This window comes from Zea mays, chromosome 1, assembly GCF_902167145.1.
Source record: "Zea mays cultivar B73 chromosome 1, Zm-B73-REFERENCE-NAM-5.0, whole genome shotgun sequence".
NCBI lineage: Eukaryota > Viridiplantae > Streptophyta > Magnoliopsida > Poales > Poaceae > Zea > Zea mays.
The window spans coordinates 221158566-221230654 of record NC_050096.1 but is presented as its reverse complement, the minus strand read 5'-3'; the positions used below and the strand labels follow the sequence as shown (position 1 = coordinate 221230654).

The following is a 72089-nucleotide window of genomic DNA, read 5'->3' as shown; positions in this document are numbered from 1 at the left end:
TCAGCTTCGGTGGCTGAAGAAGTCTTCCCGGTAAACTCCGGCACCGAAGCTGGTTCAATATAACGAGGCCGTTGCGTAAGAACCTTTATCTTTTTCCTTTTGGGTTCTGGCTCGCTAGGAGCAGCTGCAGCTTCTTCTTTTGCAGAGATTGTGTTTTTTCTCTTCTGCCTTCGAATGGGATAGCAGTAATCAGGGTAGACAAACCCAATGGCATCAAATACCCGATTCAGTCTCTTCTTTTTTCGGCCTCCGAAGGCTGCTGACATTGCATTATCTTCAGCCTTCGAGTAGGTCCCGAGTAGCTCATCACTTAAATTGTCAATGCTTTTCAACCACTCATCATCTGGCTCAATAAATTTATCTCCAAATTTGAACGTGTACTTCAGTCTCACAAGCTCACCTTCGTCGGCCTCTTTTATGGTTTCTTGTGGCATTTCCCATTTCTCAGCAAGCGGCCACACCCTGAAGGCGATATGTTCTTGTACTAAGTCCCTTGTTCCTATAAAAGAGCAGACAACGCCGAAGGCTCTTTGGCACTCTTCGGCGGCTTCGTTCATTTCAACCTTCGGCCTCCGAAGGCCGAAGCTTTGCCAAATAGGACGCATAATTATACCTTTGATGTCTTCTCGTGCTGATAAGTCATTCTTCACATAAAACCATTCTGTCATCCAATCCCCGGGCCATCTCTTCCGAAAGGTTGGTACGGGACAGCTTGCCCCGGACCGAGAAACGAAGCTGTAGCAGCCAAAGTTGTTATGGTACTGTTCTTTGCCCCAAGGCTTTGTTTCATATAATAATTCATGAACATTACAAAAGCTTCTTGCGTCAGGCTTCAGACCTTGACTCCTCGCGGCCCACACGAAGATATTTAGCCTTATAATTGCCTCGGGAGTAAGTTGATGAAGATAGACTTCGAAGATTTTCAACACCTCCACGACGAAGCTGCTCAAGGGGAATCGCAATCCAGCTTTCAAAAAGCTTCGGTACACCACAACTTCATTTTCTTCAGGGTGTGGACAAGTTTTTTCCCCTTCGTCCGCCCTCACAATAGACAGATCCCGGAAATACCTTCCTCTCATATTAACAAGATGATTCTCTTTGATAGTGGACTTACCATAAACTGAATGGCTTGGTCGCCAGGGGCGATCTTCGGAGTCTTCGCCACCGCTGTCCATATCATAACTTTCACTGTCACCAGTATCTTCAGACAGCCCCTCCAGAATTTCCTTGGTAATCTTTTCTGTGTTGGACTTCGACATCGCTATAAGAAACCCTAGGTTCTTCTCTTCATCAAGACTCAGCTTCATTTCAGCAGCAGCCTTCTTAGCAGCTTCAGACATCTTCGGAAGCGCTAAAAAACTGTTTCTAAAAGCCGAAGCTTCAAAGCTAAAAACTTAGCAGATCACAGTGCACAAGAGCTAAAAAATGAGTGAGCAGGAGTGGTTGGCCAGAAAGCGTGCAAAATAAGTTTGCGGTATGGCCGTATTTATACGCTTGATGCGTTGAAAGTTGAAAGACCCCACTTGTCATTGAATGTTGCTATTCTAGCAAAGGGAAGGTGTTTTTTCGGACCTTCGGCATAAAGCCTTCGTTCATATCGCAATCTGAATTTATTATTTCAAACAAATTAATATTGCGAGGGGCTACTGTTGGGGGCCTTCGGCTTCCGAAGGTCCTCAAAAACATGATTTAACAATGTTTCTGGAGTATAATGTGTGAACAGGTATCTTCGGACTTGAATCAGAAAGGGAGAAGCTCAAAAGATACGAAGGTTGACACAGTGCCGAAGCTGTGAAGCAGGAAAGCTTCGGCATGTTCGCAGAAAGGGGAACCGACTTAAAGATGAAAAGGCCATTTAGACCTCGATAGAATGCTATAGAATTATCACCAAATGTAAAGGGCATGTATGTAATTTTGTATGGGTTGTACCCCGTGCCTATAAATAGGTGAACAGTACCCCCGTACTGTTCACGCTGACTTAGCATTTGCTTTTGCGTCACACTTGTATTTTCATTTCCTTCCAAGCCGAAGGTACATTTATAATTCAATATTGTTTCTATTCCTTTATGATGAGTTAATAAAGTTAAATGAATAATGTTATACGACTATTCACGCTATCTTTTATGTTTCATATGCTTCGTCTTTTACTAATGTATATTATAGTGATGAAAGTTAATCCTTCATGACCTTCGTCCGGGGATCGTTATATCCTAAGGGAAATAATGCTTCGAAGGACGAAGGATCTTAATGTTTAACATTTTCTGTGTTGCCTTGTTCTTAACTCATAGCATTTGAGAACAAGTCCCCAACAACTTCTTTCTTCAGCAACTCAGTTATAGGCTTCGCAATTCGAGAGAAGTCTGGAATAAATCTTCGGTAATAACCAGCTAATCCCAGAAAACTCTGAATCTGGCGAACAGTTGTTGGTGGCTTCCAGTTCATCACCTCTTGCACTTTATCAAGATCAACAGCTATTCCAGCCTGAGAGATAGTGTGACCCAAGAATTTGATTTCCTTCAGCCAAAAATCACACTTGGATAACTTGGCATAAAGGTGGTGCTCTCGCAGACGTTGAAGCACTACATGCAAATGCCCGACATGTTCTTCTTCGTTCTTGGAGTACACCAAAATGTCATCGATGAAAACCACCACGAATTTGTCCAATTCCGGCATGAAAACAGAATTCATCAGATACATGAAATATGCTGGTGCATTTGTCAGCCCGAATGACATCACCAAGAATTCATATAGCCCATATCTGGTTGAGAATGCCGTCTTCGGAATATCACTCGCTCGTATCTTGATCTGATGGTAGCCAGAGCGAAGGTCTATCTTGGAAAACACCTTGGCCCCGACCAACTGGTCAAAGAGAACATCAATACAAGGCAAAGGATACTTGTTCTTGATAGTTACCGCATTAAGAGGGCGGTAATCTATACACAGCCTCAAGCTTTCATCCTTCTTCTTCACAAACACTGCTGGACATCCCCAAGGCGAAGTGCTTGGGCGAATAAATCCCTTATCCAGCAACTCTTGCAATTGCTTCTTCAATTCTGCCAACTCGGCGGGTGGCATTCGGTAGGGCCTCTTAGAAATTGGGGCCGTTCCCGGTTGCAATTCGATGGCGAATTCAATATCCCAGTCCGGTGGCATTCCTGGCAATTCATCAGGGAAGACATCTGCATACTCACAGACCACTGGGATCTTCTTCAGAGGTAACTCCGTCATAGAGAAAGCACATGACTGAGTAGAGCCTTGACTAGGCAGAATTAAGGCAAAGTTCCCGCAGAACGGAGAATTAACTTCCACGGTACGGCTGGCTACATCAAGCACAACTTGGTGCAAGGTCATCCAATTTGCTTCTAGAATAATGTCCACATTTTCCAATCCCAACACAAGAAGAGTGGTTTTGACAATGTGGCTTCCCAGTTGAATAGGCACACTTTGGTTTAATTGATTAGTTGCAATTTTACCCCCAGGTGTGACTATCATGAATGACCCTTTAGAGTGAGAGAATGGCAGTTTACATTTAGCACTGAACTTTTGGCTAATGAAACTATGAGATGCACCAGAATCAAACAGAATTAAAGCAGGTTGATTATAAACTAAAAAGATACCGGTCATGATAGGAGCTCCTTCAGGTACTTCCTCCAGAGTAGTGAAGTTGAGCTTCCCTTGCCTGACTTGCACCTTCTGCTTTCTTCCCTTGTCTTGATTTGGTGCTGGCATCTGCCTCTGCTGGTTCCTGGGACAATTCTTGGCATAGTGGCCCACATTGCCACAAGTGAAACACTTGTTCCCATTGCCCTGGCGGAACTGCTACTGCTGCGGAGGCTGATTGTTCCTTGGGGCGGGAGCTGGAAAGCGGTTGGGTGCCGGCTGCTGCTGCTGAGGTGGCCTGATCACCCATCTGCCTGCCTGCCGCTGAAAACCCCTGCTCTGATTGTGAGAAACAATCCGGAACCTCTGAGCCTGAGCGGATGGTGCTGCCATTGGTGCCTTTCTCTTCTTCTCTGCCCGGTGAGCGACAATGCAATCCTCCTAGGAGATGGCCATGTTGACCAACTCATTGAAGCTATCAGCCCGGACAGTGTTGAGTCGTTCCCGCAGCTTGGTATTGAGACCCCTGCGGAAGCGATCCCTCTCCTTCTCATCAGAATCAGCATGATACCCTGCATACTGGCATAAGTCGTTGAAGGCTTGCGCATACTGCAGTACCGTGCGGGTTCCTTGATTAAGGGCCAGAAATTCATTCAACTTCCGATCAAGAATGCCAGCTGGGATGTGGTGTCCTCTGAAGGCAATCTTGAATTCCTCCCAAGATACTTCACGATCAGCGGGGAGCATAGCACGGAAGTGGTCCCACCAAGTCCAAGCAGGGCCGCGAAGCTGCTGTGCGGCGAAGCGAACCTTGGCCTCATCAGGGCAGTCTCCTGTGAGGAGGGGAAACTTGGACTCGACGACGCGAAGCCATACGTCGGCGTCCAACGGATCCTCTGCCTTGGTGAACAAGGGCGGCTGCGTGCTCAGAAACTTCTGGTATGTTGCCATAGCCGGAGGTCGCTGATGCTGGCCTCCACCATGCTGCTGAGGGTGGGGCTGGCGCTGCAAGAGCTGTCGCAGAATCTCATTCTGCTGGGCCATCAGCTCCTACACTGTGGGAGCTGGAGGAGGTGGCGGGGGAACCTGCTCGTTATGCCCGCGACGCTGCCTAGCTGCCATCTGAAAACAGAGATTGTCGCCATTGTTATCCCAACTCACAGTTTCGAACGATAAGATATCATCTCATATGGAAGGAAAAAAATGCCATAATCATAATATTAGGTTCGAAATGAAGATAACATGGTGACAAATATCCCACAGATTTCAAAAGTTCACAGGGTTACATCGATCAGGGGAAAGTACCCATAAGCCAAGTCCAAAATCTGACACTACTAAGCTCGCATAGGTTTCTATCCGCCTAAAGGTGTCGAAGTGACTGCTTAACCCTGAGGGGTGGAAGCGACACTGGATACGGGTGAAGGAGGCATCGCGGAGGTAGTCCCATTGGCACCAGGGGCTGGTCCTAGCTCCTTGGGAGCCTCTTCTCCCTCGCTTCCGGCTTCATTGGCCTCCATCTCCAGGTGGTGCATGTCCAAGTGGTCATTCACCTCTTCGAGTTCCCTCTGCACATCGTGAAGCTGGTTCTCCAAGACATCAATAGTGTTGTCTCAGATCTCCACTTGCCGCTCCAAGGTGGCAATGCGCTGGCTCAGCCTCTCCACCTGCAGATCCTTCTCTACCAACTCGGTGGATAGATCGACCACAAAATCTTCTCGACTGTCGAGAGTGAGCTTGGCAGTCTGAGCGGTGTTAGCAAGGAGTGCCATAGCATCGCTCTGAAGGGCCTGAAGGCGGTACAGCGCACTCATGCACTGAACAGTGACCCTCCCAACCAAGTCAGGATACATTGCCCACACATCCTTTACATGGCTCACGCGGTTACACCACATGGGATCATCCTTCTTCTCAGCAGGGAAGAGTCCCAAGGGGTGCATCACCATCTCCAGGGGATGGTAGCCACAGAAAGTCGTCAGAGTCTTCATGGCTGCTGCTTCAACGGTGTCGTCCGTCCTGAGTCCAATCATCTCAGAATCAAGAGAACGCCAACCCGGCTAAAGGGGATGAGCCTCCAAGGTCAGCCAGACCCGACAACTAGGTACCCGATGCTCCTCATACAACTGCACCGTGTACAAAGGGGGCGTAGGGTAACCGGCGGAGTTAAGCACTTCCCACAAGATGGAAGGAAAGCCATCGCGAGAAAGGAAGTCAGAACTGAAACAAGAGTCTCCTCCACTGGCGGGGGTGGGTGAATTCATCTGCAGAAGGGAATCAAAGGTAAAGATTATGGTGGAAGAAAAAGAAAAAGAGAGCCCGGATGATTTAAAGAGAGTGGGTTAGCTCAAATTTTAATTTCCTCTTTGTGTTTTATAATGCATGCATGCTGGAAGTAACGTTGCCTCTCAAAAGAAAATAGGGTGCTTTTTAGGGCATCCTTAAAATATAAGTACTGGCCCACGGGGCCTAATTAGTTAGCCACCTATTTCTCCCTCTATGCCTAAGGCCTTTCGTCCTAGGTCTAGCGGTCTAGTCCTGACGATCCATATCAGTTTCTAGGCAAGTTTTAAGTTTTGAAAATTGGTATTCATGGTTTATTGTCCTTCTCTGTGGTGGAATTTGCTCCGATACCAGCTGTGGCGGAACTACCCAAATTATTCCAGCTTAAGTGCCTAAATCACGCCTCAGGGGTTGTAACACACTTAAATCTGAATAACCCGTCAGTCCCTCAGATCTAGTCTGAAAGAGGCACTTAACCAGGATCAAATTCCACAATCTCACTCGAAGGTGAGTCACAGAAGAAATACAATAAAACATGAATCCTCAAGTTAAGTACTGAGTTATTACATAAATCGGAGTTTTTGAGTAGCAAATGAAGTTCACAAAATAAAGTGCAGCGGATAATCGATGTCGTCGGTATTGAGGAATTGGGCAAGGCCTAGCCCACTACTCCTCGTGCTCCTCTCCTACCGAAGCAACATCCCACTCGACCATCCAACCCGGTGGCAGGGTGGTAGGCCAAGTCACACCATCAACCATTTCCTGAATGGTACCTGCAAAAATTGTGCCACAAGCAAGGCTGAGTATACTAATACTCAGCTAGACTTAACCGGTGTGAGGAGTCTACTCCTCTACCTCTAGACTATGCAGCTGTTTGGCTGAGGGGTTTGGTTTGCCAAAAGCACTAGCTGTTTCTAGATCAATTTTTAGCTTTTCAAATTCTATCATCATTAACTTAGCTAGATTTGCTCCTTCTAAGCATATATGGTAACAAGCAATTAGTTCAATCAACAAGTTATCTCATGTAACCACATTTCACTTCTTACTTGATGTAGTACAAGGGGTCAAGTAGTCTCATTAGCTGCGAGAAGCAGACGATTCGAATCGAGTTTTAACCTTGCAAGGTAAACCTAAACACACGGCATGTCAGGGTATTCCGACCCCACACATGACAACCGTCCCCATCGATTCCCCGTTCGCGTCCAGGCCTCACCGCGTTGGCATACAATGCTCCACTGACCCCGGCTGCCGCCATGCAGTGACCGCACTTGGACCCACCATAGCTAGCATGGGAGACCCAGTCTCAGGTCGCATGAGGGATAAAGTCCACGCCCGGCTTCAATCAGGTACTAGGTTTACCGGTTACCATTTTTCCCGGCATATGCTTAGTACGTTCAAAAGCTTGACTCAGGTATCCACACATTAATCCTTAATTCTTTTTCCCGTCTCATGGACAAGGCATCCTCCCTGCATCCAAGTCCATAGACCAACATATATCCCGTTATCAAGATGAATACAATCAATTCCTGACCTCGCGCGAGTGCTAGAAAAATCACTCGACTTCTACCGAGATCCTGATTAGCAAGCAGCTACTCGACCTAGCATACTAGTATTCATCTCAAAAAGGAATCCTAAGTTCATGCAACTAGAGGTTTCAAGCAACTCCTACACTTAAGTGCACATTACAATCCTACAAGCATTAAGTGTAGTAAAGTAGCATATAATAATACGGTTATGCATAAAACCGGGGCTTGCCTTCAATTGCTGGGGCTGCGGGGAGATCCTCACTAGCAGCCTCTGAAGCCTGCTCCTGGTCCTCCTCTTGGACAGGTCCTTGCTCGGGGATGAGCACGTACTCTCCGTCGGTAAGATTACAGTCTAACAAATGCAATGCGTAAGATATATGCATGATATGACATGTGCTTTTAGAAATTATAACTTGAAGGTGTATGATCTTCTTGAGTTTAAACAAAGTCAACTTTACTTATGTAAGACCCTTGGGTGGTATACTTGGTAATTTGGGTTAAACTTAGCTAAGGTAAGTGGTAGGTTTATTTTTGGGGTTCCACTGAATTCCTTTTAGGTCTTAGGGAGAATTGGTAAGTACTTCAAGTTAGATTTATTGGAGTGGGGTTTATTTCTTCTTTCCTTTTCTTTTATTCTCTTTAATGTTTGGGAGTGGGATTGAACTACAAGTTGCTTTTATAAAATTCTAAAAATTCTGCAACAATTACAGTGGCTTGGAACTGGTGTATGTTTCTCCGTCTCAAAATTTGGGGATCAGAAAGTGAATAGTTTTCTCTGGACAAAATTATTAAATTCTAGGGCAGAAGGGGTGCTTTGAACTACAACTATTATTTAACAGTGGGTAATTCTCCAAAACTTATTTTTGCTGGCCTTTGGTGTTATAACATGACTTCATACAAATTTCTAGTCATTAATACCTTTTAATAAATTTTCTATGGTTTTCTCAAGTTTCTAGCCAAATGGGCGATTTCTACTACCACTATACTTGAAAAACATCAAACAACAGAGTTCTTATTTTTCTTGGTTATTATTTTGTGCAAGAGCAATCATTTTGAGATTTGGCCTCTTTTTGCTTAAGGGAAAGGGTGGTATGCATTATTTGAATTAAATGGCCTTTCTCATAAAATACTAGCAATAGGTATGGGTTTGCTTCTTTTTCATGGGTTTGCATTTTTCTCTGGTGGTTTACCTTACTATGGACTTAGCTAATATTTGGTTGCCCATTATCACATCATTAGGGGTTGTTCAAGATTTATTTGGAAAATGCCTTATTATCACTTTATATTTATTTTCCTTACTTAAAAAGTTGGGCTGAGGTGTTCTTTATTTTTGTAGTGGGGCTCTGGTGGTTGTAAGTCCACTGGATTTTTATTACTCATTTTTTGTTATAATTTTGCTACTCTAATAATTGATTTTCAGTCCAAATGAGGCTAAATAAAACATTTTAATTTAAAACTGGTCTGAACTAATAGTCTCTGTCTTTTTCCTAGGTTCTCTGTTACATAAGCAAACTAGGAAAAATAATTTTACTCACTGTTCACCAATTTCTAATGTCTTTCTGGTTTTTCCTAAGTTTTGGGCAGAATAGTTTTAAATGAATAACTACATCATATTTTCCAATGCTGGGGTTCCTACTATTTTTAAACAGTGTCTAAATGAGGTTTGAACATCTACAAATTTTCTCAAGTTCAGCACAGAAGAAAAACTAATTTTCCTTAATTAAACTAGGTTTGGTAAGCTTCTGTTTTTAATTTTAAACTCTAAAATTTAGAACAGAAAGTATAGGGTTTATCATTTTTAAATGATAGTTCATAATATTCAGAAGCTAACAAAATTAGTTTGACAACTTTTTATGAAGAATTCATCAAGTTATGGGTTTTCTAAGTTCTCAGGTCATTTTAAAAAGATTAACAGAATTGGTTTAATGGAAATCCACTTTGCACTGGGGTCCCTGGCGGGTTTTTAAGTTTTCCTTGTGGATCAGTCCTTAGGCTACTATTCACATGAGTCACTGACGTTACAGAAAACCCCTCGGGTTCTACAAATCCTAACCCGAGGTCCTTCTTCTAACTTAAACAGTAACCGCGACGGAAGAAAGGGCGGAGGGGCTTACCGACGGCGAGATGGCTCCGGTGAAGTGGTCAAGGACGTAGGGGAGGTCTCGGGAATCACAACGAGGTGTGGGTCGTCGTCGGAGATGGCCGGAGTCGGTCGGTCCACGCGCGCAGGCGGGGATGCTCGTCGGCGGCGAGGAGTCCGGCCTGGTCATGGCGAGATAGAGCAATTGGATGGGTCAGAGAGGTTCACGGGGTGCCAGAGAAGATATGGGTGCAAGGAATTGGTCGGAGACTCACTAGTTAGCTCGGTCCACGCGCGGCGGCGGAAGACCGAAGTCCGGTGAGGTCGATCTCGGGCCTCCGGTGAAGTCCGGCCTGGTCCGAGGGCTTGGCGAGCTTCACGGGCTACTGGTGGAGCTAGCCGAAGCACTAGCTCGACTCGAGGGTGGTTGGAGTGGGCTGGCCACGGCGGCCGAAGCTCTAGCGGCAATGGCGGGCGGAATTGAGCTCGCCGGAGCTAAGGGAAGGTGGTCGGCCGGTGCTGGTGAGTGCGGGGCGAAGTGGGGCGCGCCTGGGAAGGCTTTATAGGCATGGCGCGGTGCACGGGCGGTCGTGGACTGGCGAGCGCGCGCGGGCGTGCACTGGGAGGCGCGGTGCACGAACGGGCGTCAACCGAGGGTGTCAGCCACGGTCGAACACGTGTTCCCGTTTCCTCTGCCCATGTTCAAGCGCCGATTGGGTGCAAATCTTCGCGAATTTGGGCAAGATCGCTGTGAAGGATTTGTTCACCTAACCAAGCTTTGTCTTTTGTGTATGGACGTCGCACGGTTTTAGGCTAGGGACAGGGAGTTGTGGCGTCACCAAGGTGCCAGTGTCAGAATGCCTGGTCCCGAGGTCAAACTGCGCCAAAACCATGTCAAATGAATTTGGTTTGAGTTCAAACTTTTCCAGGGCGTGTTCAAGGGAATTTGGCACAACTTTGATATTTGAATCTCCTGGCTTTGAGTTCCGAAAAACAGAGAACGCAATTGATCTTTGGAAAGAGGTCTGAATTTCAGAAATTCAGAAATCTGAATTTCTCCAAGAGTTCATAGTCCAAGGGCTGATTTGGGGATTTATTTGAGTTATTTTGGCTAAGCTTTCTCAACCTTTCTTGTTGCTTATTAAATATACTTTAATTTTCATAATTGGCTCAAGTCATAATTTTAAATTTTTCATACCCTTTTCCTTATTTTCTTGAATTTTGCTCATGGGGCTTACTTAGGGTTTTTTATGAGGGTTACACATTCTTGCCTTCTTAAAGGTCTCAATTGTTTGATCATGATACTTTTAAGCATATGCTTGGTGAATTCCTTCTTACTTAAGTTAATTTGATGCTCATGCTTACTTTGGTTCACATAAAATGATGGTTCTTGGTTTGGCACTTTGAGAGAAACCCTAGGTGACACTGGGGTGTCACAGTATTCTCCCCAGACCTGCATCAACCCTGTATCAAGACCGACGACACGCCCGAGCCCGAGAAGGCCTCGGCCCAGCTCGAGGCACCCTCGGCTCAGTCCAAGGTACCCTCGGCAAAGTCCGAGGTACCCTCGGCTCGGCCCAAGGCACCCTCGGCTCAACCCGAGGCACCCTCGGCTCGGCCCGAGGTACCCTCGGCCCCCGAGGGTGAGGCACTGCGCATCGAGGAGGACCGGAGCGGGGTCACGCCTAATCAAAACTGGCAGACCCCGTACCTGCAATATCTCCACCGAGGAGAGCTACCCCTCGACCAAGCCGAGGCTCGACGGTTGGCGCGGCGTGCCAAGTCGTTCGTCTTGCTGGGAGACGAGAAGGAGCTCTACCACCGCAGCCCCTCGGGCATCCTCCAGCGATGCATTTCCATCACCGAAGGCCAGGAGCTCTTACAAGAGATACACTCGGGGGCTTGCGGCCATCATGCAGCACCTCGAACCCTTGTTGGAAACACCTTCCGACAAGGTTTTTACTGGCCGACGGCGGTGGCCGACGCCACTAGAATTGTCCGCACCTGCGAAGGGTGTCAGTTCTACGCGAGGCAGACCCACCTGCCCGCTCAGGCTCTACAGACCATACCCATCACCTGGTCGTTTGCTGTGTGGGGTCTGGACCTCGTCAGCCCCTTGCAGAAGGCACCCGGGGGCTACACGCACCTGTTGGTTGCCATCGACAAATTCTCCAAGTGGATCGAGGTCCGACCCCTAAACAGCATCAGGTCCGAACAGACGGTGGCGTTCTTCACCAACATCATCCATCGCTTTGGGGTCCCGAACTCCATCATCACCGACAACGGCACCCAGTTCACCGGCAGAAAGTTCCTGGACTTCTGCGAGGATCACCACATCCGGGTGGACTGGGCCGCCGTGGCTCACCCCATGACGAATGGGCAAGTAGAGCGGGCTAACGGCATGATCCTGCAAGGGATCAAGCCGCGGATCTACAACGACCTCAACAAGTTCGGCAAGTGGTGGTTGAAGGAACTCCCCTCGGTGGTCTGGAGTCTGAGGACAACGCCGAGTCGAACCACGGGCTTCACACCGTTCTTTCTAGTCTATGGGGCCGAGGCCATCTTGCCCACAGACTTAGAATACGGTTCCCCGAGGACGAGGGCCTATGCCGACCAAAGCAATCGAGCTAATCGAGAAGACTCACTGGACCAGCTGGAAGAGGCTCGGGACATGGCCTTGCTACACTCGGCACGGTACTAGCAGTCCCTGCGACGCTACCACGCCCGAGGGGTTCGGTCCCGAGACCTCTAGGTGGGCGACCTGGTGCTTCGGCTGCGACAAGACGCCCGAGGGCGGCACAAACTCACGCCTCCCTGGGAAGGGCCGTTCGTCGTCGCCAAAATTCTGAAGCCCAGAACATACAAGCTGGCCAACAGTCAAGGCGAGGTCTACAGCAACGCTTGGAACATCCAACAGCTACGTCGCTTCTACCCTTAAGATGCTTTCAAGTTGTTCGTATACCTCGTTCCCACGCAAAGTTTGATCATCAAGGAAGGGTCAGCCTTGCCTCGGCAAAGCCCGACCCTCCCTCGGGGGCTAAAAGGGGGGAACCCCCTCTGCGTCAAAATTTTCAATCAAAAAGGCTTCCGCGTTCCCCCGGCTATGTCGGTAGCAGGACCCCAAGAAGCGAACACGGGTGCATGTAAGTGGCAAGGCTGACTGAGCCGAGGGACTCCTACGCCTCTGGTTATGGACACCTCACTCGTCACCTACCACGAAAAATGACTCCTACTTAGGCAAGTCACCCTGCTACTGACGAACTGGGCCGGACACGCAAAATGAAAGGAAAAGGGGCACGACTTTATACTACGATAATAAAGTGTTCGGGCCTCAGCGGCCGCAAAAGACACACGTGCATTCAAAGGAAACTGCTTCGGCAGAGTTAGGCGTTGCCCGGGGAAGGAGCCGCGCCTTCGGCTTCGTCCCCGCCTTCGGCAAAGTCCACCCTGACTTCGGACGACGGCGCAGGCGGGAGGATCTCTGCCTCGAAGGTGGTCGCCAGCACTGCGCTTGGGCCCGCGGCGGCCGCGTCGAGCCTCTGGACTTCAGCCAGGGCGGCTTCATCTTCGTAAGGGAGGCAATACCCCTCGCTGACACACTCCAGATCCACGACGTAGTGGGAAGCAAGCACGGCGAAGGCCCACCTGACGCCGTGGTGTAGCGCCTCGCGGAGTCTGCCGCGCACGTGGTCACCCAAGGCCTGCAGGCGACTTTGAGGGGAGCTTCCTGAGGGGACGTCGCCGAAGCCAAAGACCCGGCAGAAGTCCGAGATGGCCTCGGACATGGCTGCGTGGTCGGCCTCCCTCTGCTCGGCCGCCTGGGCAAGCGCCCTGGTGGACTCATCAACGGCAGACTCGAGCTCTGCGAACAGCCAGAGCGCAAGGCCTCAAACACAAGTGGAGGAAACAAGCTGAAACGAAAACCGAAAACAGCCAGGACATACCTCCGGCTCGGGCATGCTGCTCCGAGGCTGTGGCTTGGGCTACGGCTAGGTCTGCTGCAAGGGCTCCATCCCGGCTTTCGGCCTCGGCAGCCCGGCCCCGAGATTGATCTCGCTCATCGACAACCTGGTCGAACTCCGACTGCCGTCGCTGCACCTCTGCGTGTGCCGCTGCTGCCTCTGCTCTCAGATCGGCACAGAGCAACCGAAGGTCCGCCACCTCGGCGCCCTGCTAGGAGAGGCGCGCGGTAGCCTTGGCGAGCGAGGTCCTCAAGGATCACAGTGAGCCCCAGACATCGACCTCGTGGCGGATAAACGATGACTTGGCGGTGCTCAGATCCGTCAGACCCTGAGGGAAGGAAGTGGGGCGTCACAAAGGACGCCTTGATCACGAAAAAGGTATGCCTGAAATCATTACCTAGAGGATCTTGGGGTCGTCCCTGCAAAAGACCTCCAAGGATGACCGGAGCGACCCCACCGTTGCTTCGGCACACTCGCGGAGCTCGTCCCAAGACTGCTCCTCCCGCTCATCGTCAAGAACGAAGAAGGGATCCGAAGCCTCATGGGTTCGGAACCGGAGCAACTGGCGCCGCCCCTCGGAGCTCCGCCGCGCAGGGACAAGGCCGCCGCTCGGCGGGACGAGTCGCGGTTCCACGCCCCCCTCCTCGGAGGCACCAAGCGCCGACGCTTCGGCCATCTCAGCATCGGCGGCGACAGGTCGCTCCCCGACCGGGACGGCAGCGGCTTCGGCAGCAGCTGGCGCCAGCGTCGGCGGCATGTCTGGTGGGCCCGAGGCCACGTCCGCGCCAGCCGCCTCCCCCAGCGCGACGGCCACCTCGACAGAAGAGCCGGCCTCAGGAACTCGCTCCACGGCGACTGGTGCCACCTGAGCCCCCCACTGTGGGGCGCCTTGCGAGAAGGTCAGCTGAACGGCAAGGCCCGGCGCGGCACCGGCTGCGGAAGCCGACGTCGTCTTAAGGACTTTCCGGGGAGCTAGATCGGTCAGGCCATGGCTTCGCTTGCTGAGGAGGAAAGGAAAGTCGCGGTCGGGACATACAGATGAGGAGCCAGGACGAAGACGTTCTAAGGTACTTACCCGCTCCGGGCCATGATCAACCGTGCCTGAGGAGAGGTCTCTCGGATCTCGACCCCTGAAGGTACCGCCGAGGTCCGCCTCACCGCCAGCTTCGGTACCATCCTCGCCTTGGGCACCTTGGACGCCCGGGAGATGGACTGCCCAGGCACTGCCACGGCGATCTGAGGGTCGCTCTCCTGCGCTGCCGGCATGGGCGACGGCTCTTGGGGAACAGGCGCCTCGGCCTGACTCCCCGGGGTCACCTCAACTTCCCCAGCCGAGGGGTCGAGTACCCCCTCGGTCTGCCCCCGCTCTTCGGGCTGGGACCTTGGCGTCCAGACCCTAGGAACTGACGGCGCCAGCCCGCTCGGGGGCTGGCTTGACGACTCCTGGCCTAGCCTCAAACCCGGGCTGAGGCCAAGGCAGGCAGCCGTGTTGTCATCCTCGTCGTCGTCTTCATCATCATCGTCGTCGTCAGGCGTTTCCGGCGATGGCTCCCTCGGGAGTCCATCCCTCTCCTGCCGGCGACGGAGCTTTTCCAAGGCGTCTCGGGCCCGCGTCCGCTCGCGGGCCCGAGCCTTCTTCGCGTCCATTTTCTTCTTCTTCTCCTCCGCGGCAACCCGCCGCGCTGCTCGGTCCACCGCGTCCTCCGGGACCCGTGGCCGGGAAGGCTTGTGACACCCTACCTCCTGGAGATAGATGAAAAGTCTCGACCGTAAGGACCAAGGGCAATCCGACGCAAGGAGAAAGAAGGAGCGGACACTCACTAGGGACACACACCCGCGGTCGGGGCGCATCAAGGGCTGGGAGAAGGCGCTGGCGTCCGGTTTTCCCAACGCGGCGGCCACCTGCCCGTGGAGAACGTCGATGGGAAGGGGATCCGAGGACATCCGCGAGCCCTCCAAGTCAGCCTCTGGCATCATCTCCCAAAGCGGCAACCGCCGCTCCGCCAAGGGAAGCACCCTCCGGCGATGAATGGCGACAATCACTCCCGCAGCGGTGAGCCCTCCTTTCCGCAACGCCTCCAGGGCCTTGAGAAGGGACTTGAGATTCTTCTGTCTGTCGTGCGGGGCCCGTAGCGCCAAGCATCGGCGGCGACGGTGACCACTCGCTAAGAAAACGACGGGAGCCTCTCGTCGTCATTCCAGAGATAGAACCACCGGCGCTGCCACCCTTTATTCGAGGATGCAAGGACGGCGGGAATATATTGCGACGCCCGCGACTGCCTCAGCTGGAGGATGCAGCTGCCAGCCCGCATTGCCGCGCGGACCCTTCTCTCCCCCGTCGGCGAAGCAAAAAGCTCCGCGAAGAAGAAATGAGTCCACAAGTCCCAGGGGGGTCAATCCCCAAGTATCCTTCGCACACCGCTACGAAGATGGCGGCTTGCGAGATGGAGTTGGGGCTGAGGTTGTGCAACTCCACCCCGTAGTTATGCAGGATCGCCCGCATGAAGCGGCTTGCCGGCACGCCAAATCCCCGCTCGTGGAAGGAGACGAAGCTCACGACGTACCCCGGCGGCGGGGACGGGGCAGCTCCGTTCGGGGGGGAATCCACTCCGGCTGCCTCTCATTAGAGAGAGGGCGAAGTAAACCCTCAGCAACGAGGTCCTCCAGGTCACCCGCCGTGACTGTGGAGAAAGGCCATGGGTCGCGCGGTGAAATAATGGTCACCCGGTCGGCCATCACCGAGCAGAAGGGGTGGCGGCGGAAAGGACTGGGTGGGCGGTTTCCTTTTCTCTGGCTAAATCTCTCAGGTTGCGAAAACCTAAGAAGAAGGCAAGAAGCAGAGCAAAGAACCGTCACCAGGTCCTCCCCCGAGTATATAAAGACCAAGGCAAGACCCGTTCAACGCGTCGCCCGAACCCGCCGCGGGATTCAAAGACTCAAACCGAAATGACCGTTCCTCGAACGGCTCACACACGCGCAACGGCCGCCTTGCGAACCACTCGCCCCGTCGCATTAACTCCGCGGCGGGACAGGCGGCGCCTCAGGCAGGAGAAGCAAGCGACGCTTCGCCTTCGCCACAATGACCGCGTCGAAAAAGGTACGCCATGTCATTCGATTTCGTATCCTTTTCCTTTTCCTCTTTCTCTCTCTTACAACAGGGACCGGGAAAGGGGGATACCCTGAAAAGGATCCTTCTCCGTGAAGGAAACAGGCCCCGAGCCTCCCTACTGATCAGAGGTTCAAAGGCTGGCCCCTCGGAGGGGTTCAACGGTCGCCTCAGAGCGCTTGGGTTCTGCACCCACTACTGGTCAGACGTTCGATGGCCGGCCCCTCGGAAGGGTTCAACGGCCGCCTCAGGCCACTCGGGCTCCGCGCCCACTACTTATCAAGGGTTCGTAGGCTGGCCCTCGAAGGGTTCACAGTCGCCTCAGACACAGAGCGAGGGATGACCCTGGGTACGTTCGATACATAACCAAGGCTCGGGCTACGCTCCCGAGGTACCCTAGGACATTTCCGAGACCAGCGGGAACGATCTTGTAACGGAATCCCATCAGAGGGAGGCATCAAGCCCTCGGACCCTGTCAAAAGGGGACCGAGTCCGGCAGATCACCCGCAGGTACTTTTGGAGCGCGCCTTCGGGCCTCTAGCCGACCCCTAACAAATGGGGCACGGGCGTCCACTCGGATTACCCGCCAGCAGCTCACCGGAGACACCATGTTCGGCGCCCTTCGAGGGCAACATGGCGCTTTCCCCCCTCCTCCTTGCGGAAAGGCGAACGCAGGGGCGTATGTAAAAAAGTCGAGTCTGTCCTTGACCGTCCTCTCGCCCTGTGCAGAGGCTCGGGGGCTGCTCTCGCAAACCCGGCTCCGGCCAAACCGTTGACAGCGTCAACATACCAGCCCGAGAACTTGGGACCCGACCGTGCACCCGGGCTACGGCCAGCTCGCATGAGGGAACAACCAGACCAGCCGAAGTGTTGCGAAACGCACTAAGACCTCGAAGGAGTCAAACTACTCCTCCGAGGCCTCGGGGGCTACACCCGGCGGGTGCGCTCGCGCGCACCCACCGAAACAAAATGCAACCAAAAAAGGCTGGTCCCCTTGCAAAAAAGTGCAGCAAAAGCCTCCAAGCGAGTATTAACACTCCCTTCGAGGCTCGGGGGCTACTGTCGGGGACCATAATTAGGGGTACCCTCAAGACTCCTAAATCTCAGCTGGTAACCCCCATCAGCACAAAGCTGCAAAGGCCTGATGGGTGCGATTAAGTCAAGGATCGGTCCATTCGAGGGACGCGATCACGCCTCGCCCGAGCCCAGCTTCGGGCAAGGGCAGCCGACCCCGAAGGATCTACGTCTCGCCTGAGGACCCCCTCCAGCAACGGACACACCTTCGGCTCGCCCGAGGCCCAGTCTTCACCGAGAAGCAACCTTGGCCAAATCGCCACGCCAACCGACCAAATCGCAAAGGCATTTAATGCAAAGGTGGCCTGACACCTTTATCCTGACGCACGCCCTCCAGTCGACAGAGCCGAAGTGACCGTAATCACTTCGCCGCTCCACTGACCGGTCTGACAAGAGGACAGCGCCGCCTACGCCGCTCTGACTGCTGAGCCACTCGACAGAGTGAGGCTGACAGCAGCCAAGTCCGGCCTTAGGCGTCATAGGAAACTCTGCTTCGCCCGACCCCAGGGCTCGGACTCGGGCTCAGCCCCGGAAGACGACAAACTCCGCTTCGCCCGACCCCAGGGCTCGGACTCGGGCTCAGCCCCGGAAGACGATGAACTCCGCTCCGCCCGACCCCAGGGCTCGGACTCGGGCTCAGCCCCGGAAGACGACGAACTCTGCTTCGCCCGACCCCAGGGCTCGGACTCGGGCTCAGCCCCGAAAGACGACGAACTCCGCTTCGCCCGACCCTAGGGCTCGAACTCGGGCTCAGCCCCGGAAGACGACGAACTCCGCTTCGCCCAACCCCAGGGCTCGGACTCGGGCTCAGCCCCGAAAGACGACGAACTCCGCTTCGCCCGACCCCAGGGCTTGGACTCGGCCTTGGCCTCAGCCGACAGTCTCCGCCTTGTCCGACCCAGGAGCTCGGACTCGGCCTCGACCTTGGAAGACAGACTCGACCTCGACCTCGGAAGAGCCTCCACCTCGCCCAACCTAGGGCATGGACCGACCACGTCGACAGGAGGCGCCATCATTACCCTACCCCGAGCTGACTCAGGCTACGGGGAACAAGACCGGCGTCCCATCTGGCTCGCTCCACTATACGAGTAATGATGGCGCCCCGCATGCCCTGTGACGACGGCGGCTCTCAGCCCCCTTACGGAAGCAAGAGGACGTCAGCAAGGACTCGACAACCCCGACAGTTGTCCTTCCGCCAGGCTCCAGCGCTCCTCCGACGGCCACGACATCACACGAACTGGGTGCCAAAACCTCTCCGGCTGCCACGATGGCATGTAATTAGGGCGCTAGCTCTCCTCCGCTAGACACGTTAGCACACTGCTACACCCCCCATTGTACACCTGGATCCTCTCCTTATGCCTATAAAAGGGAGGTCCAGGGCCCTCTTACGGAGGGTTGGCCGCGCGGGGAAGGACGGGACGGCGTTCGCGCAGGGCCGCTCGCTCCCTCTCGCGTGGACGCTTGTAACCCCCTACTGCAAGCGCACCCGACCTGGGCGCGAGGCTAATACGAAGGCCACGGGTTCCATCTCCCACGCCTGTCTCCCTCCGGCTGCTCTCCCTCCTTCGCGTTCCGCCTCGCGCCGACCCATCTGGGCTGGGGCACGCGGCGACAATTCACTCGTCGGTCCTGGGACCCCCCCGGGGTCGAAACGCCGACAGGTGTAAAGCCGGTAGATCTTGATGTAGATGTGTTATGATTCCACACAACCTTAATGAGCTCTTCTATCCACTTTCCCTTGGACAGTCCAAGCAGAGACTTTGCGATGCCCAGCAGAATTATGCCATTCGCTCTTTTAACCAGTCCATTGGAATTTGGATGCCTAACCGAAGAAAAATGTATGTTTGTCCTCACTTGATTGCAGAATCTGAATGCTTCGGAGTCGAATTAGTGTCGTTGTTGATAGAGATAGTTATTTTTGCTATGGCCTTCGCTTGGATCCATTTGGAGAAGTATTCCAACCACTACATACTTCAAGTTTCCATGTGCTATTGGCATTGGACCTATTATTTCCATTGCCCATCTTTGCAAGGGCCATGTAGGTTGTATTAGTTGGGTCAAAGATGAAGGTTGGTTTTGATCTCTTGCACACCTTTGGCAATTGCCGCACTTCTACACAAATTCTACGGTATCTGAAGCTGCTTTTGGCTAGTAGAAACCTTGACGAAAGATTTTCCCCGATAGAGCTCCAGGGCCAATATGTGATCCACATAGACCGAAATGGATTTCCCTTATCAGCTTTTGACTTTTGTCTCTGGAAACACAATTTAACATAGGTGAGCAAACACCTTCCTTATATAATTCCCCTTCTATAACTTTATATTGCCTTGTCGTTGCCTACATCTTCTTAATATATACTTCATCGTCAATTGGATGATTTTCCCGAAGGAAAATTATAATCTCTGTTCTCCAGTCTTCACTATGTATAGGACAGACAGTTAAGATGGCTCTTTCCATCAAATCCACCGAAGGTGCTTATAATACTTCTAAGAACACTTTCGGTGGCAAGGGGAGCCCCTGAGCGGCAATTTGGCCAACATGTCAGCATGCTCATTGTCCAATCTTGGGATATTTTCACTGAGAACCCTTCGAAGGAAGATTCCATCCTTCGGACCATGTCAAGGTACTTTTCTTGGCCTAGGTTCCTTGATTTGCTTGACTTGTCCACCTGACCTATGATGACTTGGGAGTCTGATTTCAAGATTGTCCTTGTTATATCCATTGCCTTCAGCTTCCTTAATCCTAGGAGTAGAGCTTCATACTATATTGTTTGTACATTGAAACTGCAGCTTGGCAGGATATAAAGTTCTTACTTTGCATGGTGAAACAATAATAGTTGCAGCACTAGCCCCGAAGGATTCCCATGAACCAACACAGAATACTATCTAGACAGCTTCGATTGATGAGGTAGCTGTAGGATTACGGGGAGGCTACGCTAGCGCAAAACAAAAATTTTCATCCCCATAATACCAAGAACTACTGCGGTTATAGGTCATGGAATTACCACTAGACGCGCAGAGCAGCGGAAGACGTCTCGATGTAGACGAACGCGTCGAGCAGTGCCGTGCAGTCGCCGGCGTCCTTCACGTCCTCGCACGGTTCGCCCAAGTGCTCCAGATGTAGCACCTCCGAGGTATCCACACGTACAGGGAGGAAGCGCCGCGTACCGAACTGCTAGGTTCGCGACGGCGGCTTGGCGAGGGCGAGAGGTGGGCGGCGGCTGTTAGTTCGCTGGTGGCGAATTAGGTTATCCTTAATCGCGCCCCCGCCCCTCATTATATAGGCGTTATGGTGGGCTCCTGACGCCGAGGCCCATCATTAACCCTAAAGCCCAGTCTAATTTCGGATCTAATCCGAATTAGGCTTCCTTCCCCTTAAGTGTGTGACCCTATAGGTTCACGTACAAATAGACATAGCCCGAGTACTCTTACTTGGCCCAATAATTGACAGCGGCCTCTAGCAAGACATGTCAACTCCTATGTGTACGTAAAGATCATATCAGACGAACCATTGCGACATTACGTACATGTTGTTCCCTTTGTCTCACGATATTTGGTCTGGCTCTAAGCTGACCTCTCTTTCTCGATACTGTGAATTGGAATCCTTTCAATGGTTAACTCTTAACCCTAGCACGGCCATGCATTTCTTGATCCAATCACTCGAGGGGCCCAGAGATATCTCTCTCACAAAGAGAGGGACAAATTCCATCTTGACTGACCATGCCTCATAGCATGCTTCCTGACAAACCCAAAACTACCTTTATAACTACCCAGTTACGGGATAGCGTTTGATAGTCCCTAAGTAAGTCAATTCACATCTTGAGAACATGCGACAATCTCAGGTCTAAGGATACAGTATTCATGTTGCAAGAAGAGAACTATATTACAATATCTCACGTTGGGTCGGTCCAGCCTCATGTCATACATGCGCCCACATTATTAGTTTAACATCTCCATGTTCATGACTTGTGAAATGTAGTCATCAACTAATACATGTGCTATTCATCGACTCTGACTAGGGACATCATTTAGAATAACCATATAAGTAAAGAATCTCACAAACAATTCACATAATTGCTAATCAATACAAGGTGCCTTCCATGGATATTCAATTAAGCAATATATATATATCATGGATACAAAGAAATATGCTCATCTCTATGATTATCTCTAGGGCATATTTCTAACAGTCTCCCACTTGCACTAGAGTTAATCTAGAAGATATCTAATACCCATAGATCTCACGTGTGCCTCATGCTTAGGTTGTGGAAGAGGTTTTGTCAAAGGATCAGCAACATTCAAATCCGTATGTATTTTGCATATCTTTATCTCACCCCGCCTAATGAATTCCCGTATGAGGTGAAACTTCCGCAGTACGTGTTTGTTTTTCTGGTGGTTCCTTGGCTCCTTAGCTTGCGCAATAGCCCCATTGTTGTCACAGTAGAGGTTCAATGGGCTAGATGCATTAGGAAACACACCAAGCTCGATGAGGAACTTCCTTATACAAACACCTTCCTTCGCAGATTCAGAAGCTGCAATGTACTCGGCTTCTGTTGTAGAATCAGTCACAGTCTCCTGTTTGGAACTCTTCCAACTAACAGCACCACCATTTATTGTGAACACAAAACCTGATTGCGATTTTAACTCGTCTGGGTCAGTTTGGAAGCTAGCATCGGTGTAACCAGTTACAACGAGCTCCTCCTTACCCCCATATACCAGGAACATATCTTTAGTCCTTCTTAAGTACTTAAGAATGCCTTTTACCGCTGTCCAGTGATCCTCACCTGGATCAGCCTGGTATCTACTCGTAGCACTAATAGCGTATGAAACATCTGGGCGTGTACTTATCATGGCATACATGATTGATCCAATCGCTGAGGCGTATGGTACCTTACTCATGCGCTCTCGCTCATTAGCCGTCGCAGGACATTGCATCTGGCTAAGGTGTTTACCATGTGACATAGGTATGAAACCTTTCTTGGACTGTTCCATGTTGAACCGTTTCAAAACCTTGTCAATGTACGTATCTTGACTTAATCCTATAAGCCTCTTCGACCTATCTCTATAGATCCTTATGCCCAAAATATATGCTGCTTCCCCTAAGTCCTTCATAGAAAAACTCTTTTTCAGTGAAGCCTTGACGGACTCCAGCATAGGAATGTCATTCCCAATCAATAATATGTCATCCACATACAAGATCAGAAATACAACAGCGCTCCCACTTTCCTTCTTGTAAACACAAGCTTCTTCTTCATTCTGATGAAAACCAAGCCCTTTGATCACTTCATCAAAACGAATGTTCCAACTCCGAGATGCTTGCTTCAACCCATAAATGGATTTCTGAAGTTTGCATATCTTTCCAGCATTGATCGGATCGACAAAACCCTCGGGTTGTATCATATACACGTCCTCATCAAGGTTTCCATTAAGGAAAGCTGTTTTGACATCCATCTGCCAAATCTCATAATCGAAATATGCGGCAATAGCTAGAATGATCCGAATAGATTTAAGCATCGCTACTGGCGAGAATGTCTCGTCATAGTCAACTCCTTGAACTTGTCGAAAACCCTTTGCAACAAGTCGAGCCTTATAGATGTGAACATTTCCATCCATGTCTTTCTTCTTCTTATAGATCCATTTGCATTCTATAGGTCTAACACCATTAGGCGGGTCAACCAAGTTCCAAACTTGATTTTCTCCCATGGAATCTATCTCGGATCTCATGGCGACATGCCATTTCTCGGAATCTGGGTCCATCATCGCTTCTAAATATGTTGCAGGTTCGTCGTTGTCTAACAACAACACTTCCCCATTGCCCAACAATAGCACTTCTCCTCGTGCCTCGCGAAGCCTTGCTGACCTTCGTGGTTGTGGTGGTGTTTCTCTTGCCATAGACGTCTCAACTTGTTCTGCTACATTAGCATCGCTTGTTGAATCTTGTCCCACTGGCTCATCCTGAACTTCTTCAAGATACACCTTTTGTTTACTTTTCTCTCTTTTGAGAAACTCTTTCTCTAAGAACACACCGTTCCGGGCGACAAACACTTTGCCCTCTGACCGGTGGTAGAAGTAATATCCCAAAGTTTCCTTTGGATATCCCACGAACATGCACTTGTCCGATTTTGGAGTGAGTTTATCCGACTGTAGTCGCTTGACGTAAACCTCACAACCCCAAATCTTCAGAAAAGACAAGCTGGGAGTCTTCCCAGTCCACATCTCATATGGTGTCTTAACTACGGACTTAGACGGTACCCTATTTAGTGTGAAAGCTGCTGTTTCTAGAGCGTATCCCCAAAACGACAAAGGTAGGTCCGACTGGCTCATCATTGATCGAACCATATCCAATAAAGTCCGATTACGTCGCTCAGACACGCCATTCCTCTGAGGCGTTCCAGGCGGCGTAAGCTGTGGAACAATTCCACAACTCTTTAGATGATTGCTAAACTCATGACTCAAATATTCACCACCACGATCTGATCGCAGTGCTTTAATTTTCTTGCCACGCTGATTTTCTACTTCATTCTGAAACTCTTTGAACTTTTCTAAGGATTCAGACTTGTGTTTCATTAAGTAGACATACCCATATCTACTAAAATCATCAGTGAAGGTTATGAAGTATTGGAATCCTCCCCTAGCTGTCGTACTCATTGGTCCGCACACATCAGTATGTATGAGTTCCAATAAATCTAACGTCCTCTCCGGTAAACCCGTGAAGGGCGCCTTGGTCATCTTACCAAGTAAGCAAGCTTCACATGTCTCGTATGATTCAAAATCAAACGAAGTTAAAAGCCCATCAGAATGAAGCTTCTTCATGCGATTCTCACTTATATGACCCAAACGACAGTGCCACATGTAGGTAGGACTTAAATCATTAGGCCGAGGCCTTTTAGCACTAATATTACAGATAGGTGCATCATCAAGATTTAAAATGAATAACCCATTCATAATGGATGCAAAAGCCACAAACATGCCATTCTTAGAGATCACACAACCATTGTTTTCACTCGCAAATGAATAACCATCCTTCATCAAACATGAAGGAGACATAATGTTTCGACTCATACTAGGAACTAGATAACAATTATTTAACTCCAAAATAAATCCTGATGGGAGGTGGAGTTGCATCGTCCCGACGGTCAACGCAGCAACTCTTGCATTATTGCCTACCCGGAAATCAACTTCTCCTCTTTTCACGCTTCTACTTCTTATCATTCCCTGCATCGAATTGCAAATATGGGCAACCGATCCGGTATCAAATACCCAAGAATTAATATAAGAATCAGCAAGAAAAATTTCTGTAATGTGAATAGCAAGTGTACCTGCTGCGGCTGTACCCTTACCGCCGCGATCCTTAATAGAGGCCAAGTACTGCTTGTAATTCCTTTTCCAGTGACCAAGTTCTTTGCAATAAAAGCACTCTGCATCTGCAGCTGGTCCAGCCTTGGGCTTTTGATTTGGCTTGGATACTGTATCCTTTGCCTTGCCCTTCTTCTTTTGAGATTTACCCTTCTTCTTAAAGTTGGGTTTGTTTTGGACCGCCATCACATGGCCGCTGCTGCCAGCGCTTTTCTTTATGTCCCCCTCTGCTGTTTTCAGCATGCCACATAGTTCATTGAGGCCCCTCTCCGCCCCATGCATATGGTAGTTCGTGATGAAGTTTCCATAGCTGGGCGGAAGAGATGCCAAAATGAAGTCAGTGGCCAACTCTTGGCTTATTGGGAAGCCTAGCTTCTCCAACCTCTGACTGTAACCAACCATTTTGATTACATGTGGCCCAACTGCTGCGCCTTCTGCTAGCTTGCATTCCAGAAAGGCTTTGGACACATTGAACCTTTCAGTCCTAGCCTGAGTCTGGAACATATCCTTGAGCGCCACGATCATATCGTACACCTCATGGTTTGTCTCAAACTGCATCTGGAGCTCAGGCTCCATGCAAGCAAGCATTAGGCAACTCACTTCAAGATTAGCATCCATTGCTTTCTTGTAAGCGGTTTTACAGCAGTTGCATTTTCACCAGGATCCTCTGGCAGTGGGGTGTCTAGAACGTCTTCCTTTTTTTCAGCCCTGAGAACAATTCTCAGGTTACGGATCCAATCCGTATAGTTTGTTCCATTTAACTTATCCTTTTCAAGAATTGATCGCAAAGTAAATGTTGGTGTGCTAGGTGCCATCTACAACAAAATAATGCAAAATACTAAGACAAAAATATCCATGACAGAGTAAATCATATTAAACATTTAATAGTCTACTCCCACTAAAATCAATATCCCTCGATTGATACTTAGTGATTCAGAACCCACAACTAACAAGTCTACTAGTGAGCTTTAGCATCACCGCTAGAAGACAAGGTAGATCGGTAAGCAACTCCTTGCTAATCATATCATATATATGACTCCTGTTGTTGGGTGACATCTCTATGTCTCGGCTCCCAACCTTATGCCTCAAAGTCCTTAACCATTAAGCTGACTTTGTTTAAGTTAACCAACCCTTTCTGCAGTTCGTATCCGATACAAACCTATCTAGTCAAGGAAAACTGGTGGCACCCTAATTTCATAGACCCACCACCAATTGTACAAGACTTATGATAGTGCAAGGTTTGGAGAGGCATTAAAGCTTAAACATTTATGAGGGATCGTCCTACTTATAACATCGCACGCAAGGAATTATATGCAATATAAACAAGTAGAACAATAAGAATGGCATTCACACAACAGTTGTGATTCGGTATGGCTTGCTGTCACATGGTGATCCCCATCTCCAATAATCTGTCCATCACGATGATCTCCATCTCCATGATCTAGGTATGCCATCCTCCAGGTGATGAGTCCTTCAAGACCTATCTAACGTATGCTGGTAAACAAATTACATATACGCTTTGGATCATCACATGTTGACACGCAGGTCATTACATTAAATTTGGACAATACATGTGGCTCCAGCCGTATTGCCCTGGTCACGACACGCAGGTCATGAATAATTTATTAACATGCATCATATACACAATAGCCATACCGATCACAAGATGTCCTGCAAAAACAGGTTAGACAAACACGTTTCTATACGTTCGCCACTACAGTAGATAGCCACGACGGAAATTCCATGCATCGTATGTATGGTCACAGGATTCCATGCATCGTATGTATGGAAATTCCACTGGAAATCTCATGCGGTTGATCAAATCAACCCAAATCCGAGACTTGCGACCCGAAGAAGATTACACTCATGACGTCGATCTGTTGCGTCAATCTGCTGGTTGTGTACGCAGTTAGCCCCGATGGTGATTCCAGCCGGTAGGGGCAAGTCGCGCATACAACAGAGAAGGACGAACTGATCTCTCCAGTCATATCCGATGTAATCTACTTCTACCCTTTATTACCAATTGATCTAATCAAACCGTGTATCAAGTAGATCCATCACATGAACCTAGATCCAGACCTAAAACTTACGCAGAACCTGCTTTGATACCACTGTAGGATTACGGGGAGGCTACGCTAGCGCAAAACAAAAATTTTCATCCCCATAATACCAAGAACTACTGCGGTTATAGGTCATGGAATTACCACTAGACGCGCAGAGCAGCGGAAGACGTCTCGATGTAGACGAACGCGTCGAGCAGTGCCGTGCAGTCGCCGGCGTCCTTCACGTCCTCGCACGGTTCGCCCAAGTGCTCCAGATGTAGCACCTCCGAGGTATCCACACGTACAGGGAGGAAGCGCCGCGTACCGAACTGCTAGGTTCGCGACGGCGGCTTGGCGAGGGCGAGAGGTGGGCGGCGGCTGTTAGTTCGCTGGTGGCGAATTAGGTTATCCTTAATCGCGCCCCCGCCCCTCATTATATAGGCGTTATGGTGGGCTCCTGACGCCGAGGCCCATCATTAACCCTAAAGCCCAGTCTAATTTCGGATCTAATCCGAATTAGGCTTCCTTCCCCTTAAGTGTGTGACCCTATAGGTTCACGTACAAATAGACATAGCCCGAGTACTCTTACTTGGCCCAATAATTGACAGCGGCCTCTAGCAAGACATGTCAACTCCTATGTGTACGTAAAGATCATATCAGACGAACCATTGCGACATTACGTACATGCTGTTCCCTTTGTCTCACGATATTTGGTCTGGCTCTAAGCTGACCTCTCTTTCTCGATACTGTGAATTGGAATCCTTTCAATGGTTAACTCTTAACCCTAGCACGGCCATGCATTTCTTGATCCAATCACTCGAGGGGCCCAGAGATATCTCTCTCACAAAGAGAGGGACAAATTCCATCTTGACTGACCATGCCTCATAGCATGCTTCCTGACAAACCCAAAACTACCTTTATAACTACCCAGTTACGGGATAGCGTTTGATAGTCCCTAAGTAAGTCAATTCACATCTTGAGAACATGCGACAATCTCAGGTCTAAGGATACAGTATTCATGTTGCAAGAAGAGAACTATATTACAATATCTCACGTTGGGTCGGTCCAGCCTCATGTCATACATGCGCCCACATTATTAGTTTAACATCTCCATGTTCATGACTTGTGAAATGTAGTCATCAACTAATACATGTGCTATTCATCGACTCTGACTAGGGACATCATTTAGAATAACCATATAAGTAAAGAATCTCACAAACAATTCACATAATTGCTAATCAATACAAGGTGCCTTCCATGGATATTCAATTAAGCAATATATATATATCATGGATACAAAGAAATATGCTCATCTCTATGATTATCTCTAGGGCATATTTCTAACAGTAGCCTCGTCATGCAGACTAGGAGTCTAGTCAGCAATGAAGTCTACTAGTGCCTAGAATTGGATAGATGATCTATGAACAAAGTCGATGACAAACTCATTGAGCTCTGCTACCCATTTCCCGATTCAGCCCGAAGCCTCCCTGTTTCTTATGATATCCTTAAGCGACTGAGACGATGGTACAAAGATGTTGTGGGATTGAAAATAGTGTCGAAACATACTTGAAGCCATTAGGACTGTATATATGACTTTTTCCATCTATGTGTAGTTTCTTTTGGATGGGCCCAATACTTCGAACACGAAGTAAACAGGCATTTGCCTTTTTATACTTTGTTCCACCACTTCTTGAACCAAAGTAGTACTCACATTTGACTGCGAAGCTAATACATAAGGCAATAGAGGAGCCTCTGGCAAAGGTAGGAGAGCATTGCCAGCTTTATCAGATAGCTCTTCATCTCTTCAAAGGCTTGCTGCTGAGAAGGTCCCCACTAAAAGACCTTTTGCTGATTTCAGGACTTCAAAGAACGACAAGCTTCATTCTGTAGATCTCGAAATAAACCTGTTTAGGGAAGCAAGTCTTCCTGCTAGCCTCTGAGCCATTTTCTTGACTTCGACGGCTCCATCCGAAGTATTGCTTCGATTTTAAGCGAGTTTTCTTCAATTCCCTTTGTTGAGACAATGCATCCTAGAATTTTTTTTTACTCCAAATACACACTTCTCAGGGTTCAACTTTAAGCCTTCCCTTCAAAAGCTAGCGAAGATTTCTTGAAGATCCAAGATATGATCTTGCTGCTTTGTGCTTCTCACAATGATATCATCAACATAAGTTAAGACATTTCTGCCCAGCTGCGAACTCAGCACCTTGGTTGTCATTCTGCTGAAGCTTCGACCAGCATTCTTGAGCCCCTCAGGCATCCGAGGTAGCAGTAAGTAACACTAGGGGTTATGAAGCTAGTCTTTGGCTCATCTTCCTTCTTCATCCAGATTTTATGGTACCCTAAATAGCAATCCAATAAATTCATCAGCTCCAAAGTGATAGCTGCATCCATTAGAGAATCAATTCTTGGCAGTGGGAATTCATCCTTCGGGCATGCTTTGTTGAGGTTTGTGAAAGTCGATACACATCCTCCACTTGTCACTGGATTTCTTAACCATGAATGTGTTGGCCAATAACTCTAGATATGCAACTTCTCTTATGACTCCGTCACTCAGCAATCTTTTCACTTTGGCATTTGCACCTTCGGCCTTGTCCTCAGACATCTTGCAAAGCTTCTGCTTCCCAGGCCTGATGCTTGAGTCAACATTTAGAGTATGCTCTATTATGCTTCTGTCAACTCCACACAAGTCATTTGCTGACCAAGCAAAGACATCCTTGTTGTGAAATAGAAACCTTCGAAGATCGTATTCTTGCTCTAAAGTTAGCTGATTATTGAAGAAAACCCTTTGGTCTACAACATCTTCACAGAGGAGAACTGGCTTTGGCTTATTCGTCGAAGATGCTTTCTCTTTTACTTGTTTTTCAGATTCCTAAGCATGTGCTTTACCTTTGTTTAAGTTATAGACAATCTTAGGTTCTTGTAGGGTCCCTTGTGGCCTTCTTGCTGCTTCATGGCTACCATAAACTGATATGACCCCTTGGTTGCTAGGTATCTTCATGCAGAGGTAAGCTAAATGCAAAACTGCTTCGAATAAGTTGAGAGTTCCCCTTCCAATGATTGCATTGTATGGGAATTTCATATCAACTATTACAAACATGACCTGCTCCGTTCTTGTATTGTTGACATAGCCGAAGGTAATGGGCATAGACAACTTCCTAGTGCCATCACTTGTTGCCCCCCGAAGCCATAGAGGGGGAAAGCTGAATCATGAACCTTGTCTTTGGGATCTTGCATTTGCTTGAAGGCTTTGACAATTATGATATCTGCTATGCTACCTGTGTTAACCAGGACATTGTGTACCATGAAGCCTTTTATGACACATGAGATAACCATGGCATCTCTATGTGGATAATCCTTGAGATGAAAATCGTCTTGAGAAAAGGTGATAGGAATATGGGACCACTTGGTCCAAATGTAGGGTCCTTGGATGCCTAAATGCTGCACCCTTAGTCAATTGAGAAAAAAAAGTATTTGGTGTATATTACAAAATCCTATCACATTAAAGGAACAAGGTATGATTCTAGCACTTAGTAAATTGTTTTTGTTGCTAACTATGTTCATCTAAGTGCTAGGAAACTCTCCAAGTCGAGACAAATTAGAGTGAAGAAGTTTGGCCAAGTTTGGCCAAATTTGCACCAGCCTGGGGAGCACCGGACATGTCCGGTGTGCAGCGGACAGTGTCTGGTGCCCAGGCTGGTTAGCTAGTCGAACAGGCCACTCTCGAGAAATTGGTCAGCGTGCTGGTTATAATTCACCAGACTATTCGGTGTGCACCAAACTATCCAGTGAGCCAGGAGGCCAACAGCTCTCGCCTGCGCCAACGGTCAGCGTGCAATCAACGGTGGCCACATGACAGTCAACAGGCTGCTCTAGACTGTCCGGTGTGCCGGGCGACCAAAGGATCCAACGGCTAACTCAACGGTCGACGTGGCTGGTGTGGAAAGGAATCGCACACTATTTAGTACCCGATGTGCACCGGACAATCCGGTGCACCCGCGTATAGAAGACAATTAGGGCCTTCCAAATGAAGATCAAATGGCTCCTTGGTTCCTTGAGGCTATAAAAGGACCCCCTAGGCACATGGAGCTATAACACAAACATAATTTAAGCATACTACAACTCCGAGACTCTACGACCATGCTGTTGTTTCATTATATAGAGATTTGAGCGGGTTCTTCGGTTCTTGAGCTGTGACTCCACTGTTTTGTTTCGTGCACTCTTTTCTTGACTTGTGTGCATGTTGTGATGCGATTGAGTTCCTGTGTGTGTTGCTACTCCCCCATTACTCTTGTGCTTTGATTAAGATCATTTGTGTAATGTGTGAGAGATTCCAACTTGTGGAGATTCCTCATAAAGGGGATTTGATATAAGGAAGAAAGTGGTGGTACTCAAGTTTGATCTTTGGATCACTTTAGAGGGCATGAGTGCAACCCTTGACCGAAGGTGGTCACCAGAACATGGAGTAGGCATTGGCCGAACCACGAGATAAAATCGTCGTGTCTCTTGTGCGTTTAATTTATTGCGATTGTTGACTTCTTGAGTTCTCTTTTTCACTTGAGGAATAAAATTGTCGTGCCTCTTTTTCTCTTGTCCTTAGCTTGATACACATTTAAAAGGAGCAATCAAGTGAAGAGCTCTCCTCTCTCTCCATCTCTACTCATAACAACTTGGTTTTAGCTTTCACTAACACTTATATAAACTAAGTTTGTCTTGTTTAGAGTTTATTTTTGTAGGATCACCTATTCACCCCCCTCTATTAACAACGGTATCATCTTATTTCTTGATACTTGTTGATCTTCTTGTGATCTTCATAATGTCTTCCTTTGAGGTGTTGCTTTCCTCAATGCCTTAGTAATCCAAGTAACTTTAGCATCCTATGAACTACAAACATAAACACTAGCAAACATATTAGCCCACAGGTTATGTTGATCATCAAACACCAAAACCTATTCAGCCAAATGGCCTAGGTCCATTTTCCTTACAATCTCCCCCTTTTTGGTGATTGATGACAACACAACCAAAGCAAGCAAATAATACAAACATTTGAATGAAATTATGCAATCTACTTGCTAGGATGCATGTTTGTCCCCTTAAGGTGAGATTATAGACTTAAGCATCCCCCTAATTTCATAATTCACTTACTTCCTATTTTAGACCAAAGAGCCAAAACCACTTAAAGGATCAAAATTTTAAATTGGTGGTGTTTGGTGTTTGATACAATTTTCATTGCTTTGGTCCCTACAACTTCTCCCCCTTTGGCATCAACCACCGAAAAGGAAGACATTAAAAGCACATAGGAAGCAAACAAGACTTGCCCTCATAAAAGATTTATCAAATAATACCAATTGAAGCACTCAACATTATTACTCCCCCTAAATAAGTGTTCTCTTTTAGAAAGAGTTTTCTCCCCCTTAGAGATGAAGAAATACTCCCCCTAACAGTGATCTTCTACCTAAGAAAAAGCATGTGAGAAATAGAGGTACAAGACATGATTTTGAAGACTAACTTCCCTTATGCATAGGTAACAGAATATGATTTAACAACTTATGCATGTATAGCAACACGGGAAGTAGAAGATATGAAATATAGTCTAATCAAATGATGGAGAAGACATGTAAATGATGCCAAATGTAGTCTCAAAGATACCAATTGAAAATCAATGGTGGACCATTTGAAGATCAATGCAGGCTTGTGAGACATAAGAATTCTTGTAGGTTTGCAGTGGAAGCTTGTTGTCTTTCTCCGGGGACTCCATTTTCCTTTCAATGAGACTACTAAATGAAATAGACTTGAAAACAGGTATTAGTCTCAAATACTTAGATTATAGAGTAACCTCCCCTTGAAAGTGTGCATATAAGTTTTGAATACTTGTAGGAGACATGCACTTTGATTTGATATCAAGAGGGGCAAATTATCCATAATCTAAGCTTTGGCACATATAAGTTAAATGATACCAATTGAAGCATAATTGAAGTATTATACCACTTGTAGTATTTCAAAATATCAATTGATGTATCATTTTCTTTAGGAATGTTAAATAAGTTATGTGTCGTGTGTTGGGGGCCTTCCTCTTCTGAAGGTTCTTAAAAACGTGACTAACCATATGTTTCTAGTATGACATGGATTATTACAGGGGGCTTTGGCTTCGGGATGAAGGTCTTCTCCCATGACAGGGTGAAGATGTAGCCCAAAGGAGATAAGAATGGATGATGAACCTATAGCCGAAGAGCTTCGGCTTGATGTGATGACGAAGACTAAGTATGATGATGACCAAAAAGGGACAAAGACTATTCAGTCCTTAATGATTTGTATTATGATTATAGATGAATGTCAGGGGCATAAATGTACTTTTACTCGGGTTGTGTCCCATGCCTGTAAATAGATGAACAGTAGCATCGTACTGTTCATGCTGATTTGTAATCACTCTCTCGCATCTTCACCTTCGAGCAAGCTGAACGTATCAATGTAATATTAACATTGTTAATATTCACATATGTTTTATGGAATGCAAATATAAATGAATTAATGAGATGCGGTTATCGTCTTTATCATTTCACATTCCTATTCACATACTATATGATGAAGGTATGTCCTTCTTGACCTTCCTCTAATGAGCATTATACCCATGTGGAGATAATGCTTCGGAAGACGAAGGTCTGTAATAATTAACATATGTGTTGCCTTGTTCTTGACCTACAACATTTGAGAACAAGTGACCAACACCATGCTTATCATTTTAAACCATGTAGGTTTGCTCAAAAGTATGAATTGAAAGTGAGCAATCCTACCATATGATTTACCTATTATGCATGCATTTAAACAAAAGTAAATACGAATTGTAGTATTAGGAATGAAAGGTAAAACTAGATTCAAGAAAAATAGATACGCAAATCTAAAACAGGAAATGCAACAAATCTAGTTACCTTAGTCATGGGTGGGGGAATTTGGGTCCAAAGTGTTCACTAACCCACTTGGCAATAGACTTGATCCAATATGATGTATCCCATGATATACATCCCAATTTTGCCAAGTCTCCAAATTCCCTGTAGTACTTCGGACTCCTCACTTCCCTCTCAGGATCCAAACCTTCTTAGTGCTTTCATGGTTGAAATAATCTCCTTTGGCACCCAGAGGCGTTTGGCCCCTTTTACTTTGTTGGCTTGCTTGTTGGTCTTCATTGCTATCACCTTTCCATTCTTTTTCTTTTTGATTAAGTATGATGTAGCAACCTTTTTATCCACCTTGTTGATGTAGGTTTTGGAGATTTTGCTTGTTGGCTTTTGCTTGAGCTTTTGCTTTTGCTTATCCCCGGTCTTCGCCTTGCACTGGAAAGACTTGTGGTCTTCTTTGTGACATAGCCTACAAATCACAGTTTCGCCCTCCACAGGATTGTTCACACCCGCAGTGGTGTTATCCTGAGGAGGTTGGATTTGTTTGGCTTTGCCTTTCTTGTCATACAAGGCCTTCCCAAGTCGAGCCACCTCTTGCTTTAATTGCTCATTCTCCATTGCAATCTCGTCTGAACATGTCTCTATAATAACATTGTGAACAAGAACTTGGTTGCAGGTGTTAGAATCATCAATTAAATCACAATAAGAAGTAGAAGCATCTTTCTTAATAATTTCAGGTATTTCAACCAAAGATACTTCTGGGGTGCTACCAATGTTTTCTAGCTTAGTAGTTAGCTCATTATTGTGTATGCTAAGAATTTCCATTTTCCCTAGCAAATTTTCAATAGCTTCTTGGGAGCTAGCTAACTTAGCCTTAAGTTTTTCATTCTTTTTAATAAGGCCATCATTGGTAGAAGTGGATGGAGCACTAGACTCTAATTGCTCGATTTTAGTTGATAGCTCACAATTCAAATTTGCAAAAGTTTCAAATTTTTCTAGCAAACCTTTATAATCATTTTGGGAGCTAATCAACTTATTTTTTAAGGTTTTAAGTTGAACCTTTCGCTTAGTACAAACATCCTGGAAAAATTTAACGGCTTCCGCAAGCTCATCTACGAAGGGCTTTCCCTCACCTTCATCATCACCACTACTTTCATCACTAGAGGATGGAATACTCATTTTACCTCTTGCCATAAGGCACTTGCGTGATGACCGTGATGAGCGAGATGAGGACCGGTGGCTACCGCGTCCTTGGAGGTTCATCTTCGCTTGTAGAATCATCCCAAGTTTTGACACTTGTTAGCGCCTTGCCTTTGCTCCTCCCGTTTTTGGGTTCGGCCATAGTTGGATAGCTGTCCCTAAAGTGGTACTTCTCCCCACATGCGAAGCATCCTCTCTTTCTTTGCTTTTTCCTGTCAATATTAAAGAGAAGATCCTCTACCTGCAGGGGCACACCCATTAGATTAACCTTGCGGATCATCCCCATAACCTTTTTGACGCGTCAGATTGTTTCTTCATCCTCGGAGGATGATGTTAATGGTTGATTATCTTCACCATCATCACTTTCTTCTTCCGCTTCTTCACTTGAGGAACTTGGAGTGGGGGCCTTCTTTTTTCCCTTCCTTTCATCACATGCAAAAGCATATGGCCTTGAGGAAGTTGGCTCCTCTCCCCAAAACATTTTTCGTGACATCTCAAAGGCCGCAATATTTTCCAATCACAATGGTCGGGTTCATTGTACTCAAGTCCTCCATATTGTGAAGAATAATGATGATGCTCCCATATCTTTGTTGTGGTAGCAGGGAGACAATCTTTCTCATAATGTATGCATCACCTAGCTTATTAATGCCAATAGAATTGAGCTCATTGATAATTAGATTCAAACGAGAATACATGTCTCTAACAAGCTCATTATCCTTCATAGCAAAAGAATTATACTTATTTAAGACTAGGCAATGTTTTTTATCACGGACATTGGATGTGCCGTCATGGAGCTCATGTAATTTTAGCCAAATCTCATTAGCAGTTTTCAATATAAAAACTTGATTAAAAATATCCATGCTAAGAGATTCATACAAGCAATTTTTGGCTCTAGCATTTTAATGAATTTCTTTTTCCTCACTCGTGGTGGGTCTCTCGGGATTCTTGGGTGGTTTCATCCCCTCACGAGTGACTCTCCAAACACCTAGATCAACGACCTCTAGGTAACAAGCCATTCTAGCACTATAATATGGGAAGTTAGTGTCGTCAAAGTGTGGTGGCCCATGGGTATCCATCCCCTTTCTCTAAAAAGTGTGGGCTCTTTTAGCGGTGAAGCTAAAGCATTTCAAACAAGCCAAACTAGGCTTTGATACCAATTGAAGGAAACGGGTGACACCTAAGAGGGGGTGAATTAGTACTTCTAAAACTTTCTCTAAACTAGGCCATAAATAAATCCCTAGAGCAAAACCTATGCAAATAAACAAACTAGAATGTGCAAACTAGGTTTTGTCTAAGTGTTGCTATCTCTATCGTAATGCCTAAGTTTCAATCCTCAACAATATAAGTATAAATGCAAGATTGAAACTTAAATACTTAATATAAATACGGAAGCTAAATAGCAAGGTAGAGATACAAACTCTCGTGGATGACGTTGGTATTTTTACTGAGGTATCTGGAACCACGCAAGGTCCCAACTAATCTTCGTTGGTGCCCCTACGCAAAGGAAAGCCCGCGCGAGGGCCAAGCACCTCGGTCGAGTAACTCCGTAGAGAGCCACGGGCTTTCTCCATGCGCAAGTGGTTCTCCGCTTTTGGCTCCTCTCGGATGCTCCCCGCCATCTCCACTAACGAGCTTCCGGCCGAAACACCGCGGGCCTCGTTCCCTCCAGTACACGGTGGTGGTCGTGACACAAACTCAGTTGTCATGGTCTCGCAAGACTCTCACCCCACTTGGTACAATTGCAACGGCTCACGCAAGAGCCGAGGGGTTATGTGGTTTTTCTTAACTCACTCAACTAACTAGGATTCACCTAGAGCAAGCGCTAAAGCGGTCTAACTAACCTAAGCACTTTGCAAAGCACCTACGTTAATCACCGAGTGATTCTATTAAGCACTTGGGCGTATGAGCACTTGGAAATGTCTATGCTATGCCTTGATATGTTGCTTGGGCTCACACACCTTGAAATGGCCGGTTGGGGTGGTATTTATAGACCTTAACACAAAACTAGCCGTTGGAGAAAAGCTGCTGCTCTCTGCTGTATACCGGACAATCCGGTGGTGCACCGGACAGTCCAGTGCCCCATGTCCGGTGTGCCTAGTCGTTGGACTGACACCGTAGGTGACCGTTGGCGCGCAGGCTTTTCACACCGGACAGTCCGGACTTCACACCGGACAGTCCGGTGGTCTTTTCTTCACAGTGCCACCTGGAACTAGCCATTGGGCTACTGTTCCTGGGTGCACCAGATAGTCTGGTACTCCTCAGCCGGACAGTCCACCAGTGGCAGCACTAGTCTTCATTTCTTGGACTTTGCTTGATACTTGTTGATCTTCTTATGATCTTCATAATGTCTTCCTTTGAGGTGTTGCTTTCCTTAATGCCTTAGTCCAAGTAACTTTAGCATCCTGTGAACTACAAACATAAACACTAGCAAACATATTAGTCCACAGGTTATGTTGATCATCAAACACCAAAACCTATTTAGCCAAATGGCCTGGGGTCCATTTTCCTTACAACAACTTCACCCTTTGAGACTAACATGTTTGCTTAAGTGATTTTGGTGTAGTTTCAAAGGTGAATGGAAAGGGAAATGGTGAACTTGAACAACAAACAAGGCTTCCACTACAAAACGGTATCATGTTCAAGTTGCCCTTGGTGTTCATTGCCTTCTTGCTTTTATTTCGCAATTTTTAGTGAGGCAATGAGGTTTTTTAGGCCACTAGTTTCTCTGTTTTGGTGCTTAATGCCAAAGGGGCAGAAATTAAGGCCAAAGCAACTGGATCAACTACCACTTGTGAATTTCAAAAATTATTTTGTTAGTACTTGTCTTTTGATCAAAACCCTCTTATTGCAAAACTACTCAAATTTTATTATGGGAAAAGGGGGAGTTTTTGGCTTTTGATCAAAACCAGTCTTGAAAAATGTTTTGATTTTCTAAAACAAAGTGTTTTTGACATAGAAGTAAGAAAATGAATTTGTATTGTGAAAATAAACCAAGTGGTGGCAAAATGGTCCAAATATGCCAAATCCTGTGATAATTCAATTGGTTTTTAGTTTGACTTCAATTTGCACATTTTGGCTCATAATTGGGTATGTTAGTATCTCTTTAGTTGCTTTTCGGAGTGTTGGCATAATTCACCAAAAAAGGAAGATTGAAAAGGAAATGTGCCCTTGGGCCATTTCTATTTAGTTTTGGTGATTAAATGTTCAACACATTGTGTTTTGACTAGCATCATCTTGTATGAGCAATGAACACATGTAGTTAAAGCAAATTGAGACAAAAATGCATTTGGTGTATATTGCAAAATCCTATCACATTAAAGGAATACGGTAAGATTCTAGCACTTAGTAAATTATTTTAGTTGCCAACTATGTTCATCTAAGTGCTAGGAAACTCTCCAAGTCGAGACAAATTAGAGTGAAGAAGTTTGGCTAAGCTTGGCTAAACTTGCACCAGTCTGGGGAGCACTGGACTGTCCGGTGTGCACCGGACAGTATCCTGTGCCCAGGCTGGTCAGCTGGTCGAACAGACCAATCTTGGGAATTGGCCAAGCGCTGGCTATAATTTACCGAACTGTCCGGTGAGCTAGGCGGCCAACGGCTCTCGCCTGCGCCAATGGTCGGCGCGCAATCAACGGTGGCCACGTGGCAATAAACAAGTCGTACCGTACTGTCCGGTGTGCCCGGCGACCGAAAGATCTAACGGCTAACTCAACGGTCGGCGTGGCTGGTATGGAAAGGAATCGCACACTGTTCAGTGTCCGGTGTGCACCGGACAGTCCGGTGCACCCACGGACAGAAGTCAACTAGAGCCTTTCAAATGAAAATCAAACGGCTCCTTGGTCTCTTGGGGCTATAAAAGGACCCCCTAAGCGCATGAAGATGTAACACAAGCATACTTTGAGCATATTACAGCTCTGAGACTCTGCAACCACGCTGTTGTTTATTAGAGCCTTCCAATTATAAATTAGAAGAGGGAATATCAAAATTCCCACTTTGGTATGTAAGAGTATGACGCGCTTGCTATGTTCATAATATTTTGAATCTCTCGGGTGGAAACTTTGCCTCAAGGGACAAGTATCAGTTCCACTGGAAACGGTACTTGGAAGCTTGAAATGTGGGGTCAATATTAAAACTCGACATCTAGGAAAAGACCGATTCTACGGTATTACATTAAGAATAAGCTCAATCAGAGCCTCAACCCAGAAAGGTCATAAAAGTTTGCTTCCCGTGTTGTATGAGGGTACACTCCTAGAGATGGCAATGGGTAAATACCCATCGGGAATTACTACCCCATACTCATATCCACGACACAAAAATAACTCTATCGGGTCATCCATATACACTGGCGGGTATGGATTTACCCCCATACACATACCCATGTGGGTATGGGTCACCCATCGGGTCACCCATACCCACAAAAATTAAACAACTATTAAAATATTATACTATACAAATATCAAGTATATCCATATAAATACCATTACAAAATTTTCTAGCATCATTTAACCATCCATTCAACACACCAAAGATAATTGGATAAAGTAGTAACACTATGATAGTACTACATAGCACATTACATTGTCATTAAATTGTTGTTAAATAGTAAAAAAGTTGGATAACTAAAGTCCAAGTTCATGCTTTGGATAAGTTTATATTGGGTATTTTATACCCACGGGTTAACGGGTATGGGTGAAGGCGGAACGTTCTAATACTTGTTTACACATTGGGTGAAGATTTTTGCCCAATAACAGACCCACGGGTAAAATATTTAGCCCACATACATACCCTAATGGAGTAAATACCCATCGGGTATTGGGTCGCGGGTACCCATTGCCATCTCTACACTCCCTATAGGCCAGATATTTACTCGTGGTTTGAGCCATCCAAGCCCCTACACGAGGATCCATCTCCATAGGTCAGTGTATCTTGTGTACACACAACTAGGGAACCAACAAGTAACATCTTTTAACCTTAATCTGAAATTCAATCTATTCAGACCACTTAACCAACTTAGATAGAAGCCTTTTCGCATGTGGGGCGGTTAGCAGGGGGAATAAACTGTTTCATTCAAAATACTCTACCCAGACCACCTAACCAAATTAGATAAGAGCCCTTTCGCATGTGGGGCGGTTAGCATGGGGAATAAACTGTTTCACTCAAAATACATGAGGTTTCCTCAGAAACAAAATTGTGCACAGATACATGAACATGACATTCTGTCAGGGGAAACATACATAGCGCACAGATAGGATCTCTGATTGATTTAGTTTTCCATTTTCAGTGTACAAGACATCTAGTTTGCAATATGCATTATCTAGTTTCACTTGTAATTTGCACACTTCACTGAACTGAAGTGATTATGTATGGTATAGTCTACACAATTCAAATAATGCTGAATGGAGCTGAGAATGCTCAATGTTTGTTGATCGATGCATCAATTAAGCAAACAAAAGTAAATGTCTGGCCTCATTCAGGTTGCAAGTGTAACAACAAATAAATGACCATTTGTGTGATTTACTTCACCATCAAATGAACACAAATGTGAATAACTGGTGCCCGAAAGTTGTGAAGTGATCTGTTTTGTGCCAGTGAGAGAATGATGCAAGTAAAGCAATAAACAGAAATTGGAAGAAGTGTTATTCTTTGTCCGGACAATATACATTATCAGGGTCCATAGGATGACAAGAGAGACCACTATTGAATTGTCAGATTCATCAATATGCACAATAACAGAAGCGTGGCACCATGGGGCTATGATTTGCTGTTGCACTTAACATCATTTGGATTCAAAATTGATTGCTTCAAGCTCACAACAGAGTATGCCATTCCTGAATGACAAGCTGCATACTTCAAAAAAAAATAGAAAAAACAATTTCTTCCATGATACATTTGAAAGTTGAAACAGATGGCTCCTGTATTGAGTGTCAAAAATCTTCTCTATGTCAAATCATATCATACTATACAATTCTTACTACCTTTTAACACACTCGATCTCGATAGTAAGATCTTGAACCCCAGCTTCATGAAATATTTGTGAAGCTTTATTTCTTATGGAAGACTTGTCAGCTTCTGCTGATACCTGTAGGTGAAAAGTGCTTACAATGTCAGTATTAGTTAAGTTCCATACATGGAAATTGTTGACTCCAAGGACACCTTCAATCTTCATAATATCATCCAAAGCTACAGCCAAATCCTTTTCATGGCTCCTCGGGGCTCTCTGCAACAGAATTTCAGCAGAATTCCTTAACAACGGAAGAACAGAAGATACAATCATCACTGAAATGAATACTGAGCATATGGGATCGGCTATAAGCCATCCTTTGTACTTGATCAGTAAGGTTGATATTACAACACCAACGCTTCCCATTGTATCAGCTAGGACATGCAAGAAGATTCCTTCCATGTTGTGATCAATGTGATGTCGGTGTCCTGACTTATTACTGTTTCCAGAATCTGATGGTCTCAATCGTGCTTTTGCAGAGTGACCTTTTGTGTCATGAGAAGATATATTGCTAAGAGAAATGTCAAGAAGCTGTTGCTCAATAGTATTACTGTTGCAATCTTGATGAGCATGATCTCTGCTCTGATGGCAATTTTCCGAATGTTCATGGTGATGATGCTCATGGCCATGGCTATGACTATGGATATGCTTCTCCTTGCAGGTGTTATCCATGATATTGTTATGAATGCCCTCACTATTACTATTGCCATGGTGATCCTGGCGATGGTTGTCATCTCCATGACGATCAAAACATGCATTCACATCATTAGCACTGTCATGATCATGATGTTTGTGATCTTCATGGCCATGGTGTTGTTGATGTTCATGGCCATGATATGAATGAGAACGTGAACAGGAGTGAGAACATGTACCACCATGAGCATGGTGGTGCTCTTCATGAAAGAACACCAATCCGATTAGGTTTACGACAAGTCCACCTATTGAAACTGCCAAAAGGCTACTAGTTGATATTTCCCTAGGCTCAAGAATCCTCTCAAATGACTCCAACACAATCAGTGCACCAACAAGAACCAAGAACACTGCATTGACATACCCTGACAGGACCTCAAACCTGCCCCTTCCAAAGTTGTACATCCCATTTGCAGGCAATCTTGCGATGTAGGATGCATAGAGACCAATTGCCAGTGCAGCACAGTCAAACAACATATGGCAAGCATCAGAGATCAGCCCAAGACTATCACTCATGAACCCACTGCCAAATTCCACAAACATATAGGCTGTATTAATCAATAGAAACACAGCAATCTTCCTCGACTTTCGCTCACTCAAGATATGCCTAACTGGCCCCATAACTGCCTCAAAAACTGATTCTGAGACATCTTCAGTTCCAAGTTCCACATATCCTGCAGGGGCCAGCTCCCTGCTGGCGATCCACAAGAGGAACCCACAGATCAAGAAGCCCGGTAGAGACAGCTTTGGGTAGTACAGCAGCTCCAGAACAAGAGTGCATAAGAACGTCATTGCAAAATCCACACTTGGCCTACCACCGCTGCTGCCATGCTCCTGTCGTCGCCCCAAAGCCATGCCAAAGAAGGCAGAGTTAAGCAGCAGCCACCAGAGCGGGCTGATCGGGACTGCTCCATCAGGAGGACCATCGCCCGCATTGCTGCCACCGAAAAAGAAGAGACCCACAAGCGCCGGCATGCAGAGGAAGGCAGCGAGCGCAAATACCGCCGCGCGGGCGCGCCGACTGCGAGTGGCATGCCGCGCCGTGGCCGATTGTTCGACCGAGGAAAGGAAGCCAGAGGTGAAGGGGATAGCGAGGATCACAGAAGGGGAGATGCCCACAAGGGAAAAGGCGGCGACGGCTATGGAGAGGACACGGCGGCGGGAGGGGCGGCGTAGGGCGCGGGCGAGCAGGGAGCCGGCGGAGTCAGCTAGGACGAGGAGGCCCGGGGAGGGGAGGATGCGGAGGGCCACAAGCCGGAGGAGCATAGAGAGCGCAAGGAGGAGGGCCAGGCCGAGGAGAGCGGGGAACCCCGGGAACGGGTGGTGAGGCTGGTGGGTCTTCCGGGACGCGGCGGCGAAGTGGAGGAGGAGGAGGGCGGCGGCCGAGAGCAGCGCGAGGGGCGGGGAAAGCGCGAGCGCGTGGGCCAGAGAGGGGAGAGCGCGCACGGCGGGCGCGAGGAGGAAGAGCGCGTGCAGCACGAGTAGACGGAGGAGCGCGGCGGCGTAGGGGGAGGACGGCGAGGCGGAGGAGGAGGGGAGGCCGCGGGCTTTCGACGGGGTAGGGAGCGGCGTGGAGGGGAAGCGGAAAGAGTGGTGCGCGGATAGCCGCGGCGGCACGGCCAGCCGAAGGTGCGGCGTGTGGCGGCTAGACATGGGCGGCGGCGGATGGGGGAACGGAGGGCCGGGTGCCGGTAGAACGGGGAGAGGCGTGGAGCCGTGGACTGCGGCAGTAGGATGGGCTTGGGAAATTCCCCGTTACGTTTTTAGCTCCCCTACGACAAAAAAATTTTACAGCGGAAATCCCATGGACGTACGTGGGCGACATTTTTTTCCATCGACGTTCCCCTGCGGAGATAAATCTAGGATAAATCTAGTCGGAGATCTCTATCCTCGTTTAAACTTTAATTAAAACGTACTTACTTTGTTATTAATGTAAATCATTGGCACTTATAGACATTATCTGATTTAAAAAAATCATTATATATACATCAAAATAAACATATTTGTACAAATAAGTGATATCTTGATAAGGTAATTATTTATTTTATCATTAACTATTACATGAAAACATTGTCACGTGTAAGTTTAACGGGTCCCACGAGGAATAGAGATGGGGAATGCTTCCCGTTCTCGTTTACGCGTCGGAGGAGAATTTTTTCCCGTTTAGATCCCCATGTGAAAAGAAACTTCTTCATCTCTATCCGCTAACGAAAAAATTCCCCGCGGTGAATCGGGGATTGATGCCCAATTGTCATCTCTAACGGGTAGTCTCGTCTCGTGGTTCGTCGATCAGCTTGGTTGGCTAGACGATGTGTTAGGCTCGAAATTTAGAGTTCTACCAAGGATTAGCCCAACAGTCTATCCATAGTTTATCCAAAAACATTATTTTACATTATTCTGCACTATAAACTATATTATGGGTGAAGTTTGAATATGAAGATGGGGATGGATAAGCTGCTAGAGATAGTCTTAGTCTCGGAATATGGGCCTTACTTTTTAGGCCAGCATGAGACAGTTTAAAAACAGGAGCCCAAAGCACGGGCCAACATAAAAAATATGAGTCGGGCTAGCATGGTTCGAAGGGTCTGGACTCTGGACCAGGCCTATGGAGCCCATATCCGTCAAGCTCCCGCCATGACCCGCACGTATGGGTTGGGCTTGGGCTGGCACGACCCAATGGAGCCCATATTATTTAATTTCTTTAATTTAGTAAATTATGAACTTTATGTGGTTGTAATATTTAGACTTTATGTGGTCAGATGATGCTTGCATTGCTTAATATCTTTAATTTAGCAAGCTATGGACTTTATGTGGTTGCAATATTTGGACTTTATATGGTTCAAATATATGGGTTGTGCTTGGGTCGGTATGGCCCAACGAAGGCACGTCGTGCTTTAGGGCTAGGTTGGCCTACTATTTCTACTCTTTTGGACTGGCATGGCATGGCCAAAATGTTTTTTGGGGCCTTCTTAGCCCGAGCCCGTTTGGCTCGAAGCACAATTGGCCTGAGCCGGGCTAGCTCAGCCCGACCCAATTCCCAGCACTACCAAGGATATATTGAGATGGTTAAAGGTCTCTTTGGTTGGGATGTAGATGTGAAAAAAGTTGTTGTAACCTCCAATCTTCATTGTGTGTTGCATATACCGTCAAAACATCCCTTTCTAGGAGATCCACCAAGGGTGCTTTCAAGACTTCGCATAAAACTTCGAGTGGTAGGGCAGCCCCTAGGGCCTGGGCTACTGACTTGGCAAGCATATCAACATGTTCATTGTATGCCTTTTGTATGTTCTTTACAGAAAACCCTTCAAAAAAATCTTCCATTCTTCAGACAGTATCAAGATACTTCTCCGATGCTAAATTTTTTGCCTTGCTGCTTTTGTCGACATGGCCAATAATCACTTGGGAGTCTGATTTGAGGATTGCCCACTTGACACCCATGGCCTTTAGCTTTGACCTAGGAGGATGGCTTCGTACTCTGCAATATTATTGATACATTGGAATTCAAGTTTGGCTACATACAAAGTCCTCAACTTCGAGGGTGATACAATGACAAATGCAGCCCCTGCTCCAATGGAGTCCCATGCGCCATTGCAAAAAAACTGTACATACGACTTCATAAACAACACTTGGTGACTCTTGCGGACTTGGTGTCCAATCAATGATGAAGTTCGTCAATGCTTGCGACTGAATGGATGATTAGTGCATGAAATCTATAACAAAGACATTCAACTTAGTGACCCATTTTCCAATTCATCTTATGGCTTCGATGTTCCTTATGATGTCCCTTAATGGCTAGGACAAAGGCATAATAATGTTATATGACTGAAAATAATGTTGAAGCTTTCTTGGATCCATCAAGATAGCTACAACACCTTTTCAATCTCTGAATAGTTTCATTTAGGTGGCCTAAGAACCTCTAAGATGAATTAAACTGACACTTGCTTTTTACAGTGTTTTTATTGATTTCTGGAATGAAAATCCAAAACGAAAAAGGGATAACACGTTTACAGTGAGGCCCCATGGGCTTTGTTCTTTCTAGACCATTCAAACCAGGTCCTTTATTCACTATTCAACTGAGTCTGGGCGTGGGCAAAACCCCTGGCCTTTCTTCTTTTCCAACCCGTGCTAGTTCTCACCGGAAACAGAATAGGGAGGGGGAAGCGAACGACGACGAGGAATTGGTGGCTCACTAGTGCCAATGTCAGCTCGGGGAGGGGTCAGGGAGCTACTCTAGGGCACTGCAAATCGGGTAGTGGTGTCGGATCGCGCGGAGAAGACAAGAGCAGGGCATTGGAGTTGGTCGACCGGTGATCCTAGCATGGTAGAGCTTCGGGGAGGTGGTGTGCAAGCATCAGAGGAGCTCTAGGAAACTGGTGGCATGCTCAATCGTGGCGGGGAAGGAGTGGAATGGCTTGGCCATGAGAGCCGAACCCCAGCGGTAGCAGTGGCTCATGGCTAGAGGGGCTTCAGTGGAGTGTTGTTGTGAGTACAGTGGTGGCTTGGGCGTGGACAGGGGAGAGTAGGATGAGCTTGGTCGTGGGCATAGAACTGCCATGGTAATGGCAGACGGAGATGTTGCTCAGGCGAGCTCAAGCAACAGTGGCAGTGAGCGGAGGAGTTGGTGAAGTGCTCGGGCAAGCTTAGGTGTCGTTTGGTTCAGCTTCTGGGCGGATTCTGGCCGCCAGAAGCTGAAGCGGCTACCAAATGCGCAGCTTCTCCTCCCGCTTATCCGCGCCGCGCTTCGATGAGAAGCCACCCGCCTACGCGACGCCAGAAGCGGGTGTGCGGACGCTTCCGCGGAAAGCCGGCCTCATTTCGCTAGGGTTCGCAAGCGCGCCTGTCACGCGTCCCCGTCGCAACTCGCCGCCGCAGCTCTCCTCCCCATCGCATCTCCCGCAACCGCCCTCATTCGCGACGCCCGCGGCGGCCATCTCGTCCCCCATCGCATCTTCCGCCGTCGCGCTCGTCGTCTTCGCAGGTAAGCTTTGTTCCTGTCATCCATGGCGAACCTGACTTCTTGCTCCTCCGCCGTGGTGGTGATTCGATGCATCCGTGACCCTTCCGTTCTCTAGGGGTGTGACCGCGGCTCCGCAACTCCTTCGACAAATCCCATAGGCATCTTCAAGCTGCGACTCGTCCCGCCATCGCATCTCCTCGTTTTCGCAGGTACCATCTTCCTCTCCTCCATCCCGCCCCTCTCTTCAATCTCCGTCGCCGACGCCCTCGTTTGGATACCGCTCTAATCTAGCTGTTACGTATCCAATCGTCTTCCATGTACTGATTAGGGTATACGTTGCATCCACGTACGTGGTTAAGAGTTTATCCCCCCTGTATTGAGTCCTAGCAGGTGTGATTTGCAGTATGAAGTGATGCTTCAACTTCAGTTTGTTCATAGTTGAACTCCTAGCAGTTTAACGATTTGTGGTCACCATTTAGGACAAACCATTTAAGTGTGTTTTGCACTGTTATTTATTTTTTTTGATACTTCAAACATAGTTTTGTTTGTTAGCAGTCGAGGTTAAATCATTTGAATTACTGGATTCAAGTACATTGTCCCCATGTCCAGTTAATTCACTACATACTTTTGTTTGGAACGATGTACTAACTTTTTTGTTGTCTAATGTACACTGCAGAATTTGCCCACCAACTCGGGTTCTTCCTCTTCAGGCTCCAACCACCACTGCAGGCAAGGTAAAGTAAATCTACTTCTTGGTTAAATAAGTGTCATCATACAAGTGGTGTTACCAAATTAAGTTCTCCGTGAGCGGGATACCATTGATCTGTTGAAGCCCTATTATATGATGAGGGTTTATTTCAAAGTTTGTCTATGTCAGTACCTCAATGTTAGTTTATTTAGCATCACTTTGTTCATGTTACCACCCATTTCATGTGAATACATGGAAGTTAGTACATTGTCCCCTTCTCTAGTACACTAACCACCTAAATCCACATCAGATGGATTCCGCAGACTCCATAGCCGACAAGGCAATTGGAAGGATGCAAGAGATTGCGGACAAGATATTTGCCGTAGCTCGGGAAACAATCCGTCCAGGCCGTGGGTTGACCTCATTTGACGCTACCAAACTTCGTGTAGCATTGGAGGACATAGCTTGCATGCTGGAGCAAGACTCTCTGGTGTTGCAAGAGAATTTGGACAACGTGAACAACGTTAACAACCCGGGTGACAGCAGCTACGAACCGTCAACCTTGTCCTCACCACCCCCCGCTGACGACTACCTTACTCCAGATTGGGACTTTGCGGAGCACTTTGAAAACTTCTGGGGTCTAGAATATGACTCGGACCAGATGCCTTCGTTTAGTGACAATGAGGTTTAACTTAGACCATGGTGAACCTTTGAATAAGATGGTAGTTTAACAGGGATAGATCAACCTTTTGCTTAATGAGCAGTTATATAGTGTTCCATGTGCTTTTGTGTCCAGCAGCACTTCAATTTCTTCAGTCTATATATGTAATTATGACAAACTTAATCTGACTCCTTATGCTACTACCTTATGTTATTATGGTCCCTTACTTGTTCATTTTGTTTTCTTAGTAAGTGCACTTCAATACGTATTTTCAATCGTCTACACTTGTTTTGCACTAGATGGACAAGTCTGGCAAAGTGATTGCAAAGTGGGATAGTAGAGCAACAAAAATTTACACAGAAATTTGTGTAGAAGAGGTCAATGCACGGAACAGGCCACAACAATTTCTAAATGCCGAAGGGTATGCTAACCTCATAAGAAAGTTTAAGGAACGCACTGGTCGCACTTACACCAGAGATCAAATGAAGAATAGGTGGGACACCTTAAAGAGAATGTTCACACAGTGGAAAACTCTTAATGAAAGGGCTACAGGTCTTGGTCGAGACCCTCATACTGGTTCAATCAGTGCTCCAGATGAGTGGTGGGCTAAGCAAAATGAAGTAAGTAGACTTTTTTTAATTTTTTAGATTAACAATAGTAATGACCATCTCAAAGTAGGAAATACCATGTTGCTGCAGGCAATGCCAGGGTGTATTATGTTCAAAACAGCCCCCCTAGAGAATGAGGACGAGCTAAAGGTTATGTTTGGACCCATTGTCTGCACAAATCAAACAACCCTTGTTCCTGGCGTCGAGGATGCAAATTCATCATCTGATGATCATGTCGAAGCCACTTTAGGTGGGGGTGAAAACAGCACACCTGACCCATGCTCAAATGCGACTGGGAAGCGTAAGGTGTGTCATGATTCTCCAAAACCAAAGAAGAAAAAAGATACGAGGGAAGAGTACATGAAACGCCTAGTCGAGGCTTTTGAGTCGCGTTCAATGACCACTAACAAGTCCATCACCTCTGCTGAGACCGACCCTGTCCGTGTTGAGGTCAATGTGCAGTTGCAACAAGTGATCGATGATGGTGCACCTGAAGGCAGCGACCTACATTTGTTTGCCACTCATCTGTTGATTGAGAAAAAGTTTAGAGATGTATTTGCAACACTGAAGACCAAAGAAGGAAGGAACGCTTGGCTGCGCAGTGCTTTCGAGATACATGTTAAAAAGTCGACTTAGTGGTGGTCGTCCGACAACAGAGGGTCATGTTCGCTATTATGTTGCTGTTCATGTTAGTTGTCTCACTGTTATCAGTCTTGTAGTGTTACAAAATAAACTTGTTGTACGCATAATTTTCCCTTTTGAACAATTTTGCAATTATTCGAGTTGAACATATATTTGAATAATCAGAGTTGTATGTTTGTGAACAATGTCAATCTGTGAACTTTGTGTCACCTATGGTACATGAATGTGTCTTATATACTGTGCCTATACATGAATATGTGCCTGCTGTTTGTGTGCATGCAGATGGGTGACCCTGCTGCACACACATATGATCATGACACGGATGCACTACAGGAGAAGCCTAAAATTTCGTGGGCCGGTATATTTTCGTCGGCCGGCCCACGAAAATAAGGAAGTTATTTTCGTCGGCCTAGTGGCCGACGAATATAATACGTATTTTCGTAGGCCTATTAATATTTTCGTCGGCAGGCCGACGAAAATACGGAAATTATTTTCGTCGGCCACTAGGCCGACGAAAATAAGCTATATTTTCGTGGGCCGAGGCCAAACCGACGAAAATACGTCGTTGACCGACCATTATTTTCGTCGGCCTCACTGAGGCCGACGAAAATAGTGGCCCTACATCGTCGGGCCCAGCCTTCTCTCGCTCGTTTCAAACGGTTCTCACCACCGCGCCGCCGCACGCCTTACCCCGCCCACGCCGCCGCCGCCGAGCCCCACGCCGCCCGGCCCCCACGACGCCGCCGCGCAGCCCGGCCCCCAGGACGCCGCCGTGCCGCCCCGCGCCGCCGCACGCCGCCCCCCGCCCACGCCGCCGCCGCCGCACGCCGCCCCCCGCCCACGCCGCCGCCGCTGAGCCCCACGCCGCCCAAGGTCCCGCGCCGCCCGGCCCCCACGACGCCGCCGCGCAGCCCGGCCCCCAGGACGCCGCCGTGCCGCCCGGCCCCCACGACGCCGCCGCGCCGCCCGGCAGAGCTCCCGCGCCCCTCGCCGCCGCGCAGAGCTCCCGCGCCCCCACGACGCCGCCTGCACCCCTGCACGCCGCCCCTGCAGCCGCGCCCCTCGCCGCCCGCCCCTGCACGCCGCGCCCCTCACCCCTGCACGCCTGCCGAGCACCACGCCCGCCCCGCCGAGCCCCACGTCGCCGCACACCGCACGCAGCCCGCGCGTCCTCACCCGCCCGCGAAGAAGAGAGCCCGTCGTCCGCGAAGGGAGCCCGTGGCCGCCGTCGCGAAGAAGAGAGCCCGTCGTTCGTCCACGCCGCGCTCGCCGTTCGTCCACGCCGCCCTCGTTCACCGCGGTGAGCCTCCCCGTATATAATATTGTTTGTAAGATTGTTATCACACCATATTTGATGCTCATGGCGGTTGTGGCGGTCGTGGCGTGCCGTGGCGTGCCGTGCGCGTGCCGTGGCGGCCGTGACGAGCCTCTGTCTTATGGTTGTGCCATTGGCGTATAGGGCACTTCTATCTTATGGTTGTGTCGTTGCATTCTTTGTCTAATCCTCAATGTGATCGGAGGGTGATGTCTTTTGTTTAATCTCCGAGATATTTTTTAATGTTTATAGTTTAGTTTTAATCGTTAACCATAGCGAACCGTATGCGTCACCCGTTCGGGAACGGCGAACGTCACATTGGCTTGTGAGGTTCGCCGTTCCGGAATTGTCCACGTATTTTGGACAGCCTGAGAGTGTAGGCCGATGCTTGTGATTTGTGACATGTGCCTTATGATTGACGCGGAATTTGTTTCATATACTGTGGTTTGACATTAATTTATCTACAGTTGAACATGTTCAAGCATAGGAGATCGAGGAAGAGTGGGGGCAGCGCGGCCAGCGAGGACAGCTCGGGCAGTGGGCTTTTTCAGGGCACCTCACAGAGCCGACAGAGGCAGCAGCAACTTCTCGACTGTCTAGATGAAGTGCATGGTGAGGAGGGTGAGCAGGAGGCTCCTCAGCAGGATGCTCATGTGCAGGGTGAGGAGGGTGAGCAAGATGAGGAGGGTGAGCAGGATGAGGAGGTTGACCCTATGGGGGCAGGCAGCGCGGGCGACGCGTCAGATGGTTCTACATCCTTCAGGTATTATTATGCATATTAGTTTAATTGATATTAATTTTAAATCATTTCATCATATTTAATTTACTTGTATACTTAGGTATAAGAAGAGCAATGCGCTTGGTCCGAGGCCTGCTGAGAGGAGGCTCATCCGGCCGCATGGAGAATGGTGGGGCTTATTTCTGTTGTGTTAATTTTTTAATATGAACGTGATTGCACTGGTTTACTTGTTTTATTAATGTTTGTAGGTCATGGGAAGACTTGACTTGGGACGGTACAGGCAGACGTCCCAAGGTGAACGCGGTGTTGGGTAGCCTCTGTCGCTTCTACTACCCTGGCATGGTGGAGCTCAATGGCGAGAGGTTCGCGGCTATGCAGTGGGCCGACTGGGGTCTGAAGGACTATGTCCAGCCAGGGGAAAGCAGTAGCGGAGGGGGAAGTTCAGAACAAAAACCAAGGACTTGTCAGGTGGCTGTGTGGGACGAGTTCTGGGTGAGTTTACTTTCGTATATAAGCAATTCACTGCATTATTGCTTCTCCTAATCTTACTTTAACTTAACTTCTCCATTGATATGTAGGGGAGGTTCCAATTGCCGGATGACATCGAGGCGGATCAGGCTCAGTGGGCACGTGTGAAGAGACACTTTCGGAAGTGCGCTGATAAGGTCATCAAGGATGCCATGTACAATGCTCGCATCGCGGCCGTCAACTACTACTACAAGAAGATAAAGGGGCAGAAAATGAGCAAAGCATTAGGGGCCAATGAGATCTACCTCACAGAGGAGCAGTACTTGGAGAGCGTTGTGGATTGGCTGGCGAAGGACATGGAAGCCTGGAGGTGGTTGGCTAAGAGATGGGCGTCGCCTGAGTGGATTGCAGAGTCCAACAAGCACCGTGCCAACCGTGGCACTGAAGGACCGGGGCATAGGTACGGCGCCGATGGACACCTTGGTACCGCACGCCGCATGGTAAGTGTATAAATCAAACTTGTATGTTACATCTATTACAATTCTATGGTTTAACTCTTCTTTTTCATGCAGGAAGCTGAAAGTGGAGTTGCTCCAAGTTTTATGGAGGTTTACGTCCGTGGTCACCGTGGGCCTGATCCAGCGAACCCTGATGAGCTATGCAGCGAGGCGGCAAGGGAGAAAATGGTAAACAAGTTTGTATTTACGAATTAAATTGCATGATTTGTGTCTAACTCCAACTCTAACTTTCTTTGCAGAATGCATATGGGGAGGAAATGACTCAACGCCATGGGCCTGATTTCGACTGGATGCATTCAGACTTAGATGCCTCGGCGTTGTACCACAGTGGTGGGGGTAGAAAGCATGGCAGGTGAGGTGGTTGTCTTTGATTCGACAATTTCATTAACAAGAATGTGTCCACTTAATGGCTCAACTATGTGTATCATGCAGGTTTGCCTTTGGCACCGGCGTTGTGGAGTACAACAGGACCATAGGTCAAGGGAAGGCATCGTCTTCGGCAGGGAGTTCTCGCTCCAAGTCTGCTCGAGAGGCTCAGCTGGAGGAGGAGACTCGGGCAGCACAGGAGCAGGCTCGACTCGCACAGGAGCAGGCTCGAGCAGCGCAGGAGCAGGTCGGACAGCTGACGCAGTATATGACTTCTTATTTTCAGGTAATTCGTCTATCTCATCACGTGTCATTGAATTCAATGTATAGTGTTGCGATTCTAACGTTTCATCCATTTGCAGGAAATGACTACTCGGCTCGGCCCTGATATGAACTTGCCCGCTTTTCGCCCTCCCCAGGTAACACTATCTGAACACTTCAATTCCATAGCAACTCTTTTTTTATTATCAAAAATGGATCGCAGGCACAAGGATGGGGACAATGGCCAGGACAAGCTCCAGCGTCGCAGCCACAGTGGACCGGTGTTGGGTGGACGCAGGCACCTCCAGGCACTTGGACGCCTCCACCACCCCAAGGATCGCAGCCATTTCAAGCGTGGATGGCACCGCCACCGACGGGGTGGGTGCCACCACCTCAGGGGTGGCCAGCACAACAGTACCCGTGGATGCATGCACAGCCTCCTTATCACCATGGATCACAGGTGACGTTCCATGTTTAGTTTTATGCAAATAGTGACCAAACATAGCCAGTATAGGTATAGGGATAGCAAAACACAGCCTTATTTGAATGATTGATGAATTGCAGGGTTCAGCGTCACATGCTCAGGAGGGTGCTGTCAACGTCCACGACTTCCTCGTCCATGGTTCTGGAGGGAGTGGCCACCTTCCTGGTGGTGGAGGAGGGAGTGGCCAAAACTCTCATAGCCCGCAGGAGTGATTAGTGAGTAGTGAGTTTGTTTGAAACTATGGACTTATGGTATTGAAACTATGTATGGACTATGGACTATGGACTATTTGTATATGTGAATGTGTTTTGTGATATGTATATGTCAATGTGTTTTGTGATATGTATATGTGAATGTGTTTTGTGAATTATGTATTTTGATTGTGAATCTGTATATATGTGAATTGTGATATTGTGTATTTTGCTGTGAATTATTAATAGGTGCGGAAAAATCTGTTTTGGGGGGGGGGAACCATCAATTTTCGTCGGCCTCGGTGGTGGCCGACGAAAATATCCTGGGAACATATTTTCGTCGGCCATCAGCGGGCCGACGAAAATAGCCTGGGCGTATTTTCGTCGGCTTTCCCAAGGCCGACGAAAATAGTCAGTCCGACCAATTATTTTCGTCGACCTCGGGAAAGCCGACGAAAATAGGTATTTTTCGTCGGTACCGACGGAAATAGGTGCCTATTTTCGTCGAACTTATTTTCGGCGGCTATTTTCGTCGGTCTGCCGACGAAAATAGTCTATTTTCGTCGGTTTAGGCTTATTTTCGTGGGCTTTTGGCCCACGAAAATTTAGGTGTTTCCTGTAGTGATGACGGAGATGAAGAATTTCTTGTTGCCCTATATGCTGTAGACATTTGGGGCAGGCCTTCCAGTGAGGTTACTAGAAGAACAATGGTTGAAATAGGTATTCAATGGGTTGAGCGAACTTTGGAGAATAGTAACGATTGCTTTGACATGTTTCGCATGCGACGTACTGTTTTTAGACGGTTGCATGATACTTTGGTCCAAAGTTATGGTCTTCTTCCAAGCCGTGGTGTCAGTACTATGGAAGCTCTAGGTATTTTCTTGTGGGCATGTGGGGGTCCACAATCATTTAGGCAGATAAGGAATAAGTTTGGTCACTCATTGGAAACTATTAGTCGCAAGTATAGTGAAGTACTTAATGCACTACATAAGATGTCAGCTGATGTAATCAAGCCCAAAGACCCAAATTTCATGGAGATTCATCCTCGTTTGCGAGAGGGGAGATTTTGGCCCCACTTCAAGGATTGCATAGGAGCAATTGATGGTACTCACTTTCCAGCGTCTGTCCCGGCCTCGGAGCAAGCCAAATATATTGGTCGCCATGGTTACGCATCATAGAATGTAATGGCCATTTGTGACTTCGATATGAGGTTCACATTTGTTGTCACAGGTTGGCCAGGTTCAGTACATGACACTAGAGTATTACAAGATACTTTGATAACTTATGCGGACTGGTTCCCCCATCCACCGGAAGGTAAATAAGTATGTTGTACTTTTGTATCATACGATATTCATTTATGTCTTAAGTATTCAACTGTATAATTCTATTTGTGCAGGTAAATACTATCTTGTGGATTCAGGTTATCCAAATAGAAAGGGGTACCTTGCACCTTATAAGGGTCAGAAGTATCACATTGCAGAATGGCAAAATGCGAGGCAACCTATTGGGAGCAAAGAAGTATTCAACTATGCACACTCGTCGCTACGCAATGTTATAGAGCGATCTTTTGGTGTGCTTAAAATGAAGTGGAGAATTCTGTTAAGTCTCCCTTCATTTTCCCTTAAGAAACAATCCAAAATAATTATTGCATGTATGACATTGCATAACTTCATTAGAGACAGTGCTCTACACGATAGAGACTTTGATGAACTAGGACCTAATAGCCTTGGTCATGATGTATTTGTAGGTGAGAGTAGTAGTAGCACATCTGATGAGTTAGACATGAGTGCATTTCGAGATGCAATTGCTAATGCATTAGTGTCGTAGTTAAATATGTAAATGTAACGGTAGTTATGTTGTAATGAACTCCACTAATTATATGTAATGGCCTTTTGTTGGTTCGGTGTTAATGTGTATAGTTTGTTCAAACAGAATCTGCAATCTGAGAATCTGTATATCCAAACACCTAGATTCTAACGAACAGCTTTTCTGCAAAGCTGGCGAACCAAACACCTAAATTCTAACCACCAGCTTTTCCCAACAGCCAGCTTTTCCCCACAGCCAGCTTTTCAGAAAAGCTATCCAGAAAAAAGTCGAACCAAACACGCCCTTAGTCGGACACAGGTGGGCTTATAAAGGCGTGAGCGCGACGGATAGGAACAACAATGGCGCGGCAAGCGCGAACGCATGGCCAGTGCGCGAGCGTGGGGTGACGCGCGCCATGGAACATGTGGCATTGTGGCGGGCTTGCCTCTATTCGTGTTCAAACGACTATAGGCCAACTATCTTTCCATATCTACCTGAGATCACCACATAAGATAAGTTGCTTGTTGTATACACTTGCTACCTTATGCAGGGCTCGAGTTAATTAGAGGTTAGATTAAAGAGTTATTAGATTAGGAACTTTGGTTTGTCTTAAAGGCTGTGGAAACTGCGTGTGAAACTGTGTGAAATCAATTTAACTGCTCCCCAACTCTTTGTATGATGTTCCTCACATAATTGGGCACAAGTTTCATAAGATGGACCAATTGATTTTGTGAGTGTAGGTTAATGAAGATGAAAGGTTTTTGCTCCAGGATTGATTTAGGACTTAGAAGAAATTTATTTTTCCCTTTTTGGATTTCACTTTGGTTTGCACTTTTGAGTATTTCCATGGGGTTTCATAGCTTGGGCTTATTACAACTTTTATTCCCCACAAAATTATCTACCACTTATGTTGGGTCCACTTTTAGTTAAGCTTTTAAGCCAAGGTTTCTAGTTTAGCTAAAATTTCACCCTTCTAAGCTTATTAAGTTAACTAGGGGTTGGAGGCCAATTCAACCATTTCTTCAACATGAACTTGGTGTGTTGTGACCTCTCTAGTGCTTTTAACTAGGTTCAAGGCTTAACCAAGGATTTTCTCAACTTTTCTTTTCATGCCACTTGTGATAAAAGAAGATTACTATATGCATATGCTATGAGATGACTTGCTTAACACCTGAGGTGTTACAACAATGACAATGACGTGCAACAAACAGTGGTCACAAGTACACCTGTGTCCTTAGGCATGATGATAGTCTACTCTTTTCACGGCAATGTTTTTATCACATTTATTGTGATAGACAAAGCTTTATCTTGACTGGTCCACACCATAGGGCCATCCTGATGAGAGACACACTCGGCACCAAGGTCATGCCATCTAGGACCATTGAAACGACCTAGATGACTAGAGGGGTGGACAACCTATAATTATATAGAACTAAAACTAGAGCTGATAAAAATATGTGGAAACGATTACTTGCTCTACTTATGTTCTAGGCTATTTCTTTAAATAAGTTAATAACTTGTTCAAGATAAGTATGTGTCACACCCGGTTTGGAAGGTAAACCGAATGCGAACTATGTACGTGCCAGGATTAGAAACTCATGTACATAGCGATTACATAATTGGACATCATCACACATTGCTCAAAACAAATAGCGGAAAGGTACTTTATTTACATCAAGATGTCCAAGACATCCACAGAGTCTAATACATAGCCATAGTCTTCAACATTCATATCGAAGTGCAGAAATACATAACGTAGTAGATAAGGCCTACATAGGCAGCTGACTGGAGGTTCGCCACTAAGAAAAACTAGAACTCGTCATAGTCCTGGAACTCCTCAAAGTCCTCCATGTTGCCAGCATCTCCTTCTGAGCGCTGAATACAGTGGGGACAACCTAGGGTGGGGGTAGTTTTGTAAAGCAAGGGTGAGTACACATCAACGTACTCAGCAAATGTCTCGTTTGGCTAAAGTGGACTAGCTATATGTGGGGTTAAGGTTAAGCAGTTGCTTTTAGTTGGTCTAGTATTTATCACTATTAGTAAAGCCAAGTTTTAGTAATAAACCCAGTTATTACCCAAATGTACCTCCTTCAAGAGGAAATACAAGAGATCAAAATTATAACCATCATTATTAACCATCATCATAAAAGTAATCAAAGTTCTTCTAATCAAAGAGGATCCCAAGGCTGCTCTTAACCGTGAGCTCGGCTGATATACCAGTTTCTAACACTCTACAGAGGTTGTACACTTTACCCACAAGTCATGATCCCTTTCCAGCCTGGGTTGTATAGACCTGATCTTCACTACCGAGGTGAATGGCCAGGGATACACTACGTAGCCTTTACACAGACTCCCCTGGTGCATAACTGCTCGTTAAGTTTCGCTAGTCGTACAAACGCAGTACACCTCCCCAAGGTGGGTGACTAACAAAACCAAATCGAATGAACCTCTGCACCCCCCCTTAGCAAAGCGAGCACCACGCCCCAGCCCCCATTGACAGCCCTCAGGCAAAGCCAACTACACCCCCAGGTTCATCTAATTAATCAGCTAAGGGCGTCCCATTCTACCCTCATGGTTGCACTGTTATCCTGGGAGTTCACTCCACGAACAGGTCCTTACGGAGAGGTACTCAAGAAAATGGCTTGAGTCCCCTAGAGTATCACAATATCATCATTGGATAACATCATCGTATCATAAATAATCACATCGTGTTCATTGATTAAGTTAAAGCAATAGCATAAGCTAACCATGATTAACCCAAAAAGGTAAACAAGGATAAGTAAATACAGACTAGACAATCCTTAGTCTCAGTAATGTAATGCGGGACAGTGAATTATGAAGTATTTAGGACATAATAGGTCAGAGGACACTTGCCTTCACCATGTTGTTGCTCAAGAAGATCTTCGGCAACACACTCAGGAACCACGGACTGCTCGTTGTCTAAATAAGGCGATCATGCATTCAATACATTTGGTAAATGACAAATAAACAACACATCAATTATGTACAAACATGAGAACACATTTCAAAAAGAAAAGTATAAACTCAAAATGGAGTTTAAATTATAGGGTAGACTAATCTCACTAAGTAGTTGATTATTCTTTAAGTGTTGTCCATGATTACATAATCTGATTGTATTTCTTGTAATGAGATATAAGAGTTACACCAGAGATAAATTCATACACCACATGTTATTATCTTTCCAATATTAAACATTTATTTACCACTAGGGTTTCCCTTTTTATTTATTTTATTAAGTGAATAAATTAATACATATATTAATTCATAGTTAGACATAAAAATTAGAGTGTGAAGATTGTGAATGGACCTAATTTATTTAAACAGAGAATATTCCTATGAACATTTTGCAATTTGAATCACTAAATTTGGAGTTCATATGCAAAAGATATGAAATAAACAAGTTTGGGAGTTTAAATTATGAAAATAGGTCTAATTCTGTAATTATTTAAAAGCCTAGGGTTTTATCTGCAAGATTACAGGGGCATGCGCGCGAAAACCTAGGACGGTGGGTTGATTCCTAACAAATCGAGGGTTTCTTATGCAAAACTGCCACACGAAGGGGTATCGGATCCGCTCAACCGTTAGATCTGAAATCAACGGTCGAGATTAGATCCATGGGCGAGCGAACGCTGACAGGCGGGCCGGCGATGTCAGCGACCGAGAAGGGAGGCGGGCTGACCAGTGGGGCCCAGGGTCAGGGGCGTAGGCGCTGACCGGCAGCGCCCAAGGGCAGAGCGTGGGTGAGGGAGTGAACCTGAGCGGCCGGATCCGAATCGAATGGTTAGTATTAGATTAGGTCTAATTAGATCCAGGCCGCCTAATCTCAGACGAACGCTTAGGATCTAACGGCCGGGTTCCTCGGCTGCCAGCGGTGGCGCCGCTCGCGTCCGCGGCGGAGGTCCATCAGAGACGAGGGCGCGAGCGCGCTGGGGCCCACTGGGACATTGGGAAGGGCTCAGGGAATTCAGGGGAGCCCAGCGAACTCGGCTAGGGGCATGGCATCGGCACAAAGGCACTGGAGGGGGCGATTCATGGCGAGGCGGCTCGGCGGTGGCGCAACACCACTCCGGCGAGCAATCGCACATGACTGAGGGCAAACAAGGGAAAAATAGGGGTAGGTCTGGGTTGCTTACCTCGAGAGAAGACTTCGGGACACTTGAACGGCGGCAGGGACACGACAAGGGCTTAGGTTGACGGCAACGGCTTTCCGGCTGCGCGAGGGAACCTCCGGTGAGCACGGACAAAGGAAACCAGAGAGGGAGAGGGTAAGCTGAGGTGCGTCTCAAGTTGTGGGCACCGAGGCAAAACTCACCGAGGCGAAAGGCACGGTGAAGCTCCAACGGTGACGGCGGAACGGGCGCGCGGGCACGGCAAACGGCGGCGGTCTTCCGAGAGCTCCGAGGAGGAACGGTGCATGAGCGAGAGTGAGCTGGGGTGTCTGCGAGTGGGGACATGGCCGAGTGGACGGGAGGGGGCTTGAGTAGGGGCTCGGCGCGTGGGTGGTGGCCGGAATTCGCGCGAACGTGGGTGCGGACGTGGGCGCGGCCTTGGCGGGCGCGCAGACCGAGAGTTAGAGGAGGGGCAGAGGGCTGACAAGTGGGGCCCAACAGACAGCGGCATAGATGCACGAACGCACAAAGGGCCAGGGCGCCAACAAGACAACCCCACTGGGCAGAGAGGGAGAAGGCCAGCGAGCTAACTGGGCGCAGCGCCGACAAGACAGGCCCACATGGCGGTGAGAGCGGGGAAGGGGAGAGGCGGGCGCGGGCACGCGCTGCTGGGCTGGATTGGGCTGACCTGGACCGAATTAGAGTTTTCTTTTTTCCTAGGATTTCTAATTGCTTTTCTACTTTATTTTCTTTAGCATTTTCAATTCAAATTCAAACCAAGTTTCAAATTCAAACTAATTCAAACATGTGCAACAATTCAAGAATATTTAAGATCAACATGACGCAACATTTCATGACTCATAATGTTTTGGCAAAAAAATAAATAATTAATTCCCTCCCTAATTAAGCTAAGTCTACTCAAAAGGAAAAGAGATAGAGAAACTAGAGAGAGAGAAGAGTAACACCTGAATTTGGTACATACCTAGAAAGAAATTTTATACCCCCTAAATTCAGGGTGTTACAGACCTATCCCCCTTAAAAAGAATCTCGCCCTCGAGATTCAGGGTTGGCTAGAAAAGAGCTCAGGATTCTTGGCTTTCAATTCATCTTCTCTTTCCCAGGTTGCTTCTTCCTCTAAGTGATGACCCCATTTGACTTTGCACATCCTGATGGTGCTTCTCCGAGTGACCTGATCTGCTGTCTCTAGAATCTGAGTTGGCTTCTCAATATATGTTAGATCTTCTTGAAATTTAAGGTCCTCTGTTGGCAACTGCTCTTCTGGCACTCTCAAGCATTTCTTCAGCTGAGACACATGGAACACGTCATGCACAGCTGACAGACTCTCTGGTAAGCTGAGTTGATATGCCACTTCTTCACGCCTTGCTTGAATTTGGTACGGTCCGATGTATCGAGGTGCTAGCTTGCCTTTAACTCTGAATCTTTTGATTCCTCGGATCGGTGACACCTTTAAGTATACATAGTCTCCTACTTCAAAACTTAGTTCTCTTCTTCTGGTGTCAGCATAGCTTCGCTGTCTGGACTGCGCTGTCTTCTGATTCTCTCAGACCATTCTGATGTTCTCTTTGGCTTCAAGCAAAATATCTGGACCGAACACCTGCCTTTCGCCGGGTTGGTCCCAATGCAACGGAGTTCTACAATTTCTCCCATAAAGTGCTTAAAATGGTGACATCTTCAAACTGGCTTGGTAACTATTGTTGTAGGAGAATTCTGCATATGGTAGCCTCTTGTCCCAACCTATTTTGTCTTGTAAAGCACAAGCCCTCAACATGTCTTCAAGAATCTCATTAGTTCTCTCTGTTTGACCATCTGTCTGCGGGTGATAAGCTGAACTGAACTTCAAGTGTGTGCCCAAGGCTTCATGCAACTGCTGCAAAAAATGAGAGGTGAACTGAGTGCTTCTGTCTGATACTATCTTCTTTGGAATGCCATGCAAGCACACAATCCGAGACATGTATAGTTCGGCCAACACTGCACTATTGTAGGTGGTCTTGACTAGTATGAAATGGGTGCCTTTGTCAAACGGTCCACTACTACCTAAATGGAGTCATAACCAATACGAGTGCGAGGCAATCCAACTATAAAGTCCATTCTGATCTCATCCTATTTCCACTGAGGAATCTGCAACGGCTGCAACAAACCTGCGGGCCTCTGATGTTTTGCTTTAATCCTCTGACAACTATCGCATACAACCACATACTCTGTTGTCTCCCTTTTCATACCGTACCACCAGAATCTCTTTTTCAGGTCTTGGTACATCTTCTCGCTACCTAGGTGTATAGAGTATGTTGTCTCATGAGCTTCCTTGAGAATCAGTTCCTGGATCGATTTGATGTCGGGAACACAGAGTCTATCCTTGAACCATACCACTCCTTCTGCATCCTCACGGAAATCCTTGCCTTTTCCATCTATGATCAGCTGCCGGATCTTGTTGATCTTCTCATCATCCTTCTGGCCCTTCCTAATGTCTTGCTCTAGAGTGGGTTCCAACTCAATTGTCACTCCTTGAGTGTTGTTCAGAAATCCGAGACTCAACCTATCGAATTTCTTCGCTAGCTCATATGGCATCGGGTGAGCGACCAACATATTGACTTGACTCTTTCTGCTCAGAGCATCTGCAACCACATTTGCTTTGCCTTGGTGATAATGAATCTCCAGTCTTTGATCAACTCTAGCCAGCTTCGCTGCCTCATGTTTAGCTCTGACTGAGTGAATATGTACTTGAGGCTCTTGTGATCCATGTGGATATCACACTTCTGCCCATATAAATAATGCCTCTAGGTCTTCAGCGCATGAACCACTGCTGCTAGCTCCAGGTCATGAGTAGGATAATTCTTCTCATGAATCTTCAGCTGGCGGGACGAGTATGCCACTACGGTCCCTTCCTGCATTAACACACATCCCAGTCCAGTGTACGAGGCATCACTATATACTGAGAAGGGCTTGTGAACATATGGTAGAATAAATACTAGTGCCGTTGTCAACTTCTCCTTCAATGTCTAAAAGGACTTTTGGCATGCTAGGGTCCACTTGAATTCAACCTTCTTTGCCAACAAGGTTGTCATTGGCCTGACAATCTTGGAGAAACCTTCAATGAAACACCAATAGTAGCCGACCATTCTAATGAAACTCTTGATTCCTCGAACATCTTTTGGTGCTTTCCAGTCCAGAATAGCTGCTGCCTTCTTCGGATCTACAACCAATCCCTCTTGGTTTATGATGTGACCCAAGAACAGGACTTCACTGATCCAGAACTCACACTTGCTAAGCTTGGCATATAGCTGGCAATGTCGTAACCTCTGCAGTACTTTTCTCAAGTGCTCTTCATGCTCTTGCTGATTCTGGGAATATATAAGGATATCATCAATGAACACCACTACGAACTTGTCGAGGTAGTCCATGAACACACTGTTCATCAAATACATGAAGTAAGCTGGCGCATTCGTCAAACCAAATGACATGACCATGAACTCATATAGCCCATATTTGGTGATAAAGGCTGTCTTTGGTATGTTCGAAGGCCGGATTCTGAGCTGATGGTAACCTGACCTCAGATCTATCTTTGAGAACACCCCGACTCCTCTCAACTGATCGAATAAGTCTTCAATTCTGGGCAGGGTGTACTTATTCTTGATGGTAACTTCATTCAAGGATCTGTAGTCAATGCACATCCTCTTTGTTCCGTACTTCTTCTCCACAAATAGCACTGGGGCTACCCAAGGCGAGGTACTTGGTCTGATGTAGCCTTTCTCTAACAACTCATCAATCTGCTTCTTGAGTTCCACCAATTCTGGTCCGGACACTCGATATGCTCTCTTGGAAATAGGGGCAGTTCCAGGTATAAGCTCTATGGCAAATTCAGCTTTCCTTTCAGAGGACATACCTAGTAACTCCTCGGGAAACACATCTGGGAATTCTGATACTACGTTGATAGCTTTTGATGGTTCAATTTCCTCAATATGGGCGGTGACTTGGTGATAGCTTCCTTTCCTTGGTCTAGACAAGACCAACTCCACTAACACTTCTTCTCTTGATAAGGACACTAACTTCGTTGTTCTCTTGTCACAGCTAAGACTGGCTTGATACTTGTTTAGCCAATTCATCCCTAGGATGACATCTATAGTCGCATCCTGGTTACCCATAACTATTAGATCAGCGGGGAACTCTATCCCCCTTATTTGAACTCTTGCACTAGGGCAAAATCTATCTGTTTTGGTTCTTTCACCAAATGAACTAACCCTCATAGGTGGATACATGGGTGCTACTGGTATATTGTGTGATTCTACCCATGATGCAGTCACAAAAGAATGCATTGCTCCAGTATCAAATAACACATTTGCAGAATGGTACTCAACTAAGAACGTACCTAGTGCCACTCCTGGGGTCTCCTGGACTGTGTCAGCTTCCAGGTGGTTCACCTTTCCGTACTGGACACGAGGCTGCCCACGATTGTTGCCTCCTTGTTGCATTGCATTCTGCCTGATTGGGGCATTGGGAGTTGGCTGCTGTTGAGCTGCTTTCTTTGGGCAATGATTCGCCCAATGGCCTTGTTCCCCACAATGGAAACATGCACGACCTCCTCCTTACGTAGGAGCTGCTTGGTTGTTCTGGTTGGTTACTGGGGCAGGAAGGCGAGGTGCCTGGTTGCTCTGACGCTGATACTGATTTCCTCCCTGCTGGTTGTTCTGACGGTACTGCTGCTACTTCTGAGGAAACTGTCTCTTGTACTATTGCTGCTGGTGCTGGTGACCTTGCTTGAATTGCTGAGGTGGGTTGCCTGAGTAGTGGGGACGGCTGCTACTCCCAACTTAAGATCCACCAATCTTGCGTTTCCTATCCTCCATCTCCCGACGCTTCCTTTCAGTCATGATCGCTCTATCGATCAAATGCTGGAAGGTAGGGAAAGTGTGGTTCATCAGCTGGTAGTGGAGGGGATCAACCAATCCTCTCAGAAAATGGTACTACCTCTTGGCATCCGTATTGACATCTTTTGGGGCATAACGTGACAGCTGTAGAAACTTGTCCCTATACTCACTGACAGACATGGGACCTTGCATCAAGGCGAGAAACTCCTCCTTCCTCACTATCATCAGTCCCTAGGGCACATGGTAGCGACGGAAGTTGTCCCTGAATCCCTCCCAGGTGATGGCTTCAGGGTTGGCATGGGTGGCAAGGTAAGACTCCCACCAAGACTATGCTGCCCCCCTTAGCTATCGGGGACCATACAACACCTTCTCACAATCGTTGCACTGAGCAGTGTGCAACTCATGTTCCACGGTACACAACCAATCTTCAGCATCCATGGGATCAGCAGAATGGGTACTTGTGACATTTGGACTTGCACCTGAGGTTGAGGTGGGGGTGGCTGCTGCTGCACCTACTGCATTGCTGCTAAGGTCTGACCAATCGCTTGGACTTCTTGGGTCTGCATCAGGAACATCTACTCAATGGCTATCGGGGGTGGCGGTGGTAATTACTACCGAGCTGCATCTTCCTGGGGTGCCTGCTGCTCCTACTGAGCACGCCTTGCACCTCTGCGCCTGTTCTCAGATATCTGTAGAATGCACACACAAATCAGATCTGACTCTGCAGTCTTTCAGCATAAGAAAAGATATATGAAAACCTTCATAGCATTGAACAAATGATCATCTTCACTGAAAGTCTCTCAGATAAAGAGGAAAGTGGAAATAAAGGGATTACCCAACTAAATAACTGACTTTATTAATAACTACACCAAGTTGCAGGAGATACCCACACCTTGATGACAATCATTACAAAGATCCAACTTCATTACATGTTCATCACGACAAGCATTCCAACATATGATAAGCAAACTAACTCTAACTAGGACTGACTAAGACTAAAATACTGAATTAATCATTATTACAGACTCCGACTCTGTCGATCTATGGATCCAAATCTATCTGGGTCCTGCAGTCAGGGGTATCATACTCGAAGCGACCACGGGGCGATGAACGATAAGGGTGTTGAATCCCGACAGGGGCGGGAGAACACCATCCAAATAGTGGCGTGCCGCGCACTCAGCACGCGATTCCACAACCTCTGCCCGAACCTTGCCCAACTCGTCAAGGGCGTGGTCTAGCTCGGTGTTGAGCACGATGGCCAGGTTGACCATGCTGTTCAGCCTGGGATTGTCTTCACCAACTTGCGCGACAATCACACCTCCAGCACTGCCAGTCGAACGGCGAGGGCAGTACTTCAGGTCAAGGCCATCAGCTACCCCGCTGAACAATGAGCAATATTGTGAAAGTGCACGTCGTGCTGCATCTTGCATGGCTGCCTCGACAGTATCCCTCTCAGTGATAGAATAGTGCTCTGAGAAGGCCTCTGCACCCTGTAGATCGTTGTCCGGACAGCGCAGCGCACCAAGCAAGTAGCGTCCCACTGGTCCGGGTATAACCCACGACAATGCTGGTAGACTACACAACGATACTTGATAGACCAAGTGTGTTGGTCGAAGGCCCGACGCAACAAGGTGTCGAGAGCATCATGGAAGTGACACCCGTGAGTGGCGTCGTGAGTGATGGGTCTAGCGGTCCATCCCTCAGGCTCTTGCTCCTTCGAGAGCTCCGTGCTGTGGCTCGAACTGCCACTGACATTGTCGTCGTCTCCGTCTCCGTCAGGGTCTCCTCCAGCAGCCGGGTTGCCCTGTGGTGGTGCAGGGGGAATCTCTAGCTGAGGTGCAAGGGAAGGCTGCCTCCCAGACTCCACCTCCTATTGAGGCAAGGGGGAAGAGTCCTGCTGCTCCTGGTCCTGCTCCTGCTCCTGGCGTCAGTGCTCCTGCTCCTCATGCAGGCAACGATGTAGTCTCTCCAGGTGACTGGACTGACCAGGCACCGTGAGAAGCAGTGGACGCTCCACCAGGCGAGAAGGCAAAAAGGGGATCACTAACTTACGTGCAGTGCATCTAATACGAGTCATCTACAAAAGACATCATAAGCACAAGAGTGAGAGTAGAACTATAAGACTAGAAAGTAACTAGAAAGAAAAGTGAGACAAAATTTTGTAAGACAAGTAAGTAACATAGAGTTGCTCAAGATGACCAACTTTTTAAATGACTCTAAAGATCAAGGTAAGAGTGGGGGTCTATAGTCCTTATGGCGACCATTCTAGTCTAGGTTAGCAGTCCTACAGTCAGCAAGGCACTGATACCACTTATGTCACACCTAGTTTGGAAGGTAAACCGAATGCGAACCATGTACGTGCCAGGATCAGAAACTCACGTACATAGCGATTACATAATTGGACATCATCACACATTGCTCAAAATAAATAGCAGAATTAGTACTTTATTACATCAAGATGTCCAAGAGATCTATAGAGTCATTAACGTAACATAGTCATAAACATAATCAAACTTCGGAATACGAAACGTAGAGATAAGGCCTTCATAAGCAGCTGATTGAGGGTTTGCCACTAACATGACTAGAACTCATCATAGTCCTGAAACTCTTCAACGTCCTCCATGTTGCCTGCATGTCCTCCTGAGCATTGATTGCAATGGGGACAACCTAGGGTTGGGTGGTTTCCCATCAACGTACTCGACAAATTTCCCATTTGGCTAACGTGGACTAGCTGTATGTGGAGTTAAGGTTAAAGCCATTTCTTTTAGTTGGTCAAGTATTTATTACTAGTAGTAAGCCAAGTTTTAGTAATAAACCCAGTTGTTATAAAAGTACTCCCTCTAAGAGGAAAACCAGAGATCATAGTTATACTCATCACCATTAATCATCATCATAAAGTATCCAAAGTTATTCTAATCAAAGAGGATCCCAAGGATGCTCTTTACTGTGAACACGGCTAATATACTAGTTTCATAACACTCTACAGAGGTTGCACACTTTATCCATGAGCCATGATCCCTTTCCAGCCTGGGTTGTACAGACCCGATCTTCACTACCAAGGTGAATGGCCAGGGATACACTACGTAGCCTTTACAAAGAATCCCCTGGTGCATAGCTGCTCGTTAGGTTTCGCTAGTCGTACAAACACTGTACTCCTCCCTAAGGTGGGGACTAACAAAACCAAATCGAATGAACCTCGGCACCCACCCTTAGCAGAGCGAGCATTTTGCCCTGGCCCCCATTGATGGCCCTCCAGCAAAGCCAACTACACCCCAAGTTCATCGAATTAATCAGCTAAGGGCATCCCATTCCACCCTCATGGTTGTACTGTTATCCTAGGTGGTCACTCAATGGACAGGTCCTTACGGAGAGGTACTTAGGAAACAGCATGAGTCACCTAAAGTGCCACAAGAACATCGTCATAATCATAATAACAACATCGTATCATAAATATTATCATCATGTTTGTTGATTAAAGTGGAGCAATAGCATGAAGCTAACCATAATAACCCAAAAAGTTAATCAAGGACAAGGTAAATACAGACTAGTCAATCCTTAGGTTTTAATTTAGTAATGCGGGATAGTGAATTATAAAGTAAGTAGGACATAATAGGTCAGGGGACCCTTGCCTTCACAAGGTTACTGCTTAGGGAAGTCTTCGACAACAGATTCAGGAACCACGAACTGCTCGTTGTCTACACAAAGCGATCATGCATTCAACACATTTGGATAATGATAAATAAATAGTACACCAAACACATACAATCAAGTGAACAGAAGCTCAAAAGAACAGTAAAAACACACGAGGTAAACCTAGGTTCTAGGGTGGGCAATTACACATAGAGGTTTGTGGTTCTCTAAATACTGCTTAACTCAATATATTACATAACTTAACCTCATTTATCTTAATGAATTAATTACCAAGTTAATGTTATTCCAGAGACGAGATCATATACTATATTAACTTCACAAAGTTAATTACTTAATTACCATTAGTGTTTTCCCTCTTAATACATAAACCATTACTCTACATACACCTATAGCCTAGCCATAAAATTAATATATACAGGCAATGAATGACTATAATTTAAACTGATAGAGAATAATTTTATGAATATTTTGCAAATTGAACCATCCAATTTGGAGTTCATTTGCAAAAGATATGAAATAAATAAGTTTGGGAATTCAAAATACAAAATTAGGTCCACTTCTGCGATTAAATATAAGCTTGGGATCCTTTCTACAAAAACCCAGGGGCTTGGTCGCGAACTCCAGGGATGGCAGGTTCTATTTCTCGAAAGCCAAGGGTTCTTTTTATAAAGCAACAAACCAAAGGGGTACGGGTTTGGCTAGCCGTTAGATCTCAGATCAATGGCTAGGATTAGATCTGGAGGGCAAGCACGCGGACGCATGGACGCGAGCGCCTGACTGGTGGGGCTTGGGGCGGGTTGAGATGCTGACGCGCGGGGCCAGCTGGTCAGTGGGCTCGGGCAAGGCGCAAACGAGGCCAGCGACTCGGGTGAGGGCTCGGCGTGGACGCCTGACAGGTGAGGCTCGGGGCAGGGCGCGTGGATGCGGACCGATATCTGTAGATCCGAACCGTTGGATCGGGGACAGACGGTTGCGATAGGGCGCGCAGGGGTTTACGTTTCGGTGACCGGCGCAGCTCCCTCCACGGCGGCGAAGTCGCCGGAGACAGGGCAGACGACCTTCGAGGGGGTCTGGGGTCACCGATGAAGGCTAGAATGGGTGAAGAAGGTTCGGCGAACTCGTTGGCAGGACTCCGGCCACAAGAACGGGACCAAAGGCGGGAGAACGACGAAGGGAGGTGTTTCAGGCGGGTCGGGTAACTCCAGCGAGGAATCCCGGTCGCGGGGAGGGGGAATCGGGAGCGCTAAGGCTAGGGCTAGCTCCGGCGAGGTAAGGGAAAAACTATGGACCAAAACAGGGGCTTTGGATGGGGCCGAATCGGCCAGTCACTGTGCGGGCACGGTGAACCGGTGCGACCGAACTCCGGCGAAGCCAAATTTGCTAAGACAGAGCAGAATTGAGAGAAACCGAGCACGGGAGCGAGTTCCTCACCTCAGGACGGTGCTCACGATGGCTCGGCATGACTTCTAGTGGGCTGGACAGCCAGCAGCGTGGTCGCGGATCTCCGGCGAGCACGGGCGGCGACGGCAGCACACGAGAGAGGGCGAGAGTGGGCGAAATGAGGCAGGGGAGAGAGAGCGGGTGCGGGCAAGGCTCAAAAGGGAGCTGGGGTGCGTGGGCAAGCAACATGGGCGGTCTCCATGGTGGGTGCGCGGATGTGGGTCAGCGACGGTTGCGGAGAAGCCGAAGCTAACAAGGGGGCCCCACGGCACAGCTAGAGAGAGCGAGTGCGCGGGCGAACGGTTCACGGCGCTGACAAGGCGGGCCTGCAGTGCAGAGAGAGAGGGCACGCGCACGAGGGAAGCGGCACCGACAGATCGGCCCCCACAGGGCAGAGGCAGAGAGGGAGCGATAGCGTGCGGGCGCGGGCTGTCACTGACAAGTGGGACCCACCTGTCAAGCGGAGCTGACGCGCACGCAGCCTGGCTGGGCTGAAATCGGTTTTTCCTTTTTCCCTGAATTTCCAAATGCTTTTCTTTTTATGTTCTCTAGGGAATTCAAATCAAATTCAAACATAATTCAAATTCAAATAATTCAAACATGTGCATCAAACAAAATAATAATTTAGGCTCACCATGATGCAACATTTCATGACTCACATAGGTTTTGATATATTAAAGAAATAATTAATTCCCTACAAACAAGACCTAGCTCTAATAAAAAAAGGAGAGAGAACAAATTTGGAGAGAGAAACAAGAGATAACACCTGAATTTGGTAGGCATTAGAGAAGAAATTTTATACCCCCAAATTCAGGGTGTTACAAGGACCTAGAAGTTTAGGAAGATCTGACGTATATAGAGAGGCCAACACCGATCCTAGAAACAGCAGATAGAGTCACTCAAAGGAATACCATTAGGATGTGAAAGCTCAAATGGGGTCACCATTCTAAGGAAGAAGCAACCTGGGAGCGAGAGGATAATCTGAAGGCCAAGTACCCCAAACTCTTTGCTGGCCAACCTTCAATCTCGAGGGCAAGATTCTTTTAAGGGGATAGGTTTGTAACACCCTAATTTGGGGTATAAAATTTCTTTGCTCTGATTAACAAATTCTGGTGTTACTCCTCTTCTCTCTTCTCTCTTAACCCATTTCTTTTTTCTTTAGAAAGAGAGTCATTGTTTTAGTTGGAGATGTATTTATTTTCTAGTAGACAAAACCCTAAGAAAGTATGAAATGTTGCATCATGCGGAATTCCAACTGTTGTCTTTGTTTGATGCATATGCTTGAGTTGGTCATATTTGAATTTGAGTCTAGAGGAGGAAATAAAAGAAAAGGGAAAGAAGGCTGCAACCCTTTCCACCCTCGGTCGTTCGGTCCAGCTACTCGAGCCCTCAGCTGAGCCACTCTTTTCTATGCCCTGTGGGCCTGCCTTGTCGGCGCACCGCTCTCGGACACGCACTCGCTCTTGTGCGCGCTTGCCCTTATCTCTCTCTGACCAACCGACCCGCTAGTAAGCCCTGTCCTGTTCCCCTCAACTGTCTGCTATGTAGAGGTCACGTTGCACGCTCTGCGCGGATAACCACCATCGCACCCCACGACATTTGTCTCATGCGCCTCACCCAGGCTTCAAATAAGGACCCAGACCCCCAATGCCTCCACTCATTTGCACTCACCCTCCCCGTTTTCCCCGCCTAGCAGGCAGCAGCGCCGCCACCGTTGTAGAGGTCGTTCCACCATCGCCGGTGAGCTCCTATCGTCGCCCTTATCACGATGAGCTTCGCCTCGGTGCTAGCCGCTCAGGACTCGCCCCCAATTATGTGGCGGAACCACCCAGATTATTCCAGCTTAAGTGCCCAAGTCTCGCCATAGAGGCAATGACACACTGAAATAGGAATAAACTGTTAGTCTGTCGGATCTAGTCTGATGAAACCACTTAGCAAGGATCGAATACCACTTGCTCACATGAAGATGAGACACAGAGAAATAAAGCATAACACCACAACTTAAAGGAGTACTTGAGAGTTATTACAGCATCAGAGTTCTAAAAGAAGTAAACCATTGTTTTGTTGCAGCGGAATTTAACTAACGAAGGTAACCGAGTAACATGGCAAAAGATTGGCCACGCTACTCCTCCAGGTCCTCTCCTATAGAGGCAGCACCCACTCAACCATCCATCCTAGCGGCAGGGATGAAGGCCAAGTCACACCAGCAACCATGTCATCCAAGGAAGTACCTGTAAAATTATGCCACAAGGAAAGCTAAATATAATAATACTCAGCCAGACTTACCTGGTGTGAGGAGTCTACTCCTCTACTTCTAGACCATGAAGTTATTTGGCTGAGGGGTTTGGTTTGCCAAAAGCACTAGTTGAGTCCTAAGTCAACTTTTAATTTTCCAGTTTCTAGAATATTCCTTAGTCTAGGTGAGCTCCTAGCTATCCATACATGGTATCAATCATTATGTCAATCAACATCTTT

The 72089-nt window shown here is 47.3% G+C and overlaps 3 protein-coding genes across 3 annotated transcripts; 2 read left to right on the top strand and 1 right to left on the bottom strand.

Annotated features, from left to right (window-relative positions):
- Positions 1-40729: 40729 nt before the first annotated feature.
- Positions 40730-43528, bottom strand: LOC103643305 (Cation efflux family protein). The gene has a single exon (XM_008666456.4). It carries the CDS (start codon positions 43457-43459, stop codon positions 41087-41089), a length of 2373 nt encoding a protein of 790 aa, XP_008664678.1. The 5' UTR covers positions 43460-43528; the 3' UTR covers positions 40730-41086.
- Positions 43529-47761: 4233 nt separating this feature from the next.
- LOC109943741 (uncharacterized) lies at positions 47762-48185 on the top strand. The gene has a single exon (XM_020547239.2). It carries the CDS (start codon positions 47762-47764, stop codon positions 48140-48142), a length of 381 nt encoding a protein of 126 aa, XP_020402828.1. The 3' UTR covers positions 48143-48185.
- Positions 48186-48362: 177 nt separating this feature from the next.
- Positions 48363-49356, top strand: LOC103645299 (L10-interacting MYB domain-containing protein-like). Its single transcript, XM_008668376.3, has 2 exons — positions 48363-48732; positions 48811-49356. Exons 1-2 carry the CDS (start codon positions 48412-48414, stop codon positions 49354-49356), a joined length of 867 nt encoding a protein of 288 aa, XP_008666598.1. The 5' UTR covers positions 48363-48411.
- Positions 49357-72089: the final 22733 nt, after the last annotated feature.

Excerpts from the sequence above, each read along its gene's own strand:
- LOC109943741 (XM_020547239.2), top strand. The coding sequence starts at position 47,762 with ATGGATTCCGCAGACTCCATAGCCGACAAGGCAATTGGAAGGATGCAA.
- LOC103645299 (XM_008668376.3), top strand. The coding sequence starts at position 48,412 with ATGGACAAGTCTGGCAAAGTGATTGCAAAGTGGGATAGTAGAGCAACA. Across the intron at positions 48,733-48,810 it reads GGTGGGCTAAGCAAAATGAA|GCAATGCCAGGGTGTATTAT; the intron begins GTAAGTAGACTT and ends ATGTTGCTGCAG.
- LOC103643305 (XM_008666456.4), bottom strand. The coding sequence starts at position 43,459 with ATGTCTAGCCGCCACACGCCGCACCTTCGGCTGGCCGTGCCGCCGCGG.